This window comes from Myotis myotis, unplaced genomic scaffold (assembly GCF_014108235.1).
Source record: "Myotis myotis isolate mMyoMyo1 unplaced genomic scaffold, mMyoMyo1.p scaffold_m19_p_10, whole genome shotgun sequence".
NCBI lineage: Eukaryota > Metazoa > Chordata > Mammalia > Chiroptera > Vespertilionidae > Myotis > Myotis myotis.
The window spans coordinates 42,765,462-42,837,550 of NW_023416314.1; the positions used below are offsets into that span (position 1 = coordinate 42,765,462).

At 37.9% G+C, this 72,089-nt stretch overlaps 8 protein-coding genes and 1 pseudogene across 8 annotated transcripts; 5 read left to right on the forward strand and 4 right to left on the reverse strand.

Moving 5' to 3' along the window:
* Nucleotides 1–2,535: 2,535 nt before the first annotated feature.
* LOC118663075 (olfactory receptor 51J1) lies at nt 2,536–3,489 on the forward strand. Its single transcript, XM_036322409.1, is given in 3 exon segments — nt 2,536–2,836; nt 2,839–3,095; nt 3,097–3,489. Coding segments are annotated over 3 exon segments (951 nt in total).
* An 8,291-nt stretch (nt 3,490–11,780) lies between these two features.
* LOC118663087 (olfactory receptor 51Q1-like) lies at nt 11,781–12,743 on the forward strand. The gene has a single exon (XM_036322433.1). It carries the CDS (start codon nt 11,796–11,798, stop codon nt 12,741–12,743), a length of 948 nt encoding a protein of 315 aa, XP_036178326.1. The 5' UTR covers nt 11,781–11,795.
* Nucleotides 12,744–18,438: 5,695 nt separating this feature from the next.
* On the forward strand, nt 18,439–19,407 carry LOC118663092 (olfactory receptor 51Q1-like). Its single transcript, XM_036322443.1, has one exon. The coding sequence runs from the start codon at nt 18,439–18,441 to the stop codon at nt 19,405–19,407; it is 969 nt and encodes a 322-aa protein (XP_036178336.1).
* Nucleotides 19,408–25,091: 5,684 nt separating this feature from the next.
* Nucleotides 25,092–26,042, reverse strand: LOC118663100 (olfactory receptor 51I2-like). Its single transcript, XM_036322455.1, has one exon. It carries the CDS (start codon nt 26,040–26,042, stop codon nt 25,092–25,094), a length of 951 nt encoding a protein of 316 aa, XP_036178348.1.
* A 3,129-nt stretch (nt 26,043–29,171) lies between these two features.
* Nucleotides 29,172–29,816, forward strand: LOC118663104 (annotated as a pseudogene).
* Nucleotides 29,817–33,077: 3,261 nt separating this feature from the next.
* Nucleotides 33,078–34,016, reverse strand: LOC118663110 (olfactory receptor 51I1). Its single transcript, XM_036322481.1, has one exon. The coding sequence runs from the start codon at nt 34,014–34,016 to the stop codon at nt 33,078–33,080; it is 939 nt and encodes a 312-aa protein (XP_036178374.1).
* A 12,815-nt stretch (nt 34,017–46,831) lies between these two features.
* On the forward strand, nt 46,832–47,770 carry LOC118663115 (olfactory receptor 51I2). Its single transcript, XM_036322495.1, has one exon. It carries the CDS (start codon nt 46,832–46,834, stop codon nt 47,768–47,770), a length of 939 nt encoding a protein of 312 aa, XP_036178388.1.
* Nucleotides 47,771–54,369: 6,599 nt separating this feature from the next.
* LOC118664388 (olfactory receptor 51I2-like) lies at nt 54,370–55,323 on the reverse strand. Its single transcript, XM_036324434.1, has one exon. The coding sequence runs from the start codon at nt 55,321–55,323 to the stop codon at nt 54,370–54,372; it is 954 nt and encodes a 317-aa protein (XP_036180327.1).
* Nucleotides 55,324–63,428: 8,105 nt separating this feature from the next.
* Nucleotides 63,429–64,310, reverse strand: LOC118663121 (olfactory receptor 51I2-like). The gene has a single exon (XM_036322509.1). It carries the CDS (start codon nt 64,308–64,310, stop codon nt 63,429–63,431), a length of 882 nt encoding a protein of 293 aa, XP_036178402.1.
* Nucleotides 64,311–72,089: the final 7,779 nt, after the last annotated feature.

A 72,089-nucleotide genomic window follows, 5' to 3' on the forward strand; every position in this document is an offset into this window, starting at 1 on the left:
GACCTTTCCATTCCTGCACTCCCATAGCTAATCAGTTTGCAAGGAAGGGAGAAGCACTCCAGCCCCAGGACCAGAGAGATGTTAATGCCATTGTGGCAGAGACTTGCTGAAGTGAGCTTCCCCCTTCCCACTTGATGCTCAGAGGTCAGCTCTGCTTATGGTGAGTGTCTGAGGCCATAATTTCCCAGCCCTGCCAGCAGCTGCCAGGAGTCCCAACTCTACTCCATAATTAGCTCTCTAGGCTTTTCTATAATCAGTAGCCAGCTTCCTAGCTTCCTGAATCTGTGTGATAGAGCAAGAGGAAGCTTTCCTCAAACTTGATTGCAGGTAAAGAACAAAAGGAACAAACCAGAGAATACCATGGATTCTAGAAATAGTTTTGCCATCATAATATCTTAGGTGAGTTAAGCAATGCATCTATCTTCTTTATATGATCATCCGTAAGTTGTGTCCTTGTTATTCCCTCAGAAAGATGGTCTGAGTGTCAGTGAGGCAATGATAAGGAAAGATCATTATTAGCAGAAATTTGGGGGTAGTTGGACTTTGATTGATTCCTTCTGAGAATTCCTGAGAGAGAGAGACAGGAAGAGTGGGGGTTACTAATATTAAATGGTTACTAAAAATTCACATTAAGGTGATAAATTGAGAGTGAAGGAACATTATCCTAGAGCAGGATGAACTAGTCTATAATGCTGTCTAATTTGGCCTGAGAAAGAAATGTTGGGTTTAGTGTAGCATATGGGAAAGTACATTTGATATTATGGAAATAGGAGGTTTTATTTCAGCACTATTATTACCTGAGTTTGGACAAGTTTTTCAATTTGAAGAGGCTAGGTTATTCCATCTTTACAATAAGATAATAAAATAGATGACAGTTGCTTGGAGAGATTTTATGTAGCTCAAACATTTAAAAACTATTTCTTTAGTGCTTGTCGAATAGAGTCAACCATAAACATTATTTTTTTTTACATGATTAGGACATAATAAGAAAACCCTATAACTATAATTGATGATTTCTCTTTCCTTGACAACTCATAGGCATTTTAGCTTCCAAGGAATATTTTATTAGAGTTATCTGTATAGGTACAATCACCCACCTAAACTGAATTAAAAAGTGGTGCTGGGGGAGAAAAAGTTTCCTACGGAAAAGATGCTGAGTGAATCAGTTTTTAATGTGAGTGGGAAGAAATCTTTTAATGTAATTAAGAAGACAGTACTTTGTGTGGAACATTCTGCTACAGCTTTATTTGGCCCATTTTCTAATTTTAAAATGGAAAACATATTAAAAATGAAATGCATGCACCATAGTACATGCCCTATGACAGTTAGAATGATGGATGGGCTCTAAGAAGGAATAACCAATAAAAAATAAATATATATATTTAAGTTGCAGAGAAGTTTTCTGAGTAGGGCCAGAATTCTGTGTTGCCAGGACCCTGTATGGTACATGGCATAAAGGAGTGCTGATTGGTTACAGATGTGCAGAGCGAAGAACTGAATAACTGACATGTGATAGTGACATCCCTGTAAGTGCAGCAGCAGCTGGGCTGAATGAAGAAGTCACATCAGAGAAAATGCACACAGGATTTTAGCAAGTGTGTAAAATGTGCATGTGCAAATATGTGAGCAGATGTGTGTGGGGTGTGTGTGTGGCGGGGGGGCGGGCGCGGGGTGCAGGGGGTCAGTGGGTCATTGAATGAGTTGAAAAATGCCTTCTTGTGCTCGCCCAGACAGTACTCAGTTTAAAACACACCCAATTTGGGGAGTTGTGGTTTTATTTTCTCCCCTCTGCTGCCTTTTCCTGCCCAGCAGAACATTTCTTGACAGTCCATTCCCAGTGTTACTGCAGTGTGCTCAGAGGTGTGTCTAAGCCAGAAAGAAGTCCCAGTGGATGAGGCAGATTATCATTGAGAACTGTGAGTCAAGAAACTGGATATTATCATGACATAAATTTTTCATTAACATTAAGTCTGCATACAAATCTACCAAACTTGATTCCTGCCTTCTCCATTCTTTTCTAGTTTAATTTTGTAGTCGCTTGCTCCAGGCTCTAGCCACTGCCACTTCTCAGCCTAGATATATATATTCATTTATCAAGTACATTTAGCTGTTTTATATGCACTGTGCTCTTTGCCTTATATCTATGTATTTACCAGTAATATCTCTGTTCACCTATTTCTGATATTAGTCTATACTTATGCTGAGATTGAGTTTTCGTCAGGCATGTTCACACCAAGACAAGGCAGCCACTTCTTTCTTAGCAGATCCAAGGAGAACTACAATTTAGAGGAATAATTCTCTATCAGCTTTGAATTTCTCTGTGATGGAGACTGCAACCCCTTTACTGGTGGGAAGTTCCTGATGGTGGTCACCTGTCAGTTATCAAGTGTGAGATATTTGTCCACCTGTATCTGTGAGCTTTGTTTTCTTCTTCCCTTTCCCCAGTGTCCAGGGTTCTTCTCCGTAATAATGTTATCTCACTACTTTGTTTCTAATTTTCAAGGTAGCATCGATTTCATGGAATGAGATTTTAACATGAAGAACTCCAATAACTCTCTGGAATTCTTACCTGCAACATTCATTCTGGTTGGCATCCCAGGGCTGGAAGAAGAGCACATCTGGATGTCCATTCTCTTCAGCCTGGTGTACATTATTATCTTCCTTGGGAATGGCACCATTATTCATGTCATCAGAACAGACGCTGCCCTACACCAGCCCATGTACCTCTTTCTTGCCATGTTGGCTCTGGCTGAAGTTGGTGTCTCTGCATCCACTCTGCCTACAGTGCTAGGCATCTTCCTTTTTGGAACCACTGAGATTAGTTTTGATGCATGTCTCCTCCAGATGTTCTCCATCCATTCTTTCTCCATTATGGAGTCAGCTGTGTTGCTGGCCATGTCTGTCGACCGATTTGTGGCCATCTACAGCCCACTGCGCTATACAGCCATCCTAACCCTGCCCCGCATCTTTGGCACAGGAGCTGTCATTGGGCTGAAAAGCATTATGCTCATGGCCCCATTGCCCATGCTCTTACGGCGCCTGCCCTTCTGTGGTCACAATGCCCTCTCCCATTCTTATTGCCTTCACCCAAACCTCATCCATCTACCTTGTGGGGACATTTCTATCAATAATATCTATGGGCTTTTCATTGTTACCTCCACTTTTGGGCTGGATTCGCTACTCATTGTGGTCTCCTATGGGCTTATACTCCACACTGTACTGAATATTGCCACTAAGGAAGGGCGTAAGAAGGCACTGAACACATGTGGTTCACATGTCTGTGCTGTGCTTGCTTATTATGTGCCTATGATTGGCTTGTCAATGGTGCACCGTTTTGGTCACCATGTGTCCCCTTTGCTGCATGCTATGATGGCCAATGCTTATCTATTCTTCCCACCCGTTGTCAACCCCATTGTGTACAGCATTAAGACCAAGGAAATCCGCCATGGCATTGTCCGAATGCTATCAGAGAGGAGATCCAGAGTTTAGACAAAGGACAAAGTAGGGAGAAACATTTTTCTATAACCATAAGTGATCCTAGATTGCATATTATGCAAATGGTGTTACCTTAAAATAGGGTGTCTAATAGGAGGTTCTCCATAAGCTGGCTGAACTGGAGTGGGGGTGAAAATGGATTTGGATTATGTGTAAAAGAACAGTATAAAGAATTTGTTATTTTAAAAACATTTTTTTTTTTTTGTGACAAGAGGTTTTCTAGTACCTTGCATAGCTGGAGCAGAAAGCAAGAAAGGTTGTTTATGAAAACATAGCACTCCCCTTAAAGAAAGGTAGTTAGGAGCTGGAAGGTGTCTGAAAAATCTCTTGATCCCTGTTTTCTGGCAAAAGAGGAATTAAAATGGATTATATTCTCTTGAATTGTTGGTATGAGCTCAATAGCAATAGGACACACTAGTTAGCTCAAAGGAGGCTTCCCATACTGGCTCTGATGTGACATTCAGTCAACCCCAACAAGGTTCCAAATTGAAAATCCCAAAGATTACACATCTGTTCACAATGCAAAATTCTGAAGGTATCCCACCAGATTGCAAAATATTTAAAAGAGGCAAGTATTCCTTTATGGACATTTACATTTTCTATCTGATTAGATATTCTTTTATAAATGTTAGAAATAATGTAAAAAATTACATTTATATTTTTAGGGAAAGGAACTAAGACTTTTGAGATGCAAATATATACTAGGTGCTTTAATATTTCAGTCAATCTCCACAACAACCCTATGAGGTAAGATTAATGCAATTATGATTATTTTTTCAGATGAAAAGCTGATGTTTAGATATAGTAATCAACTTGATCAAACCTATACATCTAAGAGCTGGCAGTGGAATCTAGCTGTGTCAAACTCCAGTGTCTAAGCTAAGCTATTAATCTCTAAACTATACTGTCAACTGAGCAAGAACTACAGTTCCATGGATCCTTTTTACTAGTGAGTCAAGTAACATTAATTGAGTATGCTCAGTGGGTCAGGTACAAATCTAGGCCCTAGAGATAAAATGGTAATCAAAAAGACAAGGTCCCTTTCTTTCCACATGAATCTTAGAATATATATTATTTTCTAGTTCCATTCTTTTTAATCTTTATCACTCTATTTTCCTGAGGTCCAGTCTCAGAGACAACCTCAGAATCTGACAAAATCCCAGAAAATCACACAATGAATTGTCTATAAGTCTCTGGGTGTCTATGAAATTCAATAATGAGTATAATCCAATATGACTTTATGGAACAATATCAAGTTTGATTCCATATTTTTCTGCCATTACATTTATTATCCTAACTTAAAATTTAGATGTTTTGAAACTACTTTGATCCTTTATTTCCTCAACAGGACAACATGATAAGCCATTCTATTCAGAGAGTTATGAAGTTAAATTATGAATTAGAACATGAGAAAATGCATGAAATATTATAGGCACTTCCATATACAAGTGTATATGACTTTATTTCAGAACAATCCTCCTACCAAGAACAATTAGAAAAGTTAGAGAAGTATGTTGTAAATGACTTCAGAGAGCATTCAGTGAAACAAGGATATAAGATTCCAAAGATAAGGAAAACAGAAAAATGAGCCTGATGTTTAATATTACTTTCCCACTTCAGGAACTTGTTGATTTAAAAGTAATAGCTGGGCCTTAGCTGGTTTGGCTCAGTGTATAGAGTGCTGGCCTGTTGACCAAAGGATCCTGAGTTCGATTCTGGTCAAGGACACATTCACTGGTTGCGGGTCTTTCATCATTGATGTTTTTATCTAACTCTCTTTCTCCCTTCTTCTCTGAAGTCAAAAAAAATATTTTTTAAAATTAAACAAATTAAAGTAGTAGCTGGTAAAATGAAAAGAGCTTACAGCAAAAGACTGGAGTGAAGAGAAACAAAAATTGGAACACAAAGATCTTCCTAGATGGGGAAACTGGTAAATTCCAAGGCATTTACTTGGACTCCAGAAAAGTTACACCTTGAAATAAGGGAAAATTAGAAATAGACTAGCCTAATATAGTTTTATGTATTTTTTTTTAAATCAACTCACTATCTAATTTTACTACTCTGTAAGAATTAAGGTGAGCAGCCATTTCAGTTTTTTCCCAGGATTTTCTCACTTTATCTCAGGAAGTACCATATCCTAGAAAATTCCTCAGCCATAAGCTGAGATTGTTGGTCACTTTAATCAGAAATAAAATTAAATACTCTCAGTAGAAAGATATTAATCAGCATCTCAGATTATCCTTATAATTTTTCATGACAGTCATTGAAATAAAACCAGAAATGCAAAATACAAGATCTGAAAAAAATTAGGAGGAAAAAAAAGAGGTGAAAGGATTAGATCCACAAAAGATCCAGCTATTAGAGTTAACATACCCAGACATTAAAATAATTTTGATTAATATTGCCTAGAACATAAATTGCAAGGTGTAGATTTTTAACAATAAGTGAAAACTAATTAAAAATAAAATAAAAATGCCAGAATGAAAAAAAAATAACTGAAATTAAAAGCCCAATGGATGGGTTTAATCATATTATACACAATTAAAAAATAGAATCAAAGTACTGGAAAATAATTTAGAGTATACCCAGACTATATAAATGTGTAAAGATAAAACATAATAAAAATAATAAAAATAAAATATCCTTAAAGGATATATGGCATTTGCTGGAAAGGTCAAATACATGTCTAATTGGAGCCCCAAAAGAAAAACATCCTGGGGCAAAAGTTATATTTGAATATAATAACATAAACATTTTCAAAACTGATATAAAACATAAACCAAAGATTTAAGAAGCTTTTTACAGTTTAAATTTTATTAAATTTACATTTTAGTGTAAATGTTATTGACAATATTAGACATTCACAGAGTTGAATTTTTCTATTTGAAAATATTCACTGTTAATAATTCTGGTCCTTCCCCAAAGTCAACAAACACATTTTGTTTATTGTATTTCTTTTTATGAAAGCATTTATACAGAAACAAGAAATTATCTACATTTATACTTTTCCTAGTGAAAAATATGCACTGTTTTTTGTTTGATTTTTAATATACACATATATCTTTGAGATAATTCATAACCAGTACATGAAGACATCATCATTTATTTTTACATCTCATAATATTTCCTTTGAGTATCCTGGTACGTTGTATCTTGCCAGAATTTGCTTACCAGTTTCCAGTTGATGAATATTTAGTTTGCTTTCATTTATAAATAATATTATAGTAAATAATTTTGTATATATATATAAGCCAATTTGCACACATGTAAATGCATTTCTAAACTAAATTTTTAAAAGTGGAATTGCTGAGTAAATAATTTTTGTAGTTATAATTTTTATAGGTAAAATATTGTCATGTAAGTCAGACTTATTAATATTAACTGTTCCTCAGCAATTGTGAAAGTACTTCTTTCATCATACCCTTGCCAACCAGTCTGTTTTAACATTTTTTTAAAATTTGGGAAATATCCTAGCTAATAATAGACAAACATGGTAATTGACCATACCTTCTCTACACCTCCCATTGGCTAATCAGCATGATATGCAAATTAACAACAAAGATGGTGGCTAATTTGCATACTGCAGGCAGGGCAGGTCAGCACCATCCCACCTACCCCGCCGCCATACGGACCTGCTATCTGCGACCCAGGGTGGCAGGCGTCCTGACCCAGGGTGGCCGAGTGGGACAGCGTGGCTCCTCTGTCACCCCAGCTTCCTCATCACAACTCCCTTGGGGGCCTAAGCCTTTAGTTGAACATCCCCCGAGGGCTCCCTGGTTGCCAGAAGGATGTCTGACTGCAAGCTTAGGCCTGATCCCCTGGGGAGTGGGCCTAAGTCAACAGGTGGACATCTCCCAAGGGGTCCTGGACTGCAAATGGTTGCAGGCCAGGCTGAGGGACCCCCCAAGTGCACAAATTTTTGTGCACCGGTCCTCTAGTAATGAATAAAGAACTATCTCAATTTTACTTCAATTACTTTCTACTTTAAGTGAGAGTGAACAGCATTTCATAAGATCAAGAAATATTTGTATCTCCATTTATTATATCAGAACCCAGAATTTTTCTTTTTGCAAAGGGCCAGGCAGCGAATATTTTAGGTTTTGTGGGCCATACAGCTTCGTTCATAGCTATTTAATTATGCCCTTGTAGTGTGGGGGCAGCCATAGACAACACATAAATAAAGGAATATGAGTGTATTCAAATAAAACTTTTTATATGGACAGTAAATTTTGAATTTAACATAATTATCATATGTCAGAAAATATTGCTTTTTAAAAATATATTTTTTATTGATTTCAAAGAGGAAGGGAGAGGGAGAGAGAAACATCAATAATGAGAGAGAATCATTGATCAGCTGCCTCCTACACACACCCCCATTGAGGTTCCACCTGCAACCCAGCCATGTGCCCTAACCAGGAACCTTCTGGTTAACAGGTCAATGCTCAACCTCTGAGCTACACTGGTCAGGCTGCACTTTGTTTTTATTCAATCATTTAAAAATGTAAAAACAATTCTTACTTGTAAGGCATTCAAAAATACATGCATTTAATATTCCATTTCCTTAGAGAGGGTCTACACTCTTACTAAAGACAATAATAAAATTAATGGACTTCCCAATCCATCACCATCTTCTCTCCACTACCTTATTTTTAAAACATTTTATTAGGAAAATGTTCGAATATGAGTAGAATAGAGAATATTATGAAGAACTTTCATGTACTCTTTATTCAACCTTAACTTGAAGAATTATCAATATTTTATTAACTTTGACATTTTACTTTTCTACTAGTGAATATAGTGTTTAGCTCAATGCTTTATTTTTCTATTTTAAATCATGTCTTTTAAACCTTAACTACAAAAAATGGAGTAATCATATACTTAATGCTATACCCCAAATGCAATATAATACTACATTCCCAACCAGATTGTGTTCTTTACCTAACTTCTACATTTTCAAGGTTTATAACTTCATAATCAAAAGCTCCCTTTGAAGCAGTGGGAATTACATAGTGACGGATACTTCTTGGAGCCAAACTAGGTGCTAAAAGATAGGTAAACCAGATATGGGATGAAGACAAGCCATGTTTGTGGAAACACTGTGCCTTCGGTGGTAGAAACCAAAAGAAACGTTCGCGGTGAACACTCAAGCAGCTGCTGATTTCCACTGTCCAGAGAGAAGTTTAATCAAAATAATGTCCCATATAAAAATCCTACCCTATTTGTCTCTTGATGGCACTCATCACAGCTCCTTCTTTCCTGAGTAGAGATCCAGCCTTCCGGGGAATAAGTAAAGGACAATGCATCTTAATAATGAGGCTAATAATGTAAGACACTAGGAGAGGAAATCCCATTTTCCTTATAAGAGGGAATCTCATTTTGACTTTTGAATCTATCCAGAGATCTGAAATAGCTTCCCCCAAATCTTCAAGCTATATCAAATCTGAGTTTGGCCATATTTAAGATGACATCAAAGGGTAACTGTTCCAACATAATAGTCTTTCTCAAAACCACAGAAGCCACTGTAGGAAGCAGAAGGGAACTAATAATTACTGAGAAAAAAATATCTATCAGAATACAGCTGTCTTTCCCATGTCATCTAACAAAAGTGTCACATCCCCACAAGTCAGCTACCTCAATTATTGGTAATGCTTAGCACTCAGTAGATGTTAGAAGTGCTGTTATTTTTCCTGGTTCTGTCCCTTGGGGCCTCTGGTCTCAGAGCACAATCTCTATATTGCTGCAAAGTTCCTATAAGAGCCAGAGGCTTCCCCACCCACCTCCTGCATTCCATCCTGGGATATCCTGGACCATATGCAGCATTCAGCCGCAGAGAATAGAATACAAGACAGAGCGAGCATTGAAAGAATAAGAAAACACACAGGTAAGGCTGAACTGCTCCATGGATGATGAGTAATTAGGGGAGAGGTCACCTGGGAAATGAGAACAGGATGTGCTCCATAGAGATAGGAAGAGAATGCAGCCAACCAATGTCAAGGATATTTTCATAAGAGATGGGATGGGGATGTGACAGGTAGGGAACATGAAATGAATCAATTCATCAAGAGATACATCACTGTCCTCCAACTGAGTTCAAAAAGTATCCCTGATGCCATTGTCCTCAAAGATGAAGAGTTTTCAGTATGTGTTGGTAAGCATCAGCAGATGATCTATCAACAAACCCTGCCCTGAAAATTGGCCTTTTCTGGCTAGTATCCCCTCTGTTCTTATTTTCACTTGTCCTTCTCTCTGCCCTGCAAATGGCTCAACAAATCTCAGAAAAACGTAAGTTCAAGGAAAGCATGAAAGCATCTAATAAGGAATGAACAGGAGAGAGAGAGAGAGAGAGAGAGAGAGAGAGAGAGAGAGAGAGAGAGAGAGATCTCACATTCATATAACTTTCATTATAGTACATTGTAGAAATTGTCCTATTTTATTATTAGTTATTGTCATTAATCTCTTACTGGGCCTAATTTATAAATTAACCTTTATCATAAAAGTGTATATATAAAAGTTATTATTAAAAGATTTGATACTATCTGTGGTTTCAGACATCCATTGGGGGTCTTAAGTATCCCTCAAGGATAAGTGAGGATCTACTATACCACATGCATGAAAAAAAAAAATTGTGCCTATTATCAAAACAAAAACTAATGCAGGGACCCAAATTATGGTAAAAAAAAAATTCTGGATCAGAGCAAGAATGCAATGGACAATGAAACGCTAAATACTCCCAAGCTAGATGGCCTCTTGTAGCTATCATGTAGAAGTCATTTCCTAGAGACATGAACAAGATCTGCCCTACACAGGGCTTGGATGGGCACCACCACCATTTGTCTCTAGCATGTTCTTTCTTTTATGCTTTTACAAATGACCAAACATCTCTGTGATTAGCATGTTCTTTATTTCAGAAGTCTTAATTGCTCCACTACCTTAATCAAGGCCACTAAGACTCAGTGCTAAGAAGTTTTAAAAACCTTTGCTCTGGCCTCTTATCTTTTGACTTATAGTTTAAGTATTAAAAGACACACACATTCCTATTGTTTACTAATTTACTGGTAACTACTCAATGGCCTCTGCAATTTCTCTACAGTTTTGGCAGTCCCGTTATGTTTAATTTCTAAATGTTTGCCCATGTTTCCTTTCCTTGATCAGATTTTCTAGAGGATTTCAAATTACATTTATTCTTTCAAAGAAATAATTTTTGTATGTTTTTACCCTTTTTTGTCCAATTCAAATTAATTCAATGTTTATTTTATCCTTTTTCATTTTTAAAAAACTTCATCTTATATATTTCCTAAATTCTTGAGTTTAATGATTTCCCAGCAATTCTTAGTTTGGCATTTATGAAAATTTTAGAGGGAATATGCTTAGATTTAGTAAATAATAGCCCATTAATAAATTTGTGCATTTTCTGATAAAGAAGTCCACAACTTTTCTTATCAGAACATTCTAAAAATTAATAATCATTTCTTTAATAAAGCTCTATTTATTATTTTATTTAAAGAATAAAAACCTGCATTTCTTGCCTGTGGGGCAGTATAGCCCTCTTCTTTAGAACATATAATCTACAGAAATTGTTTGCAAATCTTCAAATTAATTCACTACTCAGACCACTTTAGTTTAGCTTATTTTCCTATGATTCTACTGACGTTTCTTCCCAAAAGGTTACTACCTACATCAAAGCCCTAAATTGAATAGACTCTTTTCAGTATTTATATTATTGAGTATCTGAGAAGCACTAAACTCTGGTGACCATATCTTTTATCTTTTTTGCTTCTGTGACTCCTATTTTTTTTTGTTTTTCACCCACATCTCTGAATTTTTCTTTGCTTCTTCTCCTGCATCTACCAAATTGCTAAATTTTACATTTTTTTAATAAAGCTGAGCTCAGTTTCTTTCTATTCTCACCCTAAATTCTTGCCTATGTTAGCATATCATCTCCTAGCTTCTCAGCTACCATCAGTATGCCATGGTCTCCCCTATGTCCAGCAGGCTTCTTCTCTGTCTTGGATGTCATACCTATTTGCTTAGTTTTCATTTCTCTAGGATAGCTGCTATGACCATCGAATTCAATTGTACAATCTGAACCTGTGATCTTTTTCCCAAAATCGGCTTCTATTCCAATACTCCAGGAAAAAGTAAGTGTTACTATTTTCCATGTAGTTGCAGAGAGTCCTCAGTCCTGTGTGTTAGTGCTCTGGCTAACTGGATCCTGGATTGAACAGATAAAGAATCTATGGCAGTATCACACTGATGGAATTCTTATTACAGAACAGATTCTGGTTTTGCATTCATCCATCATGTCCGAGGTAACTAACACCACCAAAGGCCCCTTTTACTTCATACTCACGGGCATTCCTGGATTTGAAGATTCCCACATCTGGATCTCCATCCCCTTCTGCTGTCTCTACACCCTCTCCATCTTGGGCAACACCACCATTCTCAATGTCATACGCACAGAGCCATCCCTCCACCAGCCCATGTACCTATTTCTCTCCATGCTGGCCCTGACTGACCTGGGTCTCACCCTCACCACTCTGCCCACTGTTATGCAGCTCCTCTGGTTCAATATTCGTAAGATCAGTTTTGAATCTTGTTTTGCCCAGTTTTTCTTCCTCCATGGATTCTCCTTTATGGAATCTTCTGTGTTGTTGGCCATGTCCTTCGACCGCTATGTGGCCATCTGCCGCCCCCTCCATTATGCCACCATCCTCACCAGTGAAGTCATTGGCAAGATCGGGTTAGCCATCATTTGCCGCTGTGTTCTGGCTGTTCTTCCCTCCCTTTTCCTGCTCAAGCGCCTGCCCTTCTGCCGCTCGCACCTTCTCTCTCACTCCTACTGTCTCCACCAGGACATGATTCGCCTGGTCTGTGGTGACATCCGGTTCAACAGCTGGTATGGATTTGCTCTGGTTTTGCTCATTATTGTGATGGACCCTCTGCTCATTGTGCTCTCCTACTCACTCATCCTGATAAGTATCTTGGGCACAGCCACATGGACAGAGAGGCTCCGGGCCCTCAATAACTGTCTATCTCACATTCTGGCTGTTCTGGTTCTCTATGTTCCCATGGTTGGCTTATCTATGACCCACCGCTTTGCCAAGCATGCTTCTCCACTGGTCCATGTTATCATGGCCAATATGTACCTGTTGGCACCTCCTGTGATGAACCCCATTATTTATAGTGTAAAAACTAAGCAGATCCGCCAGGGAATGTTCCGATTACTCTTCCAGAGGAAAGTGCACTGACTATGCGAATTTAAGTTTACAGAAGTAGTTGTATATAAATGCATGGAGTCAAGAGCAGGAATACTACCATCAAAACTGTAAGCAGCATTCATTGGATAAGGAATAGCTTCTGTATAAGAAGGTCCTAATGTAAAACAAAATAAATCATTTTTCTTTGACTAGAAGTTAAAAGACCTAAAGTTTCTTATACTCTATTTATTCTTCAATAGTCACCCGACTTTGAGAAAAATTTAAAAATATACACAATCTCTGTTCTGCTTTCTTTGCAGAGATGTTGTTATTAAGATGTGGTAAAGTATAAAATTCTACTTTATAAATTTAAAGTTCCAGTTACTGTATAAAGATATATTTGGAAGCTGTAACATGTTCACACCTTGTAAAGTTCCTGAAGCAAATGTCAGATTTTAATTAAAAACAGATGCTCTTCTAACCGCAATCTGCAATAATAAAAGAGAATCTTCCTAAAGTAGGAGGTCAAATTGAAAAAAGAAAGGCCATTGTGGACATCAGTGCTACTTGGGGGAAAAAATAAACACCAAACATAAAAGACAAAGTGCAAATAGCTTGGGGGTTTTGAGAAACTGTTGCACTAATATTCACTGCAAAGTTCAATTAAACTCAAGGTAGAATTATGATTCACAGAAATGGTAACTACTGCTGAAAGAAGATAGTAGATGGAGTTATGAGACAGACCATCTCTGGAAGATAAACATGAAATGAGCTTGAATGTTGAGCGTGAACGTGTAGAAACAACTATGGTTTGATTATGATTAGACTTGCTTTCTGGACTGGCTCAGGTTGTACTCCTACCTTGTTGTGAGCCTTTGATTAGTCATCATGACTTGCTAATAAATGAGCTGGGAGAGTTGTTTAACTTTTCGGAGTCACAGCTTCTTTTATCATGAAATGTACACAATTATGCCTTCATAACTGGTATTAATGAATATTACATAGAAAACACGGGTAACCTGCCTTAAATGTGCAGGAATACTTTTGCTAAAGGAACATGAAGTGATGAGGAGGAAGCTTTCTCAGTAAAAGTGTAAGTAGTATCAGACAGGGGTAAAGAATGAAGGTTGTGGAAAGAAGTTTTTAATGTAAATAAAGAAATACTACTGTTTGGAATATAGAGAGTTCTAAATAAAAGTTGTTTTCTTTCATTCACTAATCCCATTCAGTGATATTTTCAATTGTTATCTGCAGATATATATATATAGAGGGAGAGAGTGTCTAGGGATTTTCACTAAACCACCTGATAGATCGAGGATATCTCGATATGCGTTACAATTCTCACCTCTCACCTCTCACTTCTCAGACACCCTAAACAAGATTATATACATTGATCTCAATAACAGAAACAATCCAGGAATTAAAGAGAATTAAGTCTTGGAACTACATGTAGATTAATAATCTATATAGAAAAACATTAATATTTTTAAAGTTTATAATAAATTTTTAAATAAGTGTCTCACCACATATTTAGGTGTGCCTCAGAATATGTTCCTATGTTTAATGAGATTTCATCAATTGTCAGGGCCACAATCTTAGCACCATTTCAAGGGGGATGGTCGGGACTTGAATTGATTTTAGAGAACAACTCACTTAGGATGTGGCCCACATCAGTTGTCCAGGGCTAATGACCCATCTCCCAAGTTATGAAATCAGATCATCTTAAATTATGTATTTTTAAAACTAAGTTTATTAAAAAGGTGTCTTTTCCTCACTATATAATTTAATTTTATTGTGGATCAAAGAGCAGATACAGTAAAGTAACAACAATAATCTGCTGCTGAATAAAATATGCTGTTGTCACAAAAATAAAGCATTCAAAAATATATAATTATTACATTTATCATGGCCCTGACTTTCTCTTTATTCAAAGGGAGATTAATCATAATAGATTTAGCCCAGCCAGTGTGGCTCAGCATTTGAGCATCAACCCAGGAACCAAGAGGTCACCTGGTCAGGGAGCATGGCAAGGTTGTGGGCTTGATCTCCAGTAGAGGGCATGCAGGACATAGCTGATCAATGATGATTCTCTCTCATCAATGTTTCTATCACTATATCCCTCTCCCTTCCTCTCTCTCTAAAATCAATAAAAACATGTTATAAAAAGTCATAAAAAACTTATAAAACAACAAACTATCAAACAATATGGGATGTCTTTTTCCCTCCTCATTATTTATATACTGCTAGTGGAACTGTGTTCTTGTTGTTGTTGAGTAGGTAAGCAACCACTGATAACTGGTATGACACAAATTATATCATGACAATAGCCATAGGAGAGAGAAACATGTAAAATGTAAAAACTAGGAGTATTAGTCTCAGAAAAGTAAGTGAACTTTCTATCATTACACAGTTAGCAAGTGGCATAATTTTCAGGAATCATCCTGGGCCTTTGTTTTCTTCCTCTATCTTTTCTTGCTAGCAGTCTCCTTGACTCTCACAGCATCAATTACCTTATATGTATATATAACTGCCAAATCTTTATCCAAAGATTAAAATTTTTTATTGATCTCCAGAACTATATACCTAATTTTCATCTCTATTAGGATGACTTACTGTCATCTCAAACCCAGTATGTCTGAAACTGTACCAATTACCTACTACCCTTAGTTCTAACAACACCCTCTCTCCATCACACCAAACACACACACACACACACACACACACACACACACACACACACTATACACATCATACATACTATAATACATCATCTGCATTCATTTTCTGACATTATTTCATATCTTGATAAATACCAAATCCCTACCTACTATAGAAGTGAAAGAAACCCAATGATGATGTAAATATACACATTTATAAATATTATATATAAATATTAGTGTCCTGGTGCACGGATTTGTGCAAATTGAAAGGAAATTAATTAGAAGAAATATTTTAATATAGCTATTTGAGTCTTACTAATGAAAAGAAAATAGGATTCTACTGAGTCTCCTACAGGACTTCTGTGAGGATCAAATGAGATGAGGCACTTGAAAATGCTTCACAAACATTTGGTTAAAGTGTAAAATGTTTGCACCTGGCTATAAAGCAAGTTGTGTTCCTGGGCTGAAGAAACTCCAAGGATGCTGGTCTCTAGGGAGAGTAAGCCAGGCATTGATACTTGACGTCATTACTCAGCGCTCACAGCCACCATTTCTGAGCTGGGCTAGGCTATAGGATGCATTTTATGCCATAGGGTCTTGGCAGTGCTGACTGCTATTTGGTGGGCTGTTGCTCCGGGTTGGTGGCAGGGCCTGTGTCCCACCTGGGGGAAGCCAAGTGTTGGTTTGTTGGTGCCAGGTCCATGGTGCCGTTTCTTTGTAAATGGCAAGTGCACATCATGGCAGCTCCTTCATTGAGTGTCTGCCCAGTGGTGGTCAGTGTGCGTCATAGCTACCGGTCAGATGGTCAGACAGTCGAACGGACACTTAGGCATATATATATATATATATATATATATATATATATATATCACATATATATACCAATATATTTATGTACTAATATATATGTATATTACATGCATAGTAAATATTACATGCATATAAATATATAAATAATATTGACCACTTAGTCTCTTTCTACTTTTTTATTATTTTGTTATATAAGGCAAATTAACTATTTTTAGGATAAAGTTTTAGTCTCATTTAAAATCATTTCCTCATCATTTCATTCCAGAATTGAATTTTATGACACAAAATGTGTGAATGATTTCATGTGGTAATTGTGCTAAAATTGTTTTCTAGAAATTATTATGCACATTTTACTTCCTTATGAAAGTACAATACTCCTCATTATTATGGCCTTATCTGCACAGCATGATGTTCTAAAAAAAAGCCTCTGTTATTTTGAAAAGTTTAAAACATTGTTTATAGTATTTGATTTTTTATTATTGCATTCTTGGGTAAGGTGGTTTTGTAATACATATTATATTGTGAAGCCATTGAAATATGCTTGCTTATAATTGAATTTCCGTATTTGTTGTGAACTTTGTTATAGTCCTGTTAATCTATTGTGCTACTAATAATGATAAATATTAATACTTTTACTTTTTTTAGGATATCAATTCTTTCTATAGCATGTTTTCATAAATGGTTTTGAAAGTTTATTTTAAATTTCTCCATTTTTTATTATAGAGAAAAATTCAATTTTTTTATTCCATCTACTCATCTTTTCATCTGTGATTTGTTTTTACTGCTTCTATGTTTAGATAGTCCTCCTCAATGAAAAATTAAAATGCTTATATTGTTTTCTCTAATTTTTGTTAGTGATTTACATTAAATTACTTTATCCACTTGGAATATAATTTTGTGCAAATCATTAAGTGTGCCATCAAATAGCTAACTAATAAACAGTTTTTCTTTCTAGTTCAGTGTTGATATGGCTATCAATATTTACTTATTGTATAAATATATTAGAAAAGTTGATCTTTGTGGTTTCCAGAGGTTGACTGCAAGGTGATTGCTTCTTGAAAGTGGTGCATGACATTCTTTTTACCTGTAGCTATCCTGTCCCTTGTAGTCCTGCCCCAACTTCAGACTGCTTACAGAAGAAAGTTTCCTGGAACCAATTTTTTAAGAGATTGTACATTTCAAGCATCAGCATGTATTTTCAAATCATATTCAAGAAATTATAAAAAACAGAGCTTCCATGTGTGTTTCTACTTGCTACTCAATGAGGATACTGGGGGCAGAAAAGCCGCTCAGGGACAAAGCTGACATCCTGGCTTCCCAGTGGACCCCAGGTCTCAAGATGCCTCTTCATTATAATCCTGAAGGGACCTGCCACACTCCCCCTCTTCCAGCCTAGAGATTTGCAAAAGCTTATAATTTAGCTATCCTGTGGGTCAAACACAGAAGACAAAATCTAAATATAAAGAAGAGGGTACCAACCACAGGCAGGAGAAATCACAGGTAAGACTCCTCTGTGGATGTTCAGGATAAAGAAGGAGAGGGTGATGACTACTGTTAGAAAATGCAATAAATTAATACCAGTAATGCACTTAGGGCATTAACTAAACATAGAAAGCAATCAATAAGTGTGATAGTGCTCATCTGGGCTCGACTCTCACTTCCCTCCTACACACTCTGCCCTTTGCTTCCAGTTACATTTTGTTATTGCGTAAATGCAATCCACAGCATCAGATGACATTAATTCATGAGAATAAGAAGACAGATCAGAAATAAGCACTAACCTAGAGTGAATCTGACCTGAGTGTATGATGAAATAAACAGGAGGTAAAGAAAAAAATGGTGATGACTTCAGAACAAGGGAAACAGGCGAAAATGCTGTTATCCAAGAAAATTTAAAAGGAGACTGGATTAAAAACATATATTGGCCATTACATTTTCATTTTGGAGTTAATTTTAAGTCTTTATGAGAATGGAATTGGTAGCAGAATTTGGATGAAAGGCAGATTCCAGGGGTCTAAGAACTTAACGGGAGTGGTAAAACAGAAACAGGAGAATTAAAAACATGTTTCTCGTGAATTAATATGTTGAGTTTTCAGGGAATAAGGTTTGTATGAAAGCAATCTCTGCAGAGATGGGATAAAGACAAGCAATCATTGTGTTCTTCTATCTTTCCTTAGTTTCCCAACAATTCTAAACCTTTATTTGGGTAAAGTTAGGTCAAAATAGGGCAAAAACAGAAATCATATTTGTGTTCTTTCTGAGCAAAGACTCTCAACATGAAGCCACATTCCTCAGTCATGTTCGAAATGACTAACACCACCAAAGAATCTTTCTACTTCATCCTCACGGGCATCCCTGGATTTGAGGCATCCCACATCCGGATCTCCATCCCCTTCTGCTGTCTCTACACCATCTCCATCTTGGGCAACACCACCATTCTCAATGTCATACGCACAGAGCCATCCCTCCGCCAGCCCATGTACCTATTTCTCTCCATGCTGGCCCTGACTGACCTGGGTCTCACCCTCACCACTCTGCCCACTGTTATGCAGCTCCTCTGGTTCAACATTTGTGAGATCAGCTTTGAAGCTTGCTTTGCACAGGTATTTTTTATTCATACATTCTCCTTTATGGAATCTTCTGTGTTGTTGGCCATGTCCTTCGACCACTATGTGGCCATCTGCCGCCCCCTCCATTATGCCACCATCCTCACCAGTGAAGTCATTGGCAAGATTGGGTTAGCCATCATTTGCCGCTGTGTTCTGGCTGTTCTTCCCTCCCTTTTCCTGCTCAAGTGCCTGCCCTTCTGCCGCTCGCACCTTCTCTCTCACTCCTACTGCCTCCACCAGGACATGATTCGCCTGGTCTGTGGTGACATCCGGTTCAACAGCTGGTATGGATTTGCTCTGGTTTTGCTCATTATTGTGATGGACCCTCTGCTCATTGTGCTCTCCTATGCGATGATTCTAAAAAGTGTCTTCAGAATAGCCTCCTTGGTTGAGAGACTTCGAGCCCTAAACAACTGTCTGTCCCACATTTTGGCTGTTCTGGTTCTCTATGTTCCCATGGTTGGCGTATCCATGACCCACCGCTTTGCCAAGCATGCTTCTCCACTGGTCCATGTTATCATGGCCAATATCTACCTGTTGGCACCTCCTGTGATGAACCCCATCATCTACAGTGTAAAGACTAAACATATCCGCCATGGAATTATGCGCCTTCTTTCCCAAAGAAATACACATTAAAGATGAAAGAATAATTGCGTTAAATTACTAAGGACTTTGATTCATAGGCTTGTGGGGAAAGTACAGTAAGAATTGCTAAATGGAGACAGAGACTGTGAAATAAAATGCCACTCTATTTTTAAGGCAGTATGACATAATTTTAGCTTTTAACGGATGTTTGGCTTGGAAGAGCTGGAAGTAAGTGTTCTATCTAAAAGAGATGCAGATATGAGTTGATTGATATCTAGCACACTTTATCAGCTATGCCAGCGGGATGAGCTTCATCAATTGAATATATATCTGTTTAAGCTGTGTGTGTTTTTCCTTTTGGATATTCTTTTTTTCCCAAGGGGTTGGTTAAATAAGTAAGAAGGAAACACTTTGTTGTCGCTCCCACTACCTGTTCTCTTAACTCACTTAGGTGGTCAGGTTAACACTAGCTCCATGGCCCTGAGGGGGACCTACTGGCTGTGTGCTTTGACTTTCTCTTGTGAAAGACTGGAAAATCTTTGAAGGAGAATGGATACACAGCAAGTTTCTTAGCTATTCAGGTTTGCCTAATCAACAACACACATCATGATTTCAGCAGACCTAATAACTACATGCAGAGTCTAAATCAGGGCAGGGTGTTTAGATCCCCCACAGCTAGAACAAGATTCCTGCCTTGCTAGAAGTCCTTAGTATTTAGAATTTTAAATAGGTGTACAGTCATATTTGTAGGAATAGGAACTCAATTTTCAGACCAAAACAGACTGTTAAAAATATATATCTCAATGTCCTTAATGAGACTTAATTTCTAGGGGCAGGTTCCCCTTAGCACCATGGATTTTGTATTAGAAAATACTCTTGTAAAGGGATACGATCTTATTGACTATAAAGATTATTTTGTTTAAACTAGGTAAGCTCTCTCAGAAATATCAGTTTGAAAGGCAGCCATAATATTGGTCACAGCTCCTCATTACTTAATTCATGGGGTCTAGGTGGCCAATATTAGGGCTAACTTAGATTTGAATAAAAATACGAAGGGTTTCCATTGAAGCATAGAGGGAGGGAAGATTAAGAGGTAAAAGCAGAGAATAAGTGAAGAAGGGATCTCTTCCTTTTCAAATACCCTTCCTCCCCCACTTTCCATGTCTTTATCCAGAGCCTAGAAGTTAGCATGTTTCTTTAGACAACCATGAATCAGCTGGTGTAGCTAAATAAATTTTAGAATCAAAAGCATATGCAATGTCAGAATATGGGAAATTAGGACCAAGAAATCTAATGTCAAAAAAGTCAAGAAAATGTATCAAAGGAGACTTTTTTATTTTTCAGTGGATGATACAGGCTTGATAATGTCCCAAAAAACATAAGGGAAAAACATACATCTTGAGATTATGCCAGTTTTTTTTAGAAGGAGCATATGATATCAATAATAATCTCTTGTTCAGAGCTATCTATCAATTGAATTTTATTGTCGCAAATTATTACCTGAAGACAATGCCCACATTTTTTAAATATTTTTTATTAATTTCAGAGTTAATGTTGGTAGCCTTTGGTCTCCATAGGCCCAAGAAACCAAGGTGAAAATATTTTAAAAATATTTTTATTGATTTCACAGAGGAAGGGAGATGGAGAGAGAGATAGAAACATCAATGATGATAGAGAATCATTGATTGGCTGCCTCCTGCATGCCCCCTATTGGAGGTTGAGCCCACAACCTGGGCCTATGCCCTGACCTGGAATCCAACTGTGACCTTTGGGTTCATAGGTTGACACTCAACCACGGAGCCACCCAGCTGGGCCAATGGCCAAATAAAGACTCAATCCGGAAATCTGTCCTTATCCTTTGTTCTTCTACATTTTCTATTGTTTTCTTTCCCTAGAAAAAAATGTTTATTTTCTTTTTGTGAACTTAGGTTCACACAAATGAAGTTAGGTTCTAGTCATTATAATGTCATAGTTTGTGTCTCTTTCTTATATACTAAATATATATCTACATATATATCTATATATATCTATATGTGTGTGTGTATGTGTTCAGAGAAATACTCATAGATAATTTCAAATTCATTACTCTATTTCACTATAATTTTTGTTAGTTTTCATATTTTAACTTCTAACCTAGTGTTATACAATAGATATATAATATAAGCACACATTAGTTATAATTTCCTAGTAGCAACATTAAAAAACAGAAGAGAAACAGGTTAAAATAACTTCAAGGTATATGTTTTTAACCCAATATAACTATAATGTCATCATTTCAATGTATAACCTATTAGAAATAACATATTCTACATTCATTTTTTTCATGTTAGGTCTTCAAAATTTGGTCAGATGTTATTAATGTATATATAAATTAAAACTAGCCACATTTCAAGGGCTCAATAGCCATATATTGCTAATGGTCACCATGTTAGACAGTGTAGGTTTAAACTTAACCTTAAAGGCTGCAACATCTAGATTTTTTCATTTGGAAATTATTCCTCAAAGTCATAGTCTTTGAGAGGGTCAGAATACAACCATAATTATTTGCTAGATAATGTTCTAACATAATATTTTTATAATCATGCAACTATTATTTTTTATTTTTCTAAGTCTTGAATCCTTGAACAACTATGAAATAAATCTATCAGAAACTATCTTCACTCTTAGTATTGCTGCTAGGCAACCATGTTCCCAGAACAAGTGACTGTGAATGTAATCTTATTAAAAATGAGATTTGATTGTATATTCATTTTATTCATGTATGTTCATGCTTTTGATTTGGGAGTTAGATGGTCTATCCATCTGTTCATGTTAGTTAAAACCTAGAAGGGAATATTAGACAAGGCCCAAGAAATTACTGGAACATTTATTGTTAAGTTTTTAGATTTATTCTACATGTTGCATTTAAGTATAAAATATTAGTATATATCTATCTTGTAGATGTAATAGGTGTTCAAAATATTACTTGAATAAGTGAAGAAAATAATTATTCATTCTTCGATGAAAGACATCCCTAGCTACGCACAAGTCTTCAGGTTCCACTCCAGAATAAATTATTTCCCTGATGTTTAACAATGAGATTTTATCAGAATTTTTCCAGAATAGTCACACTGGTTTTATAGAAGTTGCCACTAGTGGGTATCTAATCTAGTGGTCTTCAAATTAATTATGTGTCCCCTGGGGAAATGAAAACATACCTGGAAGTGCCTGAGCACAAAGTTTTAGGGGGATTAATCTTTAGATATTAAATGACCATAAAGTTTCTTTGCTTAAATTGCTTTTTCAAGACTGTATGTACCTTTTTTCAATGTATCTCTATTACATCATTTGTTTCTTCATTTACACAATCTTATTTACTCATTTTACCCCCCACTAAATTAAATTTCATTTATAAGAAAGGAATGAAAAAAGGCTAGGCATCTGAAATATTTCTATGATATACCATGATGGGTAAAACTTTCTGAGAAACCAAACAAAGGGACTCCTGAAAATATTGGCAAGAGTTTGATAAAGTGAATGATACCTATGACCGGTTAATGTTCTCTAGTGTAAGAAATGGTATCAATTTCATTGTTTTCAACAAAAATAAAGAGGAATCCAATGGAGTTACCATTTATTAGGTCATTAAAATAATATGTCCTAAGAGATCATTATATGGTTCTTTTCATTCCAAAAGTACTTAAAAATGGCACTGGACTTTGATAAAATGATTCCAATAACATCTTATTTATGTTATCAAATTTATTTATGTTAATACATTGATGTAAAAGAAAGAAAATAAATTGGTAAAAATTGTTGCTGACTGTTTCTCATTCATTTAGTAATTAATACTCATTTTTTAGATTAAAAAGCAGGCATTCCATTAAGAGATGGGTTTCCAATTAAATTTTACTTTTGGTATATCAAAAGTTATATTATGCTTATGTTGTATTTCTTATGTACTAATCAGTATTTGGAAAGTAACTCAATACAAAATATACTTTTTAAACAATGTGTTATAGACTACCAATTTTTAAGCATCAAATTGAAATATAAATACATATTTTTGCAAATAATTATGATACATTGTTGAAATAGTTTCAACATAAAAAATACACTATATGGTGAAAACTATACAGTGGAAGTAAAATAAAAATTTAATTTTAAGGAACAAAGGGACAAATGTAAAATATGTGAATGTTAAAGAATGTGTTTTTGTATTTTATAATTTATGCTGTCAGGTATCAAAGCGTAATGTATTTATATTCCATTGAATATTTAAATATGTGATATAACAATTTATTTTAAATTAACTATATTTACAATATATCCCTAAATGCATTCTCAACCACTATGTAACTTTATGATAAAAACCGTAGATGTCAGCCTGAAAATGCATGAGAAGATACATAGGGTTTTTCCCCCCAGTGATTATTTTTGAGAGTACATACAAATTTCACAACCACTGTTGTCAAAAAACAAACAAACAACAACAACAACAAAAACCCACCACTAACAACAACAAAAATACGCCACTATTTAAAGTCGACCCTGATGAGCTGGATGAGGGTGGGAAGAATATAATATGGTGAGAAAAAATGTGTACATTGTCATTAGAAGACCTGAAGTGAGAGAAGCTGAAAACCTGAATCTAGTTACTGACCAACCAACAAAATCCTATCAGTCCATTCTACATTGACCTGTGTTGTTTAGGAGGTGTGAAGAAGGTATTTCCTATTTGACCAAAGGTCTTCAAAAAACCATAGATAGCCATAAACAGAAACAAGCAATGTCAACTAGACCTATGCTGACAGAGCTAGGGGAGGAGTGGAGCAAAGGAACAGGTAAAAATATACCAGCCACATGGCATGATGGGATTAATGAAGTGTGGAGGGACAGGGGGAAGAGAAACAGGAATATCCAGACACAGAGAAATCAGAGCTATTTGGCCCTAAAAATAGGGCCGGAGATTCTACTAAAGCACAATTTGGTGCTTTTGCTGATATACCTAGGATCCGAAACCTGGGCCTTGTGAGGCCATCCATATTTTATCTTGTGCCTAAATTGAGGCCACCTGTTCTTCATTCTCAGAGTCTCCTGATACATAAATTCTGGGGATGGAGACCATTGTATGGTGAATCATAGGGATAGTCTAGTTCCTGTCATAAAAAGGAAAGCAGTTGCCTCATAGGTAGTTTTCTAATGTAATTTATTATTTAAACAAGGACAATTTGAGAGGAAAAGGGATTGCTATTAATAATGATGCTGAGGAAAATAAGTGTAAACCATGACTATCTGGAGCAAACCAAAAAATATGCTCACCTTAATCAAAGGCATGTTCTTAGAATGATCTTCTTTTATTGGGAGAGATGTTCCCTGCCTAATCCACCAAAACAGAGCTTTGTATTATTTCATTTCAAACATCATTAAATGTCAACCTTTACTGTTAACTATTTTCTAGGCTTTTTGCCAGGACTTTTAAGAGGAAAAAGAATTGTATGATCTCTGTTCTCAAGCTTATTATATCTGTTAGAGATGACATACATTTGTGCACTTACAGAGACACATGTGCATTGATAAGATGTGAGATGGGAAGAGTTAGGGATATCTCATGTGATTCAGATTCAACCTGTGTCAACACTTTGAATACCTTGTTTCTATTCTTCCTCAAAATGCCTGGTGTAGAGCGTTGTCTATAGTAGAACCATCATCAGAGTTTATGAACTGGTTCAAAGTCCCTGCCTCCTTGGAGTGATTCAGAGCAATTCTCTCTTGCAGGAAAACAGGGTGGCAATTCCCTGTCGGATTGACTTGGTCTTGACACTATAGATGATGGGGTTGAGCACAGGAGGCACAAAGAGGTAGATGCTAGACATGAGTGTGTGGACCAGGGGTGAGGCATGTTTAGCCGCGCGATGCATCACAGACACACCAATCATCGGCACATAGTACACAAGCACTGCACAGATGTGTGACACACATGTGTTGAGAGCCTTCCGACGTCCCTCCCCAGAAGCAATGCCCAGCACTGTATAAAGAATCAGTATGTAAGAGACCACAATGAGCAGTGAGTCTAGCCCAAAAGTGGCCAGGACAATGGCCAAGCCCAGGATGCTATTGAACTTCGTATCAGCACATGGCAGCTGGATCAGGTCTGAGTGGAGGCAGTAGGAGTGGGAGAGGATGTTAGTGTGGCAATAGGGCAGTTGCTTCAAAAGGATTGGAAGGGGAGCCATGAGTATCACACTCTTCAGTGTAATGCCCAGACCCATGCAGATGATGCGGGGCTGGGTCAGTATGGCTGTATAACGCAGTGGGTTGTAGATGGCTACAAAGCGGTCATAACTCATGGCCAAGAGGACCCCTGACTCCATGCAGGAGAAAGTGTGAATGAAGAACATCTGAGACAGGCAGCCATCAAAGTCAACCTGGCGGGCGTCAAACCAAAGAATTCCCATGACAGTGGGCAGTGTAGACACAGAAACACCCACCTCAGTCACAGCCAACATGGAGAGAAACAGGTACATGGGCTCATGTAGGGCAGAATCTACCTGCACTGCTGCCATGATTAGGCTGTTGCCCACAATGGCCACAATATACATGATGAAGAAGGGGATGGAAAGCCAGCCATGGTGGGGCTCCAATCCTGGGATTCCAGTCAGAAAGACGGACAGGAGATCAATACTTTCATTGTTCTTGGCTCCCATATCACCAATAGCAGAGATCAGTCTTCAGCTGTCATTTGAAAAACAGAACAAAGTTAGTTCCCACCTATAGGGTCATCTGCCTCAGCAGTCCACCTCTAAGTGTGAAGGAGGGAGGTGCAAAGAGGTGGGGGAAAGCTGAAGTCATTTACATTATTCTAAGTAAAAATATAACAGACATTTTCTTCCCACCTCCTCTTTCCCCTAACAGCAAGAATCCTAGAAAATGTTTTAGACTGAAAAATCTTAAGTTTCTTATGGAAACTTAAAAATTAAGAGCAGAAACACAGGAATAAATCAGAACTGGATCAAAATCCACACTCAGCCAGTTACTAAATATGTAATGTGGACATTGCATTTATACTCTAACCCAAGCTTGTGGTTTTTTTTTTTAACTTGTAAAGTGGAGATAATAATAACACTATTCTCTTGTTTTGATATAAGATGAAAGTGAGAAAATTAACATCATATGTTCAGTGTTTTAGAGCTCCACAATGGACTTTGGCAAACCTTAGTTTGAAGCCCAGTTTACAGTTTATTCTCAGTGTGACCTTGAGCAGCTAACTTAACCTTCCCATGGCTCAGTGTGTCCATTTGTAAACTAAGGGAAACATTAAGACAAAAAGAGTAATAGTAAGTAATGTACTAAAAAACTAAGCATCAATTTCTACAGAGCCTAGGTTATAGTTTAGATCCACAAATTCTTCCTGTACTTATGTTTCTGTTTCACTATGGGGAAGAGAGTAAAACCAAGGCAGATCTAGGGGGAGTCATAAAAAAGAATTGAGTTGTAGCTCTGCCAATGTGAGTCTGAGAAAACAGGAACCTCTGGAGAAATGGCAGTCTCTGTGTGTCCGACTTCACTCTGGGTTCACTCTGGAGTTGGCGGGTGCGGGTGGGCACATGTTTTGAATGAAAGTGAGACATTGGTTTTAGAAAGTTGAAAAATAGAAAAATATGAATAAGGATGATAAAGGATATGGACATTTCTTGAAAATTATACTAATACACAAGTGAGCTCTGTGTTTAAAAACAGAATTCAGAGAGGCTGTTAAATAAAGAGGCAGTGGCTTTAAAATAGCAGATTTGATCTAGAGTCCATGAAGAGAGCAAAGACACAGAGATAAAGGTCTCAATTAGTGGCCAAGAGATCAGAATAAAATAGTTAAACCCCAACCAGAAGGTGAAAATAATATATAATATAATACAATACAGTAAAATGTGGTATCATGTAATATCATGTAGTGAAATATAATAAATTAAATTTATAAACTAAATTTTAAAAATATGAAATAGAAAGGTAAAGTCATAATTAGTATAAAATTCGAATTATGTCCAATCATCAAATTGTTCTTTAGCCCAACTTACTTGAACATAGGATTCACTGATTTGTTATCAATTCTTTATCCTGCAGTTAAACAATGTTGATCTGAAATGGTCCATATAGCTAAAGAATTTAATGGAACTGCTCTCCGAGAATGGAGAAACAGGAGAATATACAGTTAAGGGAATACAAAGAGCTATGACTATACAACACATGTACAACATAATAGTGAGATGGTCCCAGAACCTGCATTCTCTTAGTATTCACTTTCCAGCCCTTTCTTTATGCACCTTTCTTCAATTTCCCTACAGAAATTCCAAGATTAACAACTTCCTGAAAAGTGAAATATACTTGCTTGTGCCTTTTGTTTATTAGTGTCCCTTGCTTCTGCCATGTAGATCAGTAGTTCTCAATCTTGGCAACACATAGTAATCACCTATCAAGTTAAAATCTCACTGCCCAGGTTACACTCCACACCGATTAAATTAGAATCTTTGGATTTGGTATCTAATTATCAATATGTTTTAAAGTTCCCAATGTGAACCCAAAGTTGAGAACCAGTCATTTGGCTCATTTGGTGACATTTCAGTCACTCTCCAGTGACAGTATCTATCTATCTATCTATCTATCTATCTATCTATCTATCTATCTATCTATCTATATCTATATCTATATCTAGATATATAGATATATAGATATATAGATATATAGATATATAGATATATAGATATATAAAAGCCCAGCAACCGGTATGGCAGAATGACCAGAACGACCAGAACGACCAGTGGCTCTGATGTGCACTGCGGCAGCCAACCGGCCTGATCTGGGCCCTGATTACCCCTCCCCGAGCTGGCCCGGCCTCCGATTGGACCCTAACACCTTTGTTGTGAGCCAAATTAATAAATGCCCACTGATTTGATTAGTGAGTCAACATTCAGGCTGAGTCACCTACTGACTCAGTAAACCTGGTAGGAGGAAGGGGCAGGGGAAGGAGGCAGTAACAGACACAGCAGCTCAAAGACAGAAGCCCTAAACGTCTAAGTGAGGTTACCATGCCCAAATCAAAAGCGCATGAATGAAGTTAAGGAGTGACAGGAAAACCCAGGTTCAGTTTCAGAAAGTAAAGGTCAAATTAATAGAATCATACCAACCGCAGAGGGAGCTGCCCTCCCCACAGCCACGCCTGCTCCCGATTGGCCTCCAATACCCCAGTAGGGGGTGGGGCAGACCAGCCAACCTCCCAAGGTCCCTCCCCACTACTGGCCCAGCCTGATGGGCTCCCATTGGGGTGGCCATACCCCACCCATGCACAAATTCGTGCACTGGGCCTGTAGTTTTAGATAAAAAAGTAACTTGCAAGTACTCCCTAAGTCTTTTTTTCTTGTTTTGCAGATAGCCTACCTACCCTACTCCTGACCTGCAGTTTAAACATTCTTCTGTGTTTCATTAATTGCTAGATTCTTAGCATCTATGACTTCATACTATTTTATACAGATGTTTTCTATTATGTTAGAGTTTTATTTATATCTCTTTTCTCATTGCCATAGTTTGGGCTTGTTTAGGGATAGACTTGTCCTTAGTTCATTCTTGTCTCCCCAATATTTCATGATTCTAACACAAAGACATGCTCAAGAGATCAGGAATTAATAAAAGTATGAACATACTGCTCATAGCCATAAACATGCAGTTCTGGATTCCATACTCCAGATCAGAGTTAAACCAACTGAGAAACATTCAAAGGCAAAGGGTATCAAGTCACTTAAAGAGAGACGTTAAGGCTCTTTCTTCCCCCACGTTCCCTGTACAAAATGCCCAGTGATGCCTTAGAAACTGTGTCTGGTATAGAGCAGGAACTGCCACCGCCTCAGGCTGGGACAGGGTCAAGAACAGAATCTGACAATCATGCACCAGTACCAGAGCTCGAGGAACAAGATTCCACACAGGCAACCACACAACAAGCCCAGCTGCCAGCAACAGCCGAAATCAATGAAGAACCAGTCAGTAAAGCAATATGGAGCTGAGTAAAAAGAAGGTTCAAAAGGCTGTGTCCAAACTAGATCTTCTACAGGTTACAGAGGTTACTAGCTCACTATCCAGACATCTAAGAACGTCCACTTTGTCCTCACAAAACCAGAGGTCTACAAGAGCCCAGCTGCAGTTACCTACATAGTGTTGGGGGAAGCCAAGTTCGAGAATTTATTTCAGCAAGCACAGGTAGCAGCTGATGATACAGTCAAAGTTCAAGGTGAATCTGCCTCCAACATTCCAGAAAACACACAGACTCCAACTATACAGAGGAGAGTAGAGAAGAGGCTGATGAAACAGGTTGGAAGTTAAAGGCATAGAACTGGTCATGTCACAGGCAAATGTGTTGAGAGCAGAGGCAGTCTGTACCCTGAAGAACAACAGTAACAATGTTTGTTGTAAATACCATTATGGGATTAACAGTGTAACCATCTAAAAAATGAGAACCTTTTTTTCTTTTTTGGGGTGTTTCTAAAGAGTAATGGCAGCTTGGTTTGAAATTTATACTGTTTCTATTATGGCTTCTTGTGTGATGAGATAAAAAAGAGCGCTCAAGGAACCAATGATACCTTGCTTTGAGAAAAGGATACCATAGAAGAGATGGAGATGGGGTAGGTGCAAAACGTAGTGGGTGATAGATAGAAATCACAGGGTGATAGTCTGGGGCTCAGGTAGGGAAGATTTTTCTGAGTTAAACCTGCACAGGAGATAATATGTTCTGGTCAGTGGAGATTTTCAAACAAAGACTAAAAACTCCTGGACAGCAATGTTTAATTGAGATTAAAGGCCCTTTCAACTCTGCTTCTGCCCTCAGGCCTGATGTTCCAGACTGTCAAGGTCTCTCTTATTCTGTGACACTGAGAATATCATGGCTAGGAATCTGTGTGGCCAAAACAGAGGCAAGTGCCTTCCACCTTTAAAACAGTCCCTGGAAGCCCTGTCTGAAAGTGTTTTGGAGGTTACAAGGGCATTTTCATGAATAGTATTCTTTTCATAGAAAACCTGCATGAAAATAAAATTTGGGGATTTTTCTATCTCCATCATGGGTTAAATAAATCATAGCTAAGATACAAACACTCACATATACATCAATAGAAATTCACTCAAATGTACTGAGACATGAATGAGAATGAAAAAACCACATAGAGGCACAAGCAGAATTGTAGACAGTAGCACACTTTTGTGCATATACTTAGAAGACACAATTGGTTTAAATTCACCTGAGAAAGCTTTGAGAAGTGTCAGTTGGATTGGAAGAGCTCACAGGGGCTCCAGAATGGGCCTCTGGCAGGCACTAGCCAAAAGAAGAGGCAAACTTTATATTTTTGAATGACAGCTCCCAGAGGTCAGTGCCTCCAGGGTCCTGTTTTGCCTGAATGTGATGCTGTGCTGGTGATGGGAAAAGGAAGATTAAATCTCACCTTGGGAGCAGGAAGGAAAGAAAAAAAGCATGTCCCCTGGAGATAATTCTCTCTCTACACAGAGAAAATCAAATTCCAACTCCTTCCTTATGATGAAGAATAGGATGGAGACAAATTCCTCCAAACTCCATAGCAACATCCCCTTCTAATTGGAATTATCCAGTCTCAAAACTGGAACTCTGAGCACAGAACCCAGAGTTTATTTTTCTGAATTCTGGGCTTAAAATCTATATTCTATGAAGAACCTAAAGCTTATAGCCTGGTGGGAAAATTGCAAGACTCAGAGACCAGAGAGTAAAGTTTAAAGCCCAGATCCAGGACTAGGATTTAATCAAGAGAGGACATAACGGTGGCTGCCTTTACTCAATATCATTACTGTTCCCTATTTGATTCCCACTCAACCTTCCACCAAATTGCACAAGATTTAAGTGTCCTCCAGAAGAAATATCCCAGGGCAGTGAAAGACCATGGGGATCAAAGTCACATAGAGGTAGATTTGAGTTCTAGCTTTGCCATCTACCAACTTTATGATTACAGATTAGCATTTTTTCAAACTGGAATCTGATCTGTAGAGAGGATTGTATTTATATACAGAGGACAGAGATTCAAATGGGGGGTAAAAAGCAATATTTTTAATGTAATTGTACCATACATAAGTTTTTCTAGAGGCCCCAATTTCAGATCCCCCAAATAATTACTTTCCCGAGTACCTCGTCTTCGCATTTCATTTTACCGCTTCCTTATTTTCAGCTTTAAATATAGTAAGGGTGTATTGAGAGAAGGAATGGCAGTAGAATGAGAGTTCTTTTGCTTTTATATTAGGTTGTGGAATGTATCCAGGGAAGCAAACAGAAGATGGGCATGAGTAATATTTTTCCTTCCCTTTATGGAACTTTGAAATATCTCAAAGAGGCAGTTTGAGAACTCTATTTTTCATTATTTATAGAGTGGCTGTGGAGTAGCTAGATGACTCATCAAATTTTCTGGGTTAGCTATTTCTGTGCTATATCTGCACCAACTGGTGGAGATAATAGGCTATGAGTTTGCGTTTTCCTTCACCACCAACAGCAAATACCTAGAAGTCAGTTTCTCCAAGCTTTACAAACCATTCACAATCTGACTTAGAAACTCTCTCAAGATCTCATTTCCCAAGCTTTGCCATGGAAATCTCTCTGTATAAACAAAGCTGCTTGAAATTGTCCTAAATATTCTAGCCTGATATTGTAGGTTAAAGGTTCTCAACCTTTAATGAAAATCTAAGTTACTAGGAGAAGTTCTTAAGCAAATTGCTGGACTTCGCTCCCTAGAATTTATAGTTCAGGATATATGAGGAAGGGCCTGAGAATGTGATACATAACAATTTCCCAAGTGATGCTGATATTGCTAGTCTGGGAATCACACTTCGAGAACCACTTTTTCAAACTCTTGTTACTCATGAGTCTTGTTATTATTGTTATGCATCAGATCAGCATTACCTGAGTCATGTTAGAAAAGAGAATCACTGTGCCTCTCAAGTTTTAATCATCCAGGAGTCTTATTCAATGCCACTTGAAATCAGTAGATCTTGTATGAGGTCTAATATTCTGCTTCTCTAACAGGCTGCCAGATACATGAAGGCTATTGTTTATCGGGTCACACTTGGACTAGCAAGGTTCTATAATTTCTTCCCTAAGTATTTTTTCCTGTATTTATGTCAAACATTATTACCTTCCCTTCCTCCTTCTACTCTGTACAAAGTACTCTAACCACTCTCATCTTTTACAAGCCCCTTCACAGAAACAGAACAAAATTTATCCTGCTCTCTACAAACCAAATGGGCTCTCTCTGTCACATGAAGGACCGAGCTTACATAATTTTTGTTTGTCTCCAGTGTTTATCATTTCCCTCATTCTGGGTGAAAACAGAGTTATTTGTGTTCAAGCTTATTTGGACTGTACAACTTTCATTATTTCCACACATCAAACATTTTTTCAGGGCATCTTTACTCTTACTTTATGTTTTTCCCTTAATATGTCTACCTCTTACTTAGCAATATGTCCTACTCACCATTCTAAATTCTTTAACAGCTAGCACAGGGTTTTTCACATAGTAAATATTCAATACACATGTATGTCATTTTATTGAGTCAAATGTTCCTTTATTGGTTCTATATTCACAACTGTCAAGATTCTGGTTCTTCTCCTTGCTTTAAGCATTTCTTAAGTTGGCAAACAAGTCCCAGTTCTTTCTGCAAAGGAGTTCTCTCAGGGTCCGCAGCCTTCCTCCGCTCTAGGATTTATAACAGGCTTTGAGGATCCCTCTGCGTATCTCCTTTGTCTTCACACTGTAGATGATGGGGTTGAGCATGGGGGGTACAAATAGGTAGACATTGGACATCATGACATGAACAACTGGTGGGGCACTTTTCCAGAAGCGGTGGATCATGGAGACAGCAATTATGGGCACATAGAAAGCCAGCACTGCACAGGTGTGTGATATGCAGGTGTTGAGTGCCTTGAGCCGCTGCTCCCGGGATGCAATGGCCAGCACAGCTCTCAGAATCAATGCATAGGACAGCAGGATGAAAGTTGAGTCTATGCCATAGGTGAAAATGACCACAAAGAGCCCATAGATGTTGTTAACATGGACATCTCCACATGCCACTTTCATGAGATCTGGATGGAGGCAGTATGAATGATGTAAAACATTGCCCTTGCAGAAGGGAAGTCGTTTCACCAGGAAGGGGAAAGGCAAGAGAGTAATGAAGCTCTTGGCAAGGATGCCCAGGCCCATAGCCAAGATGCAGCTGTTGGTGAGTACAGTGGCATAATGTAGTGGGTCACAAATAGCCACAAAACGATCAAAGCTCATTGCCAGGAGTATGCCCGATTCCATAAAAGAGAAAGTGTGGATGAAGAACATCTGAACCAAGCAGGCATCAAAACCAACATGGTGGTAATTGAAGCAGAAGGTAGCAAGCACAGTTGGGAGTGTAGAGAAAGACACCCCCAGATCATTGAGAGAGAGCATAGAGAGGAAGTAGTACATAGGCTGGTGCAGAGAAGGCTCCCGAACCACCAGAGCAAGGATGCTGAGGTTGCCTGCAATGGAGATCAGGTACAGGATGCAGAAAACCAGGGCAACCCATGCTTGGCCTGTCTGCATCCCAGGAATACCTGTCAGCTGGAGTGTATCTGGCTGGAATGGGGTGCCATTGAGACCCAACATGGCAGGCAGTTGTGAGAATATAGATAGGAATGAGCCCAAGAGGGTGTTTTGAGGAGTTCTTCACTTTCTTTCAGACATCCTGTCTCCAACACAAAAGGTCAGAGATTAAAAGTGTTTGTCGCTGTTCCTGCTTCCCCTATTAGCTACGAGCTCTTTAAGGATAGAAACTGGGTTCTACTCATTTCTATATCACCAGTGCCCAGTACCCTGTCTAGGCCATAATAGAAACTCTGTGAAGGTGTGATGATCAAATGAGTGCCCATATCATGGTAAGGCAACAAGGTAGGAGATATGATGAAAAAGGTCCTAATTTTCACCTTTACTTCCCCATCTTACCTCAGAAGCCACATTTGGGAGTTTGGGGTGGGGGGGAGGGGTGATTAGAGGTTAACATAGACAGGGAAAGAGAAACATTACTCACACTTTTGGAAGTCCTTTGGTGGATACTGTAGATGAAGCTTCTACAGTTGTACAATTGCAGTTTTAATAACCTTTACTCAGATTTCACCTCAGCCTCCCAATCCTTCTCCATCAGCCTACCCCTGAATAGGTTGACACCAAAAACTGCTCCCCATTCGAGAATCTTAAATTCCATTTTTTTAAACATTCTGACCACATCCTTCTATCTTCCCGCCCTCTTACCTTCTTGTTGCCATGCACTTGCTCTCAGGGTCTTAATAATTCTTCCTTTTTTTCCTGGTCTGTTTGTCTTTTAGCACTTTCTTCCTCATTTTTTCCTGACCTACTCTCCCGCTAGAGCTGGTATCTTCATCTCCTCTTTGCTTCTCTTTCACATTCACACAGCAAACCCCAACTTTCATAAATTCTATAATCAAACTGGATGTGCAGCTGGATAAAACCAACAAAGCAAGCGTTTTGTTGGGGGGGAAAAACTCTGATTATTTACCACTGCCTAAATTTTAAACTTATTTACATCTTTATCCATTCTTTTCCCCTGGTTCCTGAGAAAGAGATACCCCTCCTTCTCCAAGGTTAGCACTCCACCTTCAGGATTCCATTTCCTGCATTCTTCTTCAAAGACCTTTTCCATTAGTCCATTGTATGCATCGGCCTCTCCCTTTAGGTCCCTTTCCCTTAAGGCAAAAAGCATGTGCAAGACCATCCCATCATAAAAACAAAAGCTTCCCTTTCTGGCTGCCATTCTATTACCCTTACTCAATTCTTAGCCAAGCTTCTTGAAACACTGTCTCTCCAGACCCGAAGGAAGGGAAGCTTGTTTATGTTTCCATTTCTCCAATTTTATTTTGAAATCCTCACTGCTCAGTGTGTTATAGTGAGGCTTCCACATTGCATCTTCCCAACCGAAACCAATTTCTCTATGGTCACCACTGATCACCTTGTTACTAAATCTAATAATAAACATTCTCAATACTCATCCATTTGGCCTTTCTACCCGGCTTAACTCTGTTGATAACTCACCTTTTTAGAACTGCCTTCTTACTTTGGAGGCACCATTTCTTCCCATTTTTCTCCTACATTGACATCTCCTTCTCTACCTTCTTTACCGAATCCTATTTCTCTGTTGTTGTCCTTCAACAGCATCAGATTAACTCCAGGAAAAGTAAGTAATATTTAGAACTGTGCAAACAGAGAAACCATATCATAAAGAACTTTTTCTCAGCCTTTGTCCAAATTATCTCTGTAACTGTATTTCCATGGTACTAGGTACCTCATAGCTAAAGCTCTATTCTGGAAGTTAGCATAATGGTTCTCTTATTCCTTTAACTTTTCCTGGAATTTTCATTCTCTCTTAGTAAGTACAGTGAAAGTAGATGGCTACAAAAGCTTGGATAATGCCCAGATATCATTCATAATCCTGAAAGTATGAGCCATGGAAAGGAATTTGTCTATTTGTTTTTTCTCCTTTCCAAATGAAAATTTAAATGAACTCATTAATCAGTAGGATTTATTTTCTGTACTCCACCTCTAAACCTCTCTCTTCCTCCCAAGCCAGGTTTAAAGGCAATGTTCCAAGAATCTTCTTATATCCAGCCTATCCAGATCTACTTCTTTTTATAATCTTCACTCTAAGATTATCTTTAGGTTCTGAAGAAATGTAAGGCACTCAGAGCATAAGCAGATACTAAGGACTCTCCTACAAGATAAATTTACCCCCACTAGCCTTAATCCATGATGTGCAAATTTAAGTATTCCCGAAGGTCATACTTCATCCATGCTCCAGATTTCCCTCAGTATGGAAAGCAACTTTGAAAACTTCTTCCCCCAAAGAGAACATCCTTCACCATTTTTTATTTGCTTTGACTGTGGGGGTGTCAGTTAAGGCTTCCTAAATGTAACTAATTCTAGGATGAAACATTAAGATGATGGAGACAAACACAAACAATGCCCTTCTTTTATACAGCATGTACATGAGCATGCACACACACAAATGGTCACACAAAGGTACTAGCAAATATACACACTCAGGTTTTTACAGGTATTATCTCACATCAAATAGAGAGAAATTATTGTGCTCTTCCTTGGTCACACATAATACTAGCACAACCACAGAACTTAAGAAGAGTAGTACTTACTCATCAGTGTTATACACTGTGTTTCAGTTATCTTTGTTTATAGCAATCTGAACTCATACTTATAAACATACACACAAACATACACACACACTGCCAAAAATGCACAGTATTAACAGACCCACAGTAATACTCCACCAATTATATTCCCATGATCTACTCACTACTGAAAATGCAGTTCAGATTGAAGATCACATTGTTGAATGACTTCAGTTCATTTGGTTCTGTGATTTTTTTCTCTAGCTGCACACCCAAGACTTAGATAAGTGAGGGTATTTTTTAGGAGGAAATCTAAAATACCCTCAAAACAAAATCTAGATCTAATGAATCAGCCCTTTCATAAGGTTATGTGATTTAGTATTAGAATTTTGATTCAGATGGTTACCTGGCATCAGTGTCTGTAATCATCTTTGAAAGAAACAGATTTGTCTCATGTTTGGAGGAGAAATTTGAGGGTCAGACTGCAAAATAAGAGTTTTCAAGTTTGGGATAGTTTTAGGTAAGAGGCCCAAGAGGGCAGTCTGAGGGAAGGGCACTCACTGGATGGCAGAAGTTTCTTTTCTCTGTAGTTGGATGTACTGCACTGTGGGCCTACCAGGTAGAGTGGCATCAGCTTACTCACTGAAGGACTCATAAATTTATGAATACCTCAAGAGTCCCTAGGATTTGTTTGTGATTGGAGGAGGAGAGTGGAAACTATGGAGAGGGTGGGATCAATCAGTATTGTTGGGCCATAGGAGAATTGGTCCTAGAAGAATACCTTTCTTGGCTCCATTAATCCCTGATGTCATCATCTATATTCATTACTGTGTTAAGCCTCCCTTGATCAGGGAATGCAAACGCTTCTATGCACATAAACATAACTCCTAATTGACATTCTGACAACCCCAAAGATACTCCTTTAGACATATTCAGCTATTTATTTTTTTGCTAACATTGGCTCTTTCAGATCCATATACATACAATCAGATAAATGTAAATAAGCCCATACAACTGCCCAATAGCTAAGTCATAATCACATATCTTGATACATCAAACACATACTATAATCTGTACATTCTTATATTGATGAAAGACACTGATCTACGTTATAGAGATAATTTTAGAAATAGTTAGAGATTCATCCACATATCTGAAAAAGGAATCAGGTATGTTTCAAATATACAACCATGCTCTCATATCCAAAAGTATATTTTTTAAACACATGCCCATATTCTCATTAATAAATCAACAAAATGTCCACAAATTCATATCCCTACATCTCCTCATAGATTCATATATGGAATTTAAATCCATTGTATTTTTTTGTAAAAATGCATGTTAGCATCTATATAACATGCTTCTTCTGCAAGCATTCTATTTATTCCTCCACTCATAAATTTTACAAACTTAGTTCATTTCATCTAAGACCAAACAAAAGAATAGAAGAAAAACACATTTTTGAGCATGATTGCACTTCAAGTATTATTCTCAGCACTGATGTTACACAGAGGAATAACGACCCAGCATCTAGTCCTAGCTGGTTTGGCTCAGTGGATAGAGTTCGGCCTGCGGACTGAAGGGTCCTGGGTTTGATTCCAGTCAAGGACACATGCCCGGGTTGCAGGCTCGACGTGCAGTCGGGAGTGTGCAGGAGGCAGCCAATCAATGATTCTCTCTCATTGATGTTTCTATCTCTTTTTTTTTAATTTTTTTTATATATTTTATTGATTTTTTACAGAGAGGAAGGGAGAGGGATAGAGAGTTAGAAACATCGATGAGAGAGAAACATCGATCAGCTGCCTCCTGCACATCTCCTACTGGGGATATGCCCGCAACCCAGGTACATGCCCTTGACCGGAATCGAACCTGGGACCTTTCAGCCTTTCAGTCCGCAGGCCGACGCTCTATCCACTGAGCCAAACCGGTTTCGGCTGATGTTTCTATCTCTTTCTCCCTCTCCTGTCCTCTCTCTGAAATCAATTAAAATACATACATACATACATACATACATACATACATATATACATACATACATAAGTAAACCCAGCACCTATTCTTTTTTAAATATATTTTTATTGATTTCAGAGAGTAAGGGAGAGGGAGAGGGAAATAGAAACATTAATGATAAAAGAGAATCATTGATCCACTGCCTAGGGCAGTAATGGCGAACCTTTTGAGCTTGGCGTGTCAGCATTTTGAAAAACCCTAACTTAACTCTGGTGCCGTGTCACATATAGAAATTTTTTTATATTTGCAACCATAGTAAAACAAAGATTTATATTTTTGATATTTGTTTTATATATTTAAATGCCATTTAACAAAGAAAAATCAACCAAAAAAATGAGTTCACGTGTCACCTCTGACACGCATGTCATAGGTTCGCCATCACTGGCCTAGGGTCAAGCCCGCAACCCAGGCATGTGCCCTAACCGGGAATGGAGCCACCACTTCGAGGTTCATAGATGGACATTCAACCACTGAGACACACCAGTCTGGCCCAGCACTTATTCTTGTAAGGAAGATAAATATTAAAAAAAAAAAAGCTACTCAACAGTCCAGACACCCTCTAGAGGCAAATATGCCTCCAGATGCTACTCAGAAATATGGCATAAACTTATTTCACAACAAAGCCAATGCTTTAGTATGAACTTATCTAATGTGCATGAACAATCTGTACATTATATGTTTGAAATAAATAAAATAACAATATGGAAAATTAAATTTCAATTAATTATATGAATGCTGAAATATTTAATATAAAGTGTATTGATGTTGTAACTTAATTTTGAAACACATTGATAAAGTAAATGGATTGATGGATGAATAGAGGGATGGACACATGGGTAGATATATGATAAAGATAACATAATAAGAATCATTAATAGCATGTAAGTTGTGGGTTTATTGGTGTTTATTGTAAAATTCTCATCAATTTTCTGTGTGTTTAAAAATGTTCATGATAAAATGTTGGAATATTTTAAAAATTTGTTATAAAAATATAGTTGGCATGAAATATTACGTTACTTTCAGGTGTAAAAGATAGTGATTCAACATTTATATACTTTATAATGTGATCACCACACTAAATTTAGTTAATTTTTGTGAAGAAAAGAAAAACACAAACAAACAGATGGAGTAGGACATGAACCATTCTTCTAAAAGCACAAAGCATGTTCAAAAGATGAAATTCAACCAAATGCAAATTATCTCAGGGCCTAGTTTAAAACAACCCTGAACATCTTTTGTATGAACTCAGTACAAGTTATGATATGCATTTCATGTATTTGTCGTAATTGATATCTTATCCTGTGGTTAAAGACAAGATTCAAACTTCTCAGCTGCATCTTTTTGTGTTTTTTTTTCCCCCAAAGCTAACTGCTTATGATTAAGAAAAAGGCACTCATGTCAATATCTGTGCCCCATCTTAGGGCCATGTGGTTCTTCCCCCAGACTATTCTCTCTCCATTGGAAGCTACAGAACCACGCAGAGTCAACTCTAATAGAGTGTGATCAATGCTTTCATGGCAGAAATGGACAATGTTACTAAAAGAGAGTCATCAATTCTATTTGAGTGGCTAAGATTTTAGGAATAAAGGTAGTTTTTGATGGTGTGACAATCTTGAAGAAGTTCCCCCCAAAATCCGGCTATCTCATTGTGTGAGAGATCATTTTACACAACTGGATTTCTACTCCTCAGAAATCAAGTTCAATGACTCTCATTCTCATCTTTCATAGACTACAGTGAGTTACACCTTACGTGGTGCTGGCTACGAAGACCATGGAAGATTACTTATTTTACAATGCTAGTGATGCATGAAGGCCGAGGTGAGTGGATAAATTATGCTTCCATTCTGTACCAAGAATATGCCTGAATAAGATCCACTCCTACTCTTCTGCAACTATTCTGCATATCACAGGAGCCAAAGTAGTTCTTGAAGGATATCCCAATCTCCAGTCAGTGGACTTCCAGACAGGTTCAGCTGTTGGGAAGCATTGGCAGACAGAGGATATGTCACTCTCTCCACTTTCCCACCTAAAGCAGGGTCTCTGGCATGGTTTGCATCTCATCCATGGTCCCAGCTTCTACTGGCTGAGATCACCTTGGATCCAGCTCCAGCAACACAACCTTTGGCTCTCCAGCCTAGAGGTGGTGGTGGCTTTCTGCTGTTGCAAATCTCTATTAGCATCTGATTATCAGTTTTTTAGCTCTTTTGATATCCTGTAAAGAATTCCCAGGATTAAGTTCGTTGTTTCATTGTGTTGGTTATTATATTATCTTCTCTGGGTCTCAATCCCACCTTTTATATTATTAATTGTGATACTGGGGCTGGGCCTCTGAAAACTGTATTTCTCCGTTGCCAAAGACCTCCAACAATCTGCAAAGAGGGCAGAGTAGCAGGAGGCTCTAGGAAGCCAAGGCAGGAAGGAGGACTTGCTTTCTGTTGCTGTCAGTGTTACCCAGTAAAACTTCTTCACCCAACAACCAGTGGTTAATTCCAGTGGCATCAATTGGGTCCAGCTTTTCAACACTCCAGGAAACAGTCTTCCCATGATCTCCTAAAGACCGTAGGACAAGCCAGAGAAATCCTCAAGTCCTCCCATCTCAGAGGTGTAAGTCTCACTCATTCACAGCCTACTGTATTTTATAAGGTCTGTAATGGGGAAATATCAAGGACCCAGAGTCTTACAACAAAGCTCAAGTGATTAGGGAAGGATTACATAGCAAAGGAAGCTCATAATGAATATTAAACCAGGATTCACCAGAAAGAGTGTGTTTTTTTAATCAATTTCTTCGATTATAGTTTACATGTAATATTATTTTGTATTAATTTTATATGTACAACTTAGTGGTTAGACAATCATACTTTACACAATGTTTTCATCATTTCAAGTACCTACCTGCTACCATATATAGTTATTACAATATTATTGACTATATTCCCTATGCTATACTTTACATCCCCCTCTCCCCCAGTGACTAGTATTTTGTTACTTCCCATTGTTAATTCTTTCACCTTTTTCACCTAGTTCCCCACCACTTTCCCTTCTGGCAACCATCAGTCTGTTCTCTCTCTGTATTAATGAGTCTGTTTCTATTTTGTTTGTCTATTCTGTCCTTTAGATTCTACATACAAGTGAAATCATAAGAAAGAGTTTTAAAAGGCATAATTCTCCACACACAAAAATGATGTAGACGAAATCACAGAAGCACAAAGTCATGAAATAGAGTGTTTGTTTGAGAATCTGCAGGAGGTCCAGAAAGACAAGAATAAATATTGTGAGGCTTGGAGCAAAGAAAGACCATTGGAAAGGAAAATCAAAGGTTTTATACATATTCAGCAGCTGCAAATCTTGAAAAAGGAATGGTTTGAGAACAGAGAACAGGCAAATCCCAAACTGCATAATTGCCCCTCAGGAAAAAATGGCCTCTTGAGAAGAGAAATGCCAATCTGCTAGGAGTTTGGGTTATACTTGTACATGGAACACAAATTTAAAGTCGATTCTTCGTATTTCACAATGGCTAATACATGAAGACAATGGATGCTGTAGTCTTAATGGGCAACCACTAGGAAATTTTCAATAAGTTTTTAGAGAACCAGATGGCTGACTTGTAAACTCCTCCTCCAAATTCAGTAGTTCTCAACCGGGAGTGCTTTTGTCCCTCAGGGGACATTTGGTAATGTCTGGAGGCATTTTTGGTTTTTGGTTGTCATAACTGGGGTGGAGCACCTACTAGGTAAAGACCAGGGGTGTTGGTAAATATCCTATAATGCACAGAACATCACATCACAACTAAAGATCATTTAGCCCAAAATGTTAATCGTGCTGAGATTGTGAAATTCTGCCTTTTTAAATGTTCAACTGAATTATGAATTAGAGAATTTAAATAAAGATCTCTAAAGAGAGCCCTTTGAAAGAACTAAGTCGCCCACCCCACACTCAAGAGAAAGGGAAGGGTGGTACATTTCACTTTACCTTGAGTCAGGAGAGAGGGACCTTAAGAATTCTACTCAGAAAACATATGTCCCTGAAATTTGGGGAGAGTCACAACAGACTCTTGCCTGGAAATCTAAATGGAGAGATAAAAGTTTCCTTGCTGTTCTGATGGCAGGAGTGGATGGGAGACTGTTGCTGTTTTGGTTAGGGCATTGATTGCAGTAGAGGAAGGCTGACCATTTCTGGATGGGCTACATGCTAGAAAGACATGACATGGTGTTGTCTTCGAGCCTGTCCTGAAGAATGCATGAATCTATAAGGAGGATCTGGGTTTTGGATGGAGTCATAAGCAACCATACAGATTCAAGATTTTTTTTAAAGTTTAAATCATGTGGAGAAGTAAACTATGGGGAGATGTTTCTTTGAATGATCTCTGAAAATTCTCAATGCAAGAGTCAGCTTTAAAGAGTTAACATACCTGGTAAACATGATAGCAGCTCACTGAAGCACTAATGAATTATGAAGCTTTCACTTCCCCTTCTCCTTCCTCCATGGAGAGCTCAGAAACCGTGGTTAGCAAGTGAAGGATGGGAGAACAGCAAAGGCTATAAATATGGACACTGGAAAGTTTAACTTACAACCTGAGTTTGGGTATTCTAATTGCTTACCAGAGGATGTTTTATTATCTGAATGTGATTAGAAATCTCAGGGAGCTCAATTTTCAAACAGGAGTAAATAAATAACTAGCCTTATTCAATACATGTAAAAGGAAAAGAAAAGTAAAAATATTTATTTTATGATTATATCTTATTTGTGAGCTTGGTCAAAATATTAAATAACCCTGGAATCTCTCATTATAGTGGCTGGACATCCATCACCAGATGGTGTCTTGCATTGGGTATTGAAGTGGCCTGGCAAATTGCTGAGTTATTTGTCAGCTAAAAGAGCGCATGCTTTATTCTCATAAGTCATTAAGGGCCTCAAGAGACTAAAACCTTCCTGATGCATTTTCAGACACATCAGCATCAGTCCTCTCTCTCCAGAGGCTTACAGTGCGATATAAAAGTGGCAGGCATGGATTCATCTAGAGACAGGGAGAAGGATGGGCTGTTCTGTGGTATCTCTCATCTGACTTTCTCTTGGTGAGTCCTGAAACCCTGCCACAGTGAGCTAGCTGACTCTCCTGAAGTCTGGTCCAAGAAAGGGTTAAATTGGGACAAGGGTAGGAAGGATGAGGGAGAGACTTGGTGGGGGTTATTTCATAGCAGCATCTTAGAGTGATCAGAGCAGGTGGAAAGGTCCTTTGTCTTGGGGTTCTTGTTTGCAAATTGCCACTAGCTGATTTTGTAACTATTTATCTGGCTAGCTCACTTTCCAGAGTCAATTACTTGGGATCAGAGTTTCTATGATTTATTAACATTGTTGCAAGATCAGGGAGGTTAAGAAATCCAGGAGGAAAGTGGTCACAATCTATTATTCTATGATTCAAACTAACAGCTTAGCCAGGACATGAGGTCAAACTGCTCTTGCCTTATAAATTTTGAGATAAAATATGCACAAGTCTCCCAGGAAATTAAAAGAGTAGAATATATCAGCTAGCCGTAAACTTTACATGAACCATAAGAACCTAAGCGTTTCTTTTACTGTGGTCTTTAGAGGAGCCTCTCTCTATACCCCTCCAATCCCATGACTACCTTATTTTGCCTTCTTCCAGCATCCTTTGCAAATCTTCTTAGGCATGCTTTGCTTGACCAAATATTAAAAACTGAAATAAAACACCAGATACATAAAGGTTCTTAGAATATGTTCGTAAAGAAAAACAATTGCCTATAAACAAGAGGCCTCTGAAAGGTGAATCAATTTTCCCAAGCTCATCCACCAGAGCCTGTCGGAGCCAGGGTTAAATCTCAAGCCTCTGGATCCCCAGTCCGGGGCTCGTGCCCCTAAATCACTCTGGTTCCCATGTGACTTCAGTTAAAGGAAAGATTAGGGATTCCAATATATAATCAGTATATTCCAGCTTTGGGAACAATTATTTTTTGTGTCATTTTATCCACATTTATCTGACTTTAGCATTCCCTTTGTTCAAGGGCACCTAAGATATCTCCATTCAAAAATGTGTACTTGTATTTTCTTTTTCAACTTCTCCAACACCTTAATGATGTCTCAAAGATCTCAGCAAGATATCAGAAAATCTTACAGTTCTTTTTTAAATTGAGATTTTTATCACCGACTTGCCATATACCAAGAGGCAAGCTCACTTCAGTGTCTACACCTAGCAAGGATTAAATGAGTGACTGGCTGCAAAGGTCGTTGCAGAGTGTCTAGGAAATAGCATGTTCTCAGTATGTATTTTTTTTTTCTCACTGTGTTTTTTTTCTTCATATGAACCCAAACAAACAAGAAGGTTATTGGTCCAGGTAGCATTTTTGCCATAAATTCTAAAACTTAGGTTTTTATAGCCAGAATGACTCTGGCCTTGCTCTTCACAGGACCCTCCCTGCTTTTATTGAAGCTTACTTCCTTCTCCCTTCTCTTTATATTCCCTTTATTTACATTAGCTCAGTTCTCTTCTTTTTTCTCTGACCACACTATGAGACTCTGTATAAAAAAAAAATGGGAATTGTAGCCAGGTGGGAGAGACAAGAAACAAACAAGGTCAGTCAGTCCTGGCTCCTAAGGAATCGATTCTGGACGGGAGAGAGGCATGCACAGACTGAGCCCCAGGCCCAGAGGAGATGCACTCCATCACACAGAGAAGGGGCCACTGACTTTCTGGGGCTCACAGGGAAAATCCAGAAAGGTGTCCTGGAGGGCTAGCGCTGCATCACATGGCATCTCTGTGGCCTTCAGATGCCAAGGGCTCCCAGGTCCCCCTCCTCCTCCAGCTCCAGCGAAAGGAATCTGAGATCATGCTGTGGCCTTGCATTGTTAGAGGTGGGAGAGGAAAGAGAAGGGGGAGATAGTGGTATGTATTTCTGGGACTCCTCTTCCAAAAGGGGGTGCCTCACAAGCCTGAAGCATGTCTGCCAGGTGAAAATCCTCTAGCCGCTCTATTGTCATCTATAATGAGGAAATGAACATGAAAGGGGTTCAAAAACATTCGAGTGAGGGAAGAATAAAATATATAATCACCTCCAAAGGGAAATGGTTGTGAGTTAGCCTCTAGGAATTGAGTATGTAATATGTATAAGAAAAACTGTGAGTAAAGGCAATATACGATGGGGGAAAAGTGCCTAAATGTGGATGAGTGACTTCACAACAGTGGCAAGTGAAGTCTACAAATACGCAGTTGGAAGTGTTGTGTGAGTGCATGAACCTATGTGTAACCTGAGTGTTATGCATACATAAATGCTACGTATATGTCAGTGTGGAATGAGCAGGGATAGGGCGTGTGCATGTCCAAGAGTATATAGGTCAGGAGGCAGTGTGTGTACATATTTGTATAATGAGAGTAAGATGGCAAGAGATAGAAAGCTGTCAGCAAGTGTTGTAAGAGTATGAACGGGATCCTGTATAAGGCTGGTGTGGAGGGTCATGAGTGTGTCTATGTGAATAATGAACATTTTGAGAGCATATGACTGTGAAAGTCTGTATCTGGAACAATGCCCTTCCATAGGCTGCATGCTAGTGTACCTATAGAATATTGAGGGAAGAATTCACATGTTTTTAAAAAAGATGGACAGCTTTGTGCCTTTGCAGAAACATATGGTTTCTTGGTTGCTGTTTTTGCAGCAACTCTGACAATGAAAAGCTGATGTCCAAGGGCAATCATTTCCTCCACATTCCACTGCCCCTCCCCCTCCCTCTTCCACTCCCTTGGTGACACACATAACTCAAACTAACTCTGGGAGATGCTCTCATTAATCAGTGACACATCTGAATTAAACAACATTTTCAAGAATATATTTAAATAAATACTTCCAAGAGCTAGTGATAATTCAAATTCCTGGTGTCGTTTTAACAACTCTCTATGAATTATAGCTAAAACATTCCCATTCAATTATGCTTATAAGACGTTACACTTGTGAAAAGTACAGTTGAAATATTTTCCTTATAGCTAATTAGTATTTTTGAAGTATTTTTCAAATGTCTTTCTTCTTCCATTCAACAGAGGGAAATAGTAGCCCAGCCGGTGTGGCCAGATGAGCCTAAAATGTAAAGAAAGGATGTTTGCCTGCATTTTCCCCAAAACAGTGATTTCATGAACGTATCCATTTCCAACTGAGAAGACATCATCTGCTGTGTCTCTCACTCCTTGGTTTCCTCTCTTCCAGTAAGTGCAACTCTCAGAAATCTCCAGATCAGAAGGTCTCACCTGAAAAGTGTCCTGTTTCCTCCTGCATGGGATTATTCAATGTCACTCATCCTGCTTCCTTCCTCCTGACTGGCATCCCTGGTCTGGAGAGCTCTCACTCCTGGCTAGCTGGGCCCCTCTGTGTGATGTATGCTGTGGCCCTTGGGGGCAACACAGTGATCCTGCAGGCTGTGCAAGGGGAGCCCAGCCTCCACAAGCCCATGTACTACCTCCTGTCCATGCTGTCCTTCAGTGATGTGGCCATGTCCATGGCCACACTGCCTACTGTGCTCAGAACCTTCTGCCTCAATGCCCGAAACATTGCTTTTGATGCCTGCCTAATCCAGATGTTTCTCATTCATTCCTTCTCCATGATGGAGTCAGGTATTCTCCTGGCCATGAGCTTTGACCGCTATGTGGCCATTTGTGATCCCTTGCATTATGCCACTGTGCTCACCAATGGAGTCATTGTTGGAATGGGTGTAGCTGTAACTGCTCGGAGCTTCATTACCCTCTTCCCTCTTCCCTTCCTTATCATGAGGCTGCCTATTTGCAGGTCCAATGTTCTTTCCCACTCCTACTGCCTGCACCCAGACATGATGAAGCTGGCCTGTGCTGATATCACTATCAACAGCATCTATGGACTCTTTGTTCTTGTATCTACCTTTGGCATGGATCTGTTTTCCATATTCCTCTCCTATGTGCTCATTCTGCGCTCTGTCATGGCCATTGCTTCCCACGAGGAACGCCTCAAAGCTCTCAACACATGTGTGTCCCATATCCTGGCTGTACTTGCATTTTATGTGCCAATGATTGGAGTCTCCACAGTGCATCGCTTTGGGAAGCATGTCCCACGCTACATACATGTCCTCATGTCCAATGTCTATCTTTTTGTACCTCCTGTGCTCAATCCTCTCATTTATAGCGCCAAGACAAAGGAGATCCGCAGAGCCATTGTCCGCATGTTTCGCCGCATCAAAATGTGACTTTCACATATGGCTTTCAAATATGATGTTTATTGTATCATAATGATCATTGGTATCATCATGATCATTGTCATCATCATTGTGTGTCATCATCAAGAATAAATAGATATGTGTCCTGGAGAAAAAGTAAAAGATCAGAAAATAGAATTTCAAAACTTGTAACACATGACAAATAACAGTACTTCAGCAAGCATGGATGGCATTATTAGAAAGATAAATATTAGAAGCAATTGAGAGATTTGACAAAGTTTTATCGAGGAAAATTAATCCAAACTAAGAATAATTTTCTACATAATAAATAATACTAATTTATACATTAAGCCTTTAAAATGCCAGGTTCTCTTCCAAATTATTTTTTGTGCATTAATTCACTTATTCTTTATAATAGTCCTATGAGGTACAGAGAATTAAGTAAACTGTTCAGAGAAACACAGATAATATGCCATTCAGAGGAGATTCAATGCTAGTCTGGCTCCAGTATTTGTAAGCATTATAAATACTGCCTCCCTAATGGCATCACTGTTAACATTACCATTGCTCTCCTTGCTTTCACCACCATTTTCACTCTCCAAAATTCATGAACTTTTTTAACTTCGCAATGTGAAATTTGATGTACTGTCAGAACTTGCTATAAGATATATGAACAAATGTGATCCAGGAAAACTGATAGAGTTAGCATCTAGAAAAAAATTCTATCTGTCCACCATGTAATCTTCCTCCAAAAGAAGCAATGTTGAATATCTGAACCATAAACTTCTTTTTTGACATTGTACTAGACACATGACTTACCTTTCTCTTCCTTTTCTGGGATTAAAATTTGCTTCCATACAACGACATGATAACACATGTTAGAAATTATGCATTTCTAGAATTTCTAGCTACAAAAAGGCCTGGGATAGACTGAATAGGGCATTGATGATTTGGACATTAGAAAATAATTCTTTAAGACTTTCTCTTGGATTGATTTTCCTTCCATACTCTTTCCTTGATATCAGAGAAGTAGGATTCAATAAAAATACCTTGGTAATTTTAGTGGTCTCAAACTAAATTTGGGCTTAATTCTAGACTAAAATAAAGGAGATGCCCTACAGCAGTGATAGCGAACCTTTTGAGCTCAGCGTGTCAGCATTTTGAAAAACCCTAACTTAACTCTGGTGCCGTGTCACATATAGAAATTTGTTGATATTTGCAACCATAGTAAAACAAAGACATATCTTTGATATTTATTCTATATACTTAAATGCCATTTAACAAAGAAAAATCAACCAAAAAAATGAGTTCGCATGTCACCTCTGACACGCGTGTCATAGGTTCGCCATCACTGCTCTAGGCCCATGCTGGGTAGGTTGATGGAGAGAGAAGAACCTAGAATAATACTTTTGGTAAGATAGAATACATGATCTCTGTGCCTCACTGTAAAACTCATAGAAAAGTTAATATAAACAAAATGGGATAAAGAATTGAAAAAACACAAATCCATATTATGTGGACTTATATGAAATTAATTTCTGTGTGAGCTCAGGAAGTGGGAGAAACTTCATAAAAGAGAGCATGGTAGAAGAGAGGAACACACAGGCCCTGGGCTTGGCTGACCCTCAGTCTTACATTCTGAGCACCAGTCCTGCCTCACGAAGCCATTTCCAGACCTGATCAGATCTGCTCAGACAAGGCCAATATGCTGCTGCAGTTACAATTCAGTGGGACAAGATGTGCACTTCACCCAGAAACTATTTTTGAAAAAATAAATAGGAGCAGGGCACAGAGGGTCTATCTTCTGAGTTAGGATTTTCATGGATTTGTCATCGTAGGAGTGGGTGCATGTGATTTGTGTTCATATTTATAAATTGTTTCTTTCTTCTATTATCCAAGAAAAACCTGTTTATCAACTATATTAAATAAATACAAGATATAAATTATCCACTAATTATTTTATTAGTTTTTTTGCACATGTGTAACTTAGAGGTCAGTTGGTATCAGCTAAATATTTGATATTTCACTGAAAATTGCATAAACTTCCAATACTCTTCAAATGGAAAATATAATCCCCTTTCAAAACTTTTATAAATTTCTGGTTATGTTTCACTTTCCTAAAGCACTGGTGTGTGACAGGCTTTATTAAACGTTTAGATGACAAAGAGATCTCAGCTAATATAAATGCAAAAAAAAACAAACAACAGAATTAGTTATTAGACAATCTTGATGTTACATCATTTACTGCCAGACATTTAGCTTAGAACATTTGTCTCCAAACTGTTTTTCAGCCTTCATCCTTCCTAGCAGAGATATGTAGTTACTGTCCTTTACTCAACCCCAGGTCTAAAAAAAATGTGGAGAATTTTGGAGAGGAAAAGACACAATTTTGGTGGAAAACTATTTTTCTTACAAGCTTCTTTGTTTGCTTATAATAAACATAACAGCTCATTTATTTACTTATTTATTTATTTATTCACTCAATATTTATTGAAACCTAAAATGTGTCAAGCATGGTATTAGGTCTGAGGGCTCAGTGATTATGGAGTATAGTCACAAGTTTTATGAGAGCAACCTACCTGAAGACAGATGGAAGGGGTATATCAAAGGCTCCTGAGATGTGTTCAATAGGTACATATTTCTTTTCAGTACCTCTTGCAAAGCTGCACTGTCTTTTGAGTGGGTGATCTGTATGGAGGAGTGTTACTGCTGGAAATGGAGTACCCATCCCTGTGAACTATTTAAAGGCTACAGATTTAAGGTAAACCTCCCATATTACTGGGCTAGGAGAAATGAGCTTCCTGCATGGCAATCTTCATTTTTACAATGAGAGACAAACTCTAAACAACCCTGGGTCAGAGTCAACTTTAATTATTAGTTTCAATAGTGACAGAGACAAATTATTCTGTAAATCTTAAACAGTTTAGAACTGATAGATGATAAGTAGCTTTTTCTGTATTTGACACGACATGAAAACAAATCTTTTGTATAACATTAATACAAAAAATCTGTGTCACCAATTTAATAAACAAATCCTTGTCTAAGTGTAAAAGAGGCAAGTAAAATAAACCTGAAATTCAAATAAAGAAACTCTTTAAACAGATCCAAACCTTATATAATTAGAAACACTAGATTGGAAATATTTCCCATGTCAATTACTCAGCTTAGGAATGGAGACTGATGGTACATTCAATAGGAAATATCACTCAACATTTAGAATCCAAATATCTACAAGAACATTTTTACAAATGAAGTAGAAAAATAAGTTCAGGGTTATTAGGGGAAAGGAGATTTATAAGACACAAGTCAGGTATAAATTGCACAATCAGGTACTATTTTTAAACCCATCCTGATTTATATTTGATGTAATTTCTTAAAGAGCCCCCTTTGCCTTCAGTTCACACAAAAATATTATAAACATGTTTATAATTTATCATTTACTTAAATTTCAGTATACTACTTGCATACTATTTGACCAGTTTGAACAAATACAATTTATCTAAAAAAAAAACAACAACTTTATTTCTGTCTGTCAATTTTCTTTAAATTGTCAATATTTATTAGGCAATAATAAAATATACTTGTATATATACATACACATGTATAATGGATTTTTTTTCATATTAAGAAAATAACAGCTTATAATTTTCTGTCTGATCAACATACTAGTATATCTCTATAATATATATTCCATATAAACAGGTTATACGTACTGGGTGGGGGGGCACACACACACCCCCAGTAGTCTTTTTCCAACTACCAATTGGAGGATGGCTCCTCTGTAACACTGAAATAAATTTTTATCACAGTTTTGTGCAGTGATTCCTTATTTATTCAGAGCTAAGCTCACACATTTGTATTCAACTGGTGAGACACACAAAGAAACTTCTCCCAAAGTCACATGCCCTTTGTTATTGGGAGCCAGGCTCAATCTATCTCCACATCCCCAGTGCTCAGCACAGAGCTGGGCCCATGTTCGTCATCCCATGTATGTTTGCTACATGAATCAATAAGGGATCACTGCACAAAATGCTGACAGAAGTGCTTACTGTGTCACTCTGATTCTCACTCTCCCCATCCTCATGGCTTATTCTGTGACTCCTCAATTCTGTTATTGAGATTGAGATGTATTTTTTAAAAATAAACCTAAAAAACACTGAAGTCAGCTATGTGGTTTCTAATATTCAGGTATAGAAACTGAAGCATGAGGATATAAAAAGATTTTTTCTTAAAGAAGAAAGATTCACATAGTAAGCACGACTCTAAGGGCTGTGGGTCAATTTTTGTCCTTGATTTTTTTCATTTATGTTTGTTCAGAACTGTGTACAGAGTTAGTTTACATCTGATTTTTGTCCCCATATTTAAGCAAGGATCGTTTTCCAAGGTGACTGGGGAGAGGATTCTCTGGACTGAGAGGGGACGGCAGGGTAACTTTTCCAGCTCCTCAGCTTTAGGGCTTCCTCAGCTGTTGTGCAAATACTCAAAGTAGCCCTTCTCCTCGAGGCCACTTCTGTGTCTCAGAGCTAAGTCTGTCTGTAGAGGATGCTTGGCTCCTCCTTCTGTTCTAGCCCTAGAGCTCTACAGGCCTTTCTTCCAAGCAATACAGCAGCTTGAGAAGTTTATGTAGCTGAAGCCGCATTTTCTTGCATCTTCTTCCTCTATAGGCTTTCCACCTGTCATCAGAACCTTCTTTCCATCTTACTCAAGAGGTATTTTTGTTTCATGTGATTTCCTTCAGGCTGAGGTGACAGCTTTTCAGAAAAGCTTCTGTGCTGAACATTTATGAGGTTCTCAAGTGCTTATGACCACAGCTGCATTGCTTGATTCACTCAAGTGCAACAGGACTTGGACCTGGTAAATACTGTTCCCTGTTTCAATTTCAAAGCCAACTGCCCAGGTTTCTGTTTAGTCCTTTCCTGTTGGAGGTGAGGGTTGTGATTTGTTGTTGTTTTAGTTTAAATTTGCTGTAGAAGTAAGTTTTGTTATTACCTTAACTACACTGCATCCCACAACATAATTTCTAATCTTAACTACACCTACCTTCTTCAAGAATACTTAAGGTGTACCTATTATGTGATACTAGAGACCTGGTGCATGAATTCATGCATGAGTGGGGTCTGGCCAGCCTGCCCTGATGGGGGCCAATCTGGGCTAGGCAGGCCTGGGGGAGGGGCCAAGGGAGGTTGGCTGGCTGGCCCCACCCCCGATCAGGGTGGGAAGCCAATTGGAAGCAGGGCCGGTGGGTAGGAGGGGCTGTGGGAGGTTGGGGAGGTTGGGGCCCTGATCAGGCTGGTTGGCCACTGCAGTGCATGTCATAGCCACTGGTCATTCCAGTTGTTCTGGTCACTAGGCTTTTATATATATAGATTGTTGGATATGTTATCTCTAGGTTTCTAGTCTGGTTTTTTTTTGTGTGTGTTTTGTTGTTGTTGTGGTTAATTTGGCATTCATGAGGTATTTAGAGAAAATTCATAGTTATATTTCTGCTATGCTTAGGGCATCATCATGTCACTCAATTCCTATGTCTTTATTTTAGAAAAGTTATTTTATGATACTATGAAGGAAAAAAAGCATGGAAAGAAATGTTTATTTAAAAAAAAAAAAAAAAAGAAGGTAACTTTTGTCCCAGTGTCTTCTTTCCCCAATCATCCAATGATGTTGAATCATGCCATGGCCTGTCACTGCCCAGGGAAAGTCCTCACATCATGTGCTTAACCTTTCAAGTGTCTACAAGCCTGAATGGTCTGTGTTGTGTGTGCTTTGCATGAATTATCAGAGGATTCTTCTTTCTTTATGACTTGCGCTCCAGAGATTTTATTTTGTGAATTTCCTGATTTCCTCCAGCCACCTCTCCTCTGCTCTAGTTTAAGCTGAAGACTCTGGGCTTAGATTCACTAAAGGCCATAAAGTCTATATTCCAGCAAATCATGGGTCAAATCCCAAATGCCTCTTGAGCAGACACACCTTGCCATCAATAAGTAGTATTTATTAACCTTCCATTTGGAGTGTCTACTAGCTCCCTAGAAGAAATTTAATCTTCCCCCTAGTCATGCCTGAGGGATGGCAACATATGATTTTTTTTCACAAAACTTTTCTTCCAGTTTTAAGCTTATTAATTTCAGGTAGTTCATAATCAATATGACAAAGACATGTTTCATTTTATAGGACTCTTGAATGCTCTTATTTCAAAAGTATAAAGTTAGTCATAGCTATCATATGTCTTTAATTTTTAAAGTTTAAAGGTTACTAAAATATTATTACTTTAAAAAGTATTGGGTAATACCTATGATCTCCAATAACATAATAATACCCAGCCATTCTATGGTTGATATGTATGCATTCGTTTTTGAAATGTATTTGACTAATAAAATTGGCAACCTGAGACATTTCATTACAATGTAAGACAGCTGATATTTTGAGTTATGGGTTTTAGCCAGACTATACCATACAACTAATGGCAGGTACCCAATCACAGGTCCATGCATAGCAGGAGATAGAAATCCTCCAAAAGTACACACATAGTACACACACACACACACACACACACACACACACACACACAGCAATAACAAAACAAAAAAAAACCCAAAAACATAGTGTACATGAATTTCCAGAAGCTTTCTTCCTGATCACAGCTTAGATCCCAATAACATTTTACGTAACCTCTTACGAATCTCCTTAGTCTTAATGGAATAAATAATTGGGTTGAGCATTGGAGGTACAAAGAGATAAACCAGGGACATGAACTTGTGCACAAGCTCAGAGGAGTGTTTCCCAAATCGGTGAATCATGGACACACTAATCATGGGCACATAAAAGATAAGGACAGCACAGATATGTGACACACAAGTGTTGAGTGTCTTAAGCCTTTCTTCCTGGGAGGCAATGGCCAACACAGAGTGCAGTATGAGAATGTAGGAGAGAACGATGAGCACTGAGTCTACACCAAAGGCAGAGATGACAATGAACAAGCCATACATGCTATTAATGGTGGTATCTCCACAAGGCAAGCGAATGAGGTCTGGGTGCAAGCAGTAGGAATGGGTCAGCATGTTGGCCTCACAGAATGGCAGCCTCCTCAGAAGAAAAGGCAGTGGGAAGACCATGCAGAAGCTGCGGATGATGATGGATAGGCCCATGTGAACCACACGGATATCAGTGAGCACAGATGAATAACGCAAGGGGTTACAGATGGCCACATACCGGTCAAAACTCATAGCCAGCAGGATCCCAGACTCTGTCCAGGAAAAAAAGTGGATGAAGAACATCTGGGTCAGGCAGGCATCAAAGGCAATCTCTGGGGCATGGAAGCACAAGACAGCCAGTACAGTGGGCAATGTAGAAAAGGACACACCCAAGTCATTGACAGATAACAGAGACAGGAAGTAGTACATTGGCTGGTGCAAGCTCTGCTCCTCCTTTATGATGAAGAGAATTAGAATGTTGCCCAGGACGGAGATAGCATAAAGCAGCAAGATGCAGGCAGTTAACCAGTGCTCCAGGCCCTCCATCTCTGGGAAGGCTGTTAGTGTGAAGCTGGTAATGCTTGAGATGTTAGTCCCAAAACTTTTCCTGAGGTCCATGAGTAGCTTTTAAGGAAATACAACCAGAGTGAAGTGAGGTCAGACAGTGGAGGATGTAAAGACCAAAAGTGGTCACTGTTCTCAAGATGGAAGGGGCAATGACATTTATATTTGATACCAAAGATCATGAAAGGGTAAGGAAGAATTAGATCAGGGGTCAATGGCTCTAGCTCAGACAGTCTGCAGTCTGATCATATCCACAAATGGGTCATGGACTCCAACTCCTTCCTCACAAAAATCCTTTGACTTTTTAAATATTTTTTTTTGGACATTATCTTTTAATCTTCTTTCTCTGCCTTTTGTACAGAAAGATTCAAATCTTTTCCAGTGGTGGAAATTGTTTTTGTCCTTTTTATCTACCAAGTGTTATCCACCATATTCTTTAAGAAGCAAGATACAGCCCTAACTGGTTTTCTCAGTGGTTAGATTGTTGGCCCTCAGACTTAAGGGTCGTGGGTTTGATTCCAGTCAAGGACATGTACCTCAGTTGCAGACTCCAGTCAGGGTGTGTGGGGGTGGCAACCAATTAAGGTGCCTCTCTCACATTGATGCTTCTCTCCGTCCCTCCCTTCCATTCTCTCTAAAAAAAAATCAATGGAAAAAATAGGCTTAGGTGAGGATTAACAAAACAAACAAAAATGAAGCAAGATACGATGAGTCCTCCATGAAGTTCTTTCTTTAATACTCTCTACTTACTAATGCATTTCCTCTGGAACAGGTGAGAACATTTTTGTCTATATTCTGAGCTGAGTCTCCTCTCTTGCTTGCACTAAAGCATCACTCCTCATCCTCTCTTTGTTGCCTGAGACCTTCACTTATTCACCAAGGGTCCAGAACCTCATGCTCCTTCACTTCTGATTGCTCATGGTTATTCTCTCTGACATGTTTACATCTATTTGCTCTGTTTAGATTAAATATTCTCAAATTGTGCTGCATGTTGGAATCACTTGAGGAAGTTTAAAATATATATAGCCATGTTTTTTTCTGTTTGTTTTTTTGCTGGAGCCTTGCTCATAGCAGTTAAATCAGAAACTCTAGCAGTGGAACTCAAGAATCAGTATTTTTTTAAAAACTTCTCAAGTGATTCCAATAGGCAGGCAAGTTTGAAAACTAGAGGTTTAGATAATTTCTAAGAGCTTCACATATGTCCTACCTCACAGCAATTTCTTTATTGAGGTTTAATTTCAGGATTTACCATCATAGAAAACAAGGAATAACAAAAAACCTCTTATTGCCCTCACATGTTCTTCTAGTAATCACTCATTTCTCTGCTCTCTTTATAACTAATATCTTCAAAAATACTTTCCACTCATAATGTCTTTCTAATCTCTGCTCTGTGTGGCAATGATCCCAAATGTATGTCTCTAGTTCAGACTTCTCTTCTAGCTCTAGACTCAGCATCCAACTCCATATCGACTTAAATAGCTCATCAGCATCTCAACACAACAAATTCAAAGTTGAACTTTTCAGTTATCACCATACTTAATCCTCTCAAATATATATCACCTTATAAAAATCCATCACCAAGCCAGAAAAACCTTATTTTCTCTCATTCCCAGATATAATTACTCTATTACCACCTCTTGAAAATATACTTACCACTGCTTTCATCTCTATTTCACTTCCAACTATAATTTATCACTAAGCATCTTTTACCAGGATTTCTTCAAGACCTTCCTTGGTGATTGACCAACTTAATGTCATGCCGCTCTCTAATGCATTATTCACAAAACAGTCAAATTATTTGTTTATAATATAAACAAAAAGATGTTATACTCCTACTGAAAAATCTTCCAATGGCTTCTCTTCCCTTTTGAAATAAAATTCAAATAGAATTCAAGCATCTTTACTATGGCATACAGTAGCATTAACACTACCTAAAAGCTTACCTTCCAATTATTCTAATCATCCATTATACCTCTGCTCATGGTCGTATATCCCTGTTGTATGTTCTCATACATATTTTTATTCATGACTTTCATCACACTTTAGAATTACAATGGATTATTATATATGTTTGGTTATTTAATTAGTATCTTTCTCCCACAATAAATTATAAATTCCCATAATTGTCTGTGTTCCGTCTTATTTTATCATCAATGCTTAGCCATGTCACTGTGCATAGAGCCCTGGATTAGGTCTCAAGAATTACCAGTTCTAGTTCTAATCAATAAATACTGATTACACAAATAAATTATTTTAGAAAGAAGGTATTATGAGCTTCTTCAAATATTTGTACCTTAATCACTCAGAACTTTTAAGCTATGAATGAGATTTCCACAGACCTCTGTGACGGAAGAGCTGAAATCCCCCTTTACCTCTGCAGGGCAGCTCTGGTAGATGGGAGGAGAGAGGCGGGTAAAGTGTCTGCTAGAAAAGAAACACTAAGAGCTCTGACACTGCACGAAACCTCCCTGCCAGCCTCCACCCCCTCCATGCCCTAAGCTGTAAAACTGCCTCTTAAGAGTCCCCTTGAGCCCAGTATATCCCATGGCTCAGAGATGGCTGGGGCAAGAGGGAATACAAAAATTAGGGGTGGATGGCTCCTCTGTGACCTGACATTTCTTTGAAACTGTGAGGTTTCAAAGAAGCTAAGAGGTCGAACTGGATTGTTCTTCATTTTACAGAGGAGGATATGATGCCCAGAAACAATCCATTCAGTAGGTGAAAACCCGAGCTGGATTGAACCCCAGGTCCTCTGACTCTCACAGCAAGTTTGAAAGAAAAGCAGTTTCTGCCATATCTTTCAATTCACTTTCCAAATTACAAAAATACTCCAAATTACATCATATTATTTCCATTACCAGTATGGTAACGTTCAAACTTTTATATGGGCCTGTGCTATGATGCTGCCTTCCTTTCAAATTTTATCTTGAGCCATTTCCCCTTTGTTTTTTTGTTTTTCTATTGCAACCATAATCATCTTTCAGTTCCTTGACTATGCGAGGCTTACTCCTTCCTCATGGCCTTGGCAAATCTACTTCCCATGTCTTGGAAGCTGTTCCCCATTTATCTTCCCTTCTCCTGGCTAGCATCTTATCCATTAGCTAGCTCTTAGCTTACACTGCCCTATGGAAGATTCCCCTAACCCCTTAGCCTAATAAATGTTTACACTATATTCTCCATTGGTCTTTTCTAGCACCTGCAGAGTTGTGATTATTGATTTAATGCAAACAATAAATTATGTATCCAATGCCTCTCTCCTACATTACTATGTGAATTCCATGAAAGATGAGACTATGTCTTTCTTATTCTTTAATAGACTCAAAGCACTCAGCATAGGGTTTAGCAAATAGTAAGCATTCAAATAATATTTTTGCCATAATTAGCACTATCAGTATAATAGCATCAACCTTCTTTCCATCTGGAAAATGGGTTGCCATGGTATTTGGTGAATCATGTTTTAGGGTACAAAGGACATGAATACATCTGTTTAATTTATGCTGTTTTGTCAGTGTTTCTAGATTCCTATCAGCTCCACAGTGCAGAATGACCTGCACTTGGTTGTTTACTTTTTAAAAAAATTATGTATTTTTGCCCAATCTAAACCATCTATTCATTTCCAGAGAGAATCTCTAAAGTAATGGTATCACTGCCTACCTTAATTAATCTAAGCCAGTGTGCACCAGAGAAACCTTTGACCCTACAGGCTGTGTGAACATGTCCCTTCTCTGGCCTACCACATATAGTAATCATGGCATCTTACCTCACTAGGTGATAACTATTTGCATCCATGTATACTAATTGAGCAGTTTATGTGTTGATTAGCCCCTGTGCCTTATGAAATGGATACCACTATTTTGCCTATAAGAAAACTGAGACACACGAACTTAAAAAACTTTTCCAAAAAGTGTAAGAGGCAGAACTGGCATTTAAATCTAGGCACTCTTTCTATTTTGTTTGTTAGTTTATTTTGTTCATTTGATTCCACTTAACAAGTAAAATCACTTATGCTTATTTCACTTAGCATAATACTCCACAGGTCCTTCTATGCTGTTGCAAAAAGTAAGATTCTTTTCTTTTTCATAGCTGTGTAGTACTCCATTATGTAAGTATACCATGGCTTTTTTATCCACTCATCTACTGATGGGCACTTAGGTTGCTTCCAAATCCTGGCTATTGTAAATAATGCTGTAATCAACATAGGGGTGCAAATATTCTTTCAAAATAGTATAACAGTTTTCTTTGAAGTATAAATGCTGGATCATAAGGTAGTTCCATTTTTAATTTTGTGAGGGAACTCCATACTATTTTCCACGGTGGCAGTACCTATCTGCATTTTCACCAACAGTGCTTGAGTGTACCCTTTTCTCCACATCACCAGCACTTGTGTGTTGATTTATTGATGGTAGCCATTCTGGCAAGTGTGAGGTGATATCTCGTTGGAATTTTAATTTGCATTTTTCTCTGATGATTAGTGACTTTGAGCACCTTTCTGTATGTCTATTGGTCATCTGTAAGTCCTCTTTGGAAACATTCCTATTCAGGTCCTTTGCCCATTTATTAATTGGATTTTTTTGTTTTTTTTATAAGTATTTTCCTCATTGAGAACTTATATCTCAAGCAATGTACTAATCATCTTACTTACATAATTTCTAAACTATAAAAAACACAACAAGCTGGTTATTTTTGTAGGAAGTTTACAAATGAGTAAAGTAAGGCTCAGAGAGATTGGGATTTTTTCCAAGGTTTTCATTGATCTTGGACAAAATTCACACTCTTTTTAATGTAAACAAACAATCCATTTGTTCAAGAAGCTTATGATTCAAATAGGGAATTACATACAGAGAATGACAGAATCATATCTAGGTGCTGTGTTCTAATGCTACACAAATACATTAGAAGTGAATAAAAATAACAAAACATCTGTTTTTCCACTGTTGGAGGTGAGGGACAGGTAGATGGAGGGCAGGTAGTAAAGAAAGTGCTGGAAATGCTGAGTCAGTGTCTGTTTTGATAAATATTTAGAATGATCTGTAGTTTCAAGCATATAAAAATTGACAAGATATTTCAAGTAAAGGCTACCAAAACAAAAATACAGAGGCATAAAGCAACTTGTTGGCCTAACAATCACATGTAGCTCCATATAGTTGGAGCAAATTTTTTGTTTTGGGGGCATAGGGGGATAGTTAGGAAGAATGAGACATAAGAAATGGACACAGTGTTCATATTTTAAAGTACATTTTAAAGGACTTTGGACTTTATCCTTAATCAAAAAAAGCCATTTAAGGCTATGAATGATTTAAGGCTAAGAATTTATAATCAGATAAATTCTTTAGGGAGATCATTCTGGCTGAAGCTCGGGAAAGTGAGAGAAAAGAATGGTGAACATGTGGGAGATATTGCCAGAGTGAAGTGAGGGGTAATACTGAAGGCCCAGAATAAGCTAACAACAATGATGAAGTAGCAACAAAGATTGGATAAGCCAAAGTATAATTAGAATTTTCAGGACTTGGGACCCAATTACAAATAAAGGGATAAAATAAAATAACTCATTTCGCTCTCAAGGTTTGTCACACTACTAAAAGATTCCTCAAAAAAAGTAGTAAATAGCAAAGTCCCAAAATGGCAAAGTTGTTTCCCCTCATTTTAACCAGAAGACAATTTAACACATTAAGTAAATATACAGATATTATTTTTTTTTTATAGAGGACAGACTTTTTGTTTCATTAGATACCTTTTCTGAGATCTATTGTTTACATATTTTTTCATTATCTTACTCATTAACATAATGAACTATATTGAGGGATTTTTGAAAATGTGTCCCTTTTTTAATCCTAGGATGTGTCAGCTATTCTTTGTCTATATTGCTTATTTGCATTTACAACTTGTAGTATTTATACATATGTTTTCATTATATGCTTAATCTATAGAAATTTTGCTGACATATTTTTTCTGTATCTCTTTATCAAGACTATATTTGAGCTTTTACATAGCTTTCAAATTTTGTTTTTGATTTAAGATGTATAAAAAGAATAATCTATTTCTTAAAATTTGGGGGGAAAGTAAAGAAAAAGATATTGTACTATAGTATGTTGGAGATGGTGGGATTATAGCTGTCAACTTTCATTCTTTTTTCTCAATTACCACTTAATTAATTATTTATTTATATTTTATAATTGTCCTCAAAATACCAATTTGTTCAAGATTTTGAATTACTTACAGAATTTATTACTTAAAATAATAAATCTAATTTACTAATATATATTATTATTAAGTTTTATTTTCCATTTAATATGAATTTCCAGAGGTTGGTGTATTCCATCAGCTTGTCAAAGAATTAGTCATTGGATTACTTTCACTCTTGCCCATTCACATTTATTCACTTCTTTTATTTTAATTATTTTTAATTACTTTATAAAGTATTTTATTCTTTTATAATATTCTTAATTGAATGCTTCATTTCTTAACTTTTATTCTTTTGTTTTTTATAAAAATACTACCCAAATTTAATTATTATTGAAATTTATAATATTTAACACAATTTACATGTGATTACATTTATTTCATCCTAAAAGCTGGGTGGACAGCGTGTGTCATTGAAATATTGACATAGCTATATTATAGCTATTATAGCATATATATAGTATTATTTTAACCAATATTATTTTGACATATTTATTTTATTTTATTGTGATAAAGACATAAGAGCTATTCTCTTAACAAATTTTAACTGTGAAACACATTATTGTTAACTATAGGTACAATGTTCCACAGTAGATCTCTACAGCTTATTCACCTTGCTTAACTAAATCTTTATGTCCATTGATTAGCAATTAAATCCTATTTCCCGATTCCCAAGCCCCCAATAACCATTATTTCACTCTTTGATTCTATCAATTGGAACATTTTCTTTACTTCATATAAGTGAAATTATGCAGTATTTATCTTTCTGTGACTGGGCTATTTCACTTAGCATTATATCCTCAAAGTCACCCATGTTGTTACATATTGCAAAATTTTATTTTTAAAGGCTGGACTAGTATTCCATTGTATACATATAGCACATTTTCTTTATGTGTTTATTGGTTGATGGATATTTAGGTTGTTTCCACACCTTGAATTTTGGGAATAGTACCACATTGAATATGGAAATGCTAGTAGTTCTTTGAGATCCTATTTCAATTATTTTGGATAAATATATCATATGGTTATGACATCAAAAGTACATCAACAAAAACAAAAATAAACAAGTGGCCTACATCAAACTAAAGAGCTTACATACAATAAATAGAAAAATCAAATCGTATAAAGGTAACCTATGAAATGGAAGAAAATATTTACCAACCATATATCTGACAAGGGGTTAATCTCCTAAATATATAAGAAATGTACAATTCAATAATAAAAGAACAAATGGGCTAAGGAGTTGAATAGTCATTTTTCAAAGAAGACATACAAATGCCCAAAAGGTATATGAAAAATGTCCAATGTCCCTAATTGTAAAGAAAACGAATATTGAAACCACAAAAAAAATCATTTTACACTGGTCAAGATGGCTTTTAGCAAAAAACAAAAGATAGCAAGTCTTGGCAGGCTTGTGGAGGGGTCTGGACCTTACACACTGTTGAGAATGTAAAATAGTGCATCTGCTATAGAAAATATGATGAAATTTCCTCAAAGAATTAAAACTAGAACTATCTTTGCCATCACACTAGGGAAATGAATCCTTCACCCATTGTGGCACTATTTCCACAATAATAAGTAGTTTTCTTTGTGATGATTCACTTTAGACAATTATAATAAAATATATATTGTGACATATTTGGGGACTGATTATGAGAATGTACATTTTTTAATTAAAAAAGAAAAACTGAGCAACATTTTTTGCTAAATGATAACCCAGTTTACCTTGCCAAAACATGTTAATTAGCATCTTAACTAGTGCCAGGATATCATTAAGCATCTGGTGGCAGAAATCCTAATAGGTTAGTGCCCAAAAGCAAATTTTAAAAGTCTTGTCAAAATAAATCTGGAAAACTCAAATTTGTTGAGTAACAGTAAATATCTTCTGAGTCCTGGCCTTTCACCATGATTCCTGCTTAAAACTTGGTTCCCAGTAGGATTCTGAAAAGCCTCTGACGAATCTCCTTGGTTTTGATGGACTAGATGACAGGGTTGAGCATTGGAGGAACAAAAAGATAAATGAGGGACATCAATGTGTGCACATACTGTGGAGCATGCCTCCCATAGCGAGCTGCCATGGACACCCCAACCATGGGCACATAGAAGATGAGCACAGCACACATGTGTGATACACACGTGTTGAGTGTCTTTAACCGTTCCTCCCAAGAGGCAATGGCAAGTACAGAGTGTAGTATAAGCACATAGGAGATGAGAATTAGTGCAGAGTCCAGACCAAAGGTAGAGATGACAACGAATAAGCCAAAAATGTTATTGATGGTGATGTCGCCACATGGCAGGCGGATAAGGTCTGGATGCAGGCAGTAGGCATGAGAGAGTGCATTAGCCTTGCAGAAAGGCAACCTCTTCAGAAGGAAAGGCAATGGGAAAACCATACAGAAACTTCGAATGATAACAGACATGCCCATGCGTGCTACACGGGCATCAGTGAGCACTGTGGCATAGCGCAGTGGGTTACAGATGGTCACATAGCAGTCAAAGCTCATAACCAGCAGGATTCCAGACTCTGTGAAGGAGAAGAAATGGATAAAGAACATTTGAGCCATGCAAGAATCAAAGCTGATCTTCCTTAAGTGAAAGCAAAACGTGGCCAGTACTGTGGGCAGTGTGGAAAAAGACACACCCAGGTCATTCACTGACCGCAGGGACAGGAAATAGTACATAGGCTGATGCAAGCTCTGCTTCTCCTTGATAATAAAAGGGATAAGGGCATTACCCACAATGGAGACAATATAGAGGGTGCCCAGGAGCAGAAACACCCAGTGTTGGGAGGTCTCCAGCCCTGGAAGACCAGTCAGGGTGAAAGGAGGAAACTCTGAGCTGTTGTGGGGGTGACCTCCCATGCTGGAGCTATTTCTTAGATTCTATGACCACTCTCCTGTAAAAAAAAGAAAAATATACAATTTTATCAACAGCCTAAGCCTCATATTTTAAGACTCTTATATACATCTAGCTGCTCACTTAATGACATTAGTCAGTTTTGTTCACCAAATCACTCATTCTTATCTCTCATTGTCACCAACATTTCTGAAATTGTCTGAGTTTTCTCATTTTTTCTAGCTGGCGAAACAGATTACGTTGCCTTTTCTTTTCAGCTGTACCTATCGCCACTTTGCTCTTTTTCACATTTAAAGCTATGAACTCTTTATGGGCATAACTCTGCTCAAGATCTAAGGCGAAACTATTCTGCCTTCTTCCTGAGCATTCCATGTATTCATCGAACTATTACGTTTTCTTCTTTCCACTCTCTTAGGTTACTGAGCATTTACTACGTTATTATGACTCCTCAGATTTTCTACTCCTTTTCAGTCTCTCACTTCTTCCATATATTTGTTCAAAGAGAAGGTGGGTGGAGAAAAAAATACCCATGCATAGAGATAACCTTCCAGACATTCTTCAAATGCACTTGACTCCCATATATCCACTCATCTTTTCATTCTTCTATCATTCATCTTACAATATTACTTTTCTCCCTGAATAACTTAATTTGTTGAAAATCTTTTAAAAATATTTTAGGACTGAATAATCATTCAATCATAGTTCATAACCATTAAGTATTAATACTTCTTAATAAATAATTAATAATAATTTTTTCTATACCATGGAATTACTTCTCATCTGTGTTCTCCATCTCTTTAAATAATAACATCATTGTGACTAAGATTAAAACTCAAAACCCAAACATCACTGATTCCTTTATGTTCTACATTAAACTGGGTAAAAACTGATGAAAATACTGACCCCCAAACTGCCTCTGCCAGTACCTTTTTTCATTTCCTTTGACCTTCACTTTATAATTCAGACCCAAGAAAATTCATCCTTTTACCATAATAACAGCCTCCTAATAAATCTCATGCCTCTCTTTATTTCATTCTCTAATCTGGAAGACTAATATTAAATATATATACCATTGTTTTGATTAGAAACCTTGCATGCCCCCTCATTGCCAAGGGATCAAATCCAAACTCATTAGCCTAGAATTAAAGTTCCTCTATGATCAGTACTAAGTTAATATTTCTGATCTCAAATCTCAGAATTTCTTTCCTTGTTCCTCAAGATACCCAGATTGGTCTATTTGCTGTTATACAATTGTGAACCACAGCTCCTCAACTCCCAGAGGTTTCCCAGAACGTGCTTACGCATTCAAACCATCATCCAGGCCACAGGATCAATGATGCCCTTCTTCATGAACACGTGGCTGGTCATTGTCAGTGGAGGTAACTTCTCCTATCATTTTCACAATTCTAATTTACATCTCCTTCTCTACTTTTTTCTCTCTTTATCTTGCATTATAGCTGCGTAAGTCCTATCTTTTCTACTGACTCACCAGCTGCAAGAACTCAGGCCTAAGTCTTGTTTGGTGTTTCAGTCCCGGCCATGTTGAGTGCAAGGTCTTGACAAGGAGATGTACTAAAGTCTCTGATCCCTTCTTGGTTTTGGCTGTCTTTGTTGTAAATCGCAGATGCTAAGAAATTTACCTAAAGAGGTTGAATAGGTTCAAGGGGTGGATGGTTGTGAAAACTCTTAGGAACCAGGAGTTGCATCTCTGAGTTCTAAAGCCTGACCTGCACCCTCACCTCCAGATTTCACCTGCCTTTGCTCCTTCATATACATCAGGACTTCTCTGTCCTTTCTTGTCAGGATGCAATTTTTTCTTCATTCCATATTCTTAAGATCCCTTTGCTTTCCCTACCCGATAACAATTCCTAAACATTTTTGGTTGCCTCTGTGTATAATATGCAGACACCCTCAATTTGGAGTCTTTTAGGACTAAGTAAAGTCCTTCCAAGGGTCTTCCAAAGCAGCCACTGTCTTTTTATATACCTCCCACACCAGATTATTCTGAAAAAAGTGTGGGGGTGCTTATTCACTCCAGGGCATCTATATCCAAAGTACAGCCTAATAGAGTGTCTCTGCTGAGAAAATGGCTTGAAGCAGAAAGCATGGCAGGATTTCAGAGAACAAGAGCAACAGATAGAAAATATAGAACTGGGAAGGTGATGAAAGTGAAAACATGCAGGAAAAGAAACCAAAACTAAGACCTGACTCAGATTAGGGACAGCCTTTCCTCCTTTATACTGTCATATTCTAACACTCAGTATTTCTAAACTGGAGGCAGAGTGCCTTAGGCTTGAGTCTAGAGGGTCTGGTGCCCCAATTTACCTACCTAAGACAGCTCCATGCATGGAAGGCTCAGAGGAAGGGAGACCAGTAGTGGGGGTCCTGCATGCCCTGCCCATAGCTTCCAGTTACCTCTGCCACCTGCCTGGCCTGAGCAATATAAGTCTGCCTCCAGGAAATCTCTTGAGCTTATAGCAGCTGAGGAGCTCATGGACCACTGGGAATATGGAACATCCGCAGTGCTCCATAACTCTCTGGCTTAGCATTTCATCGCTCATATAGAGGAGTAAGAATGATCAGAACTAGAGGGACCTGCAAGAATATTTTATGTAGCCCCCCGTTTTAGATAAGGGATCATAAAGCCTAGAAAGAAAAAGAGACATCTCCAATTTATGTAGCTTGTCAGTGGCAGAATATTTAAACCTGGGTCTTCTAACTTAGCGTTTTTACTCTGTAACTATGATCAATATCCATAAGAAATACTGAATCCTGTAAAGAGGTAAGCCACATATAAATTAATTTCAACATCTGAAAAGGAGATGTGAAATTCTAACCTGGATCATCCATAAAATTGATCCCAAGCATGATAAGAAGCACTGGTACACTGTGGCTGGCCACACACACAGTATAATTACAAGTCAAATTATAGAAAGGGTTTGCCCAGGTAAGAAGGTGTTGAAAGCACCGCAGTATGCCGCCTTCTTCATTTTTTATTAATTGGACACTATGTTTTTTTATTTAAATGCAAGACTTTTTCCTCTCCTTTTCCAACTGTTTGTAGAGAAACTTCCCTGTGCCATACACTTGGCTAAGCACCCTAAAGATCTGGTACCAATTTCCCTGTATGTGTTTTGGAGGGATGGTGGTGAGTAGGGAGAGGGAGAGATAGTTTTCCCCTTCTCTGACACTAATTGAGTGTCCTCCAATTCAGATAAATTCTGACACTACCTACCCAGAGATAGCATACCTCATCTATTTGTTAATCATTATCACCTCTACCTTTTTTTCTGTTTATGCTATATTTACTATTTGATTGTCTCTCTGTCTTTACCTCTCTTTCTCCAAACTGCCTCAAAAATAAAGAGGCCCTGGCTGAGTAGCTCAGTTTGTTAGAACACTGTCCCCATAGGCCAAAGTTGCAGGTTCAATCCCAGGTGGTCAGGGCATATACAAGAATTAACCAATGAATGCATAAATAAGTGGAACAACAAGTCAAAGTTTCTCCCTTTCTCTTTTTTTTCTTTCTCTCCCTCCCCCTCTTTCTCTAAAGGCAATAAATTAAAAAATAAAGAAAGGAAGAAAAAAAAGGAAAGAAAAGAAGCTAAAATCAGTCTCATCTTCTGACCTTCCCCTGTGACCACCTGTTAGATCTGAGAGACAAACCTGACCCCTTCCTCTGTACCCCACTCAGATCCAGTGCTTGTATCAGCTTCATCTGTAGTGCTGCAGAGACATTTAAGTTTTAATGTTTACATAATTCTATTATTTGTTTATTTATTTACTTACTTATTTCAAAGAACAATCCATTGATTTTATAGAGGAAGAGGTCGGGAGAAGGAACATCCTTGTGAGAGCTCAACACCTATCTGCCACCTCCTGCACAACACCTACTGGCAATCTAGCCTGAAACCTCTCCATGCACAGGATGACACCCAACCAACTGAGTCACACCGGCCAGGGCCATAATTCTATTATTTTTTTTAATTGGTCATTTATCATAATTCACATACCATAAAATTTAATTAAGTGTACAATTCAGTGGTTTTTGAAAGGGCGAGGACTACGCCCTCCATATTACCCTGGGTCCTCCATTTTTGGGCAGAGCCATGTGCTCAGCAAGGCTTCTTCCCGGAAGCCCAAGCCTCTGCTAGCCACACCCAGGATTTCTCTAAACTAACCAATGACAATCAAGGGAAGTGTACGCCATCGATATGACCACATCCTGTGTAACGAGACACCAACTTGCACCTGGCCAATTGGCAGGCCCACAGTCCCCTCTCCTGCCCTTACTCCACCCCCCTATAAAACTCCTCTTCACACCGGGCTAGGTATATCTCTGCCACCTGCTTCTGTGTCAGTAAGGAGGGTAGGGGAGCCAGATCCGGGTTTGAATAAAAGACTCTTTGCTTTTGCATCAGACTCACTGGCTCCCTGGTGGGCTCTTGGGAATTTTGAAATCTGGGCATAACAGTTTTTAGTATATTTATAATGTTGTGCAACCATTATCAATATCTAATTTTAGAACATTTTTATCACTCTAAAAATAAGCTCCATCGAATACAATTAAAAAACTTAGGTGGCAGTTTTATTTTAAAATATCAATATTTACAAAGACTAAACATAATATCCTTTTCTACTATTTAGATAGTAAATGACATTTTTAAGTGTCAACATTTTTGAGAGAGCATATACTATTTCAAAATTATTTTAGGAAGTACCTAAGCAAAAATCGTGAAGCCCATTTTTTTTCTGGAAAAATAAGAGAGGATATAGGTATAGTAGTCCCCTTTTTACTTTCCATTGTTTCAGTTATCTCTGGTTAACTGTAGTCTGAAAATATTAAATGAAAAAATTCCAGAAATAAGCAATTTATAAGTTTAAAATTGCACCATTCTGAGTAGTGTCACAAAACATTGCACCATCTTATGGGGGACCTGAATTAGACCTTTGTACAGCATGTCCACACTGTATACACTCCCTGCCCATTGATCACTTAGTATCCGTCTCAGTTATCAGACTGACTGTTGCATTATCACAGTGTTCAAGTCATCCTTATTTTACTTCGTAATGGTGCCAAAGCTCAAGAGTAGGTTAAACTTATCACAGGTACATATGTATAGAAAAACGTATAGTATGTATAGAGTTTTGGTATTAGATGTGGTTTCAGGCATCCACTGAGGTCTTGGATCATATCACCCATGAATAAGGGAGGGAACTACCGTATGTACAAGGGAAAGTTATATAGCACTTTGAAGGCTCTGATTAAGGAATCCTTGGTGCAAAAACTTGATGTGTGGCTAATGTCAAAGGATATAAAGGGATCTCACTAGAGGACTGATGCTGTTCACTCCCAGGGCTAGCTTTGTGGGCATGACACCTGGGCAGCAGCATAAGGCCCATGCTCAGAAGGTTCCTGGGTTTCCTTCAATGCCCTGCTTCCATGCTCTTGAAATTCTTAATTTTGAACTTTTGTTTTGTGAAATTAAGTCTAATGGGACAATGGAGCATAAAAAATGTTCACTGCCATTTCTTGTCACCCTATTTGCATATAACATTAGTAATGCCCTACATACACAGACTACCATGGACCTACAATGTATGAAAATGTAGTGAAATTTAGAAGAGAAGGAGAGGGGAGAGAAAGTAAGAGAACAGCAGGGAAGAGAAATAAAATTACTAAATTTTATTTCCACCTTCCTTGAAATTTCTCTATGGATAGCTTCCCTTCTTCATTTCTATCTCCCCTTGTCAGCCTCCCCTTCCTTATTCTCTCTCTACAAATTAGCACCATGGCTTAAATCCCTAGAGTAGACCTATTAGAGTAGGTCCCCCTGGGTTTTCATACATGAGTGTCACAAAGTCAATAAATAACCTCGCTTACTAAGCCCCTTGACCAGAGGGGCCTGGAACTCAGAGCTAAATTGAAGCCACTCACTGGACTCACAAAATCTAAGGACAGGTTACACATTTCAACCCAGACATATCAACACTCAGACACCATTATCTTCAAATTACACTTGTAAAAACGGTTTTTACAACCTGCACAAAAATAGTTTTCACGTCCCTAAATGAACCACTTCACTCAGGTACAGCATCTGTACAAGATGTTACTCCACCACACACCCTCCCACGCAGCCTCACACACATATGACACGGGTCACAGCTCCAACCTCAGCATGCTCAACTTGTAAACACACATCACTCACACAGGATGTTCCTGAAATCAGATTCTTCGAAAATCTGTGTTGAAAGAAAGAACTCAGAGTTCATCTATTGAAGTCTAGGTCTCAGAGGGAGCTCTGAGAAACTCCGCTATCATAGTAACTCAGAGACAAGGCTGAGTGAGACAAATTTGGGGAGATAGCCTATTCCACCCAGAGGGGTATTCTGGCTCTCCGTCTTTTCCACATGCATTTCCATGGGAAACAACCTTGCTTGTACCTAATCTTCCTGGTACTCCCATCCACATGGGCTCACGGAGTAGCAGCTTCCTCATAATAACTATTTGCAAACTTCCTTTGCAAGCAAGAATAGGCTAGGGAAAAAGGGAAAAAGCAGATATAGTGACTCTAACCCTCCACTCTCCACCACCTAAGCTTCTTTCTCTAGTGGCTGGAGCTATTTGTGAAGGTCTCCAGGCAAATCAGAGGGATGCTCCACTTTGTCTCTGGAATTCAGATGAGAAAAGTGATTGCAGCATTAGTTACTGATATTAGAGTGCCTTTGCAAAAAAATAAAATAAAAGTAGCAAATTAAGTGTTGGCCAAACAAATGGACAGTTAAGTGAGATGAAAACACCAAATGTTTAATCATGAGATCTAAGACCTAATTTTAGTTCTGACAGTAACAGGCTTTGTGATCTGGATTATATCAGTTCACTCATCTGAACTTGGACTTCTTCTTGGCAAGACAGAGGTGAGTATGATTATTATATTCTGTATTATTTCCAAGTGCAGCTATAAGACAAAGAGTTTGTAAAATATGAAGGGAATTGTTTTCGGTATCCAAACTTTTAAATTTCACTTACTTTACTCTTTCTCAAACACACAAGCTGTGTGAAATAAGTAAGCCAAGTGTTGTCATTCTCAATTTAGAAATGAGAAAATTGAGTTTCAAAAAGTTCATGAGACTTAACCAATGCTAAATAATGACTAGTAGAAAAGCTGAGACAAGAATTCCAACGTTCTTGGTTTTTTGGGGTTTTTTTCAATTACAGTTTACATTCAATATTATTCTGTATTAGTTTCAGATGTAGAGCATAACAGTTAGATAATCATGAACGTTACAGAGTGACATTCATGAACGTCCCTTTGATATTCCAAGTACCACCTGGCCTCAAACAGAATCTTTACAATATTATTGACTATATTCCCTATGCTGTAGTTTACATTTCTGTAGCTACCAAGTTATTGCTTTTTATAAATCGAGATTTCCCAGAAAAGGGAAGGAGTTGTTCCAGTCACATACTAGTAACACTCACATGATAGAATCAGGACTAAAATTCAGGATTCAGGCATCCTACAAAGGATTCTTTTAGGTATTACTGAGGGAGGATTACATAATACCAGTACATAATTAGTCTCTACAACAAAAAATAATTCATTCTTCCAGGATGTCTACTGTTGGTAAATTCTAGGACATTCCACTCACTCCCTCAATCTGCTGTATCATCAATTGACATTTTGATAATGCCATTAATCCAACCATTGCATTGGTGAGTGTACAGTACAATGAACTGACTTTATCATAGTTACCAGTTCTGTCTCCCTAGCTAGCATGTC

Bases quoted from the DNA above. Each gene is read 5' to 3' on its own strand.
- LOC118663087 (XM_036322433.1), top strand. From the start codon at position 11,796: ATGTCCGAGGTAACTAACACCACCAAAGGCCCCTTTTACTTCATACTC.
- LOC118663092 (XM_036322443.1), top strand. From the start codon at position 18,439: ATGAAGCCACATTCCTCAGTCATGTTCGAAATGACTAACACCACCAAA.
- LOC118663100 (XM_036322455.1), bottom strand. From the start codon at position 26,042: ATGGGAGCCAAGAACAATGAAAGTATTGATCTCCTGTCCGTCTTTCTG.
- LOC118663110 (XM_036322481.1), bottom strand. From the start codon at position 34,016: ATGTTGGGTCTCAATGGCACCCCATTCCAGCCAGATACACTCCAGCTG.
- LOC118663115 (XM_036322495.1), top strand. From the start codon at position 46,832: ATGGGATTATTCAATGTCACTCATCCTGCTTCCTTCCTCCTGACTGGC.
- LOC118664388 (XM_036324434.1), bottom strand. From the start codon at position 55,323: ATGGACCTCAGGAAAAGTTTTGGGACTAACATCTCAAGCATTACCAGC.
- LOC118663121 (XM_036322509.1), bottom strand. From the start codon at position 64,310: ATGGGAGGTCACCCCCACAACAGCTCAGAGTTTCCTCCTTTCACCCTG.